The sequence below is a fragment of the Loxodonta africana genome, chromosome 3 (genome assembly GCF_030014295.1).
Source record: "Loxodonta africana isolate mLoxAfr1 chromosome 3, mLoxAfr1.hap2, whole genome shotgun sequence".
NCBI lineage: Eukaryota > Metazoa > Chordata > Mammalia > Proboscidea > Elephantidae > Loxodonta > Loxodonta africana.
This window is the reverse complement of record NC_087344.1, coordinates 32,329,641-32,397,853: the sequence shown is the minus strand read 5'-3', so window position 1 is coordinate 32,397,853 and position 68,213 is coordinate 32,329,641. Positions and strand designations below refer to the sequence as shown.

Genomic DNA, 68,213 nt, shown 5'->3' with positions numbered 1-68,213 from the left:
TGCAACTGGCACAGAGTGAGTAGAGACTGGATGTTGCTCAATACCCTACAGTGCACAGGACACCCCCAGCCCAGAGAATGATCCAGAACCAAACGTCAGCAGTGTCAAAAGGGAGAAACTCTGCATTAATTATTCGGGAAAAAACTTGAGTTTGATTCCTGCTCACATGGCACGCCAGAATAAATTCCCAGCGGGTTAGATGACGTAAACCAGGGTGACCCTCCACTCGGCATGTGTATTTAAACGTGTACAGTACCCTAGAACTTCCATAGGTCAGATGTCTGTGGAAAGCAGTTTCTTGGGGGTCAGTGGAATCCCCTAACCCACAGGTCTTCACCTGGGGAGATTCTGCCCCCCAGTGGCACTGGCAATGCCTGGGGACGTTTTTGGTTGTCACAACTGAAAGGGAGTGCTACTGGTATTGAGTGGAGGCCGGGGATGCTGCTCAACACCCTACAGTACACAGTATGGACCCCACCACAGAGAGTGATCTGGAACTAAATGGCAGCAGTGCCAAATGGAGAGACCCTGCTTTAAATAAATAGGAAAACCAACGTTTGCAGACTCAAGGGTCTCCCCACGACATGAGTCCTCAGGGAGGTTCCAGAACTCGTTCATTTGGCTGCACGATATTTGGGGACAAGCAGGAGCATATTTGGGACCTGGAGGTGTCTGGTTCCGTCACAACAACCCATCCCCCACCTCATCCACCTGTCATTTTCTCCTTTCCCCCTAAAACCAGGAGGCAGACTACAGACCAACAAAGGTAAGGGGCTGGCTCCAGGGCATCTCTGCGACCTGCCCATCCACACACCCACCTCAATAAAGTGCATCGCCCATCAGAGACGAGGAAGCTGGCCATCCTCCTGTGGTCCCTCCGAGTCCGAGAGCTCGTCTGGGAATTAAAGCCCTGGGCCCACCCCAGGGGGTTGAGAAATGGGGCGCACTTTCAGGGGCTGGGTGTGAGAACCCAAATGCTGCCTCCCAGCCTCCGGTTGCACCCACCCTAAAAGGGGACCCAGTGTTGCTGGGTGCTGCAAACATGCTCAGCTGCTAACTGAAAGGCTGGAGGTTCAAGCCCACTCAGAGGCACCTTGGAAGAAAGTCCTGACGATCTACTTGCAAAAACCAGCCGCTGAAAACCCTAGGGGACACAGCTCTACTCTGGCACACGTATGGTCGTCCTGAGTCAGAACTGACTCCACGGCAACTGGTCTAGTTTACTGTCCTTTGACAGAGGACTCCCCACGCCCCATTTTAAACATCACCAGCTCCCTGCGGGAGATCAAGTCCCAATTCCTCAGCCAGGCACACACACAGCCTACCAGGCCCAGCTCTAAATCCAAAAAAAAAAAAAAAAACCCAAAACAAAACAAACCCCAAATCCATTGTTGTCAAGTTGATTCCAACTCCCGTCCACGTGTTACAGAGCAGGTTTCCTTAGGTCATCTTTAGGAATGCAGGTCATCAGGCCTTTCTTCTGTAGCACTGCCGGGTGAGCTCAAACCATCAACGTGTGCACGCTGTTTGCGCCACCCAGGGACCTAGCTCTAAATACACCCCTCGTAAAATTCCATGAGATCCCCTACTCTCCAAGCTGGATGCCTGCCTCTCTCTAAGCAGGCAGGCACCCGGAAAGTTACCTGGCAGCGTGCTTCCAAAGTCTGCGTGGCCAGCTTGCCCACCCCTTAGAGTGTTTATTTAAATTAGTAAGAGATGAAGCAAAATGAACCACTGTTTTTTTTTTTTTTTTTAAGTCTATCAGTCTGACTATAAGGTCCCTGGGTGGTGCAAACGATTTGAGCTTGGCTGGTAACCAAAATGTTGGTGGTTTGAACCCACCCAGTGGAAGAAAGGCCTGGCAATCTCCTTCTGTAAAGATCGCAGCCGAGAAAACTCTATGGAGTGCAGTTCTACTCTGCAACACCTGGGGTCGTCAGGAGTTGGAATGGCACAATAGCTGTCTGACTGTCATTGCTGGGTGCCATTGAGCTGATTCCGTCTCACAGTGACTCCATGTGACAGAGCAGACTGCCCCATAGGTTTTCTTGGCTGTAATCTTTACAGAAGCAGGGTGCCAGGACTTTTTCCCGCCAAACTATACCTTCAAAATTCCTTTACAATATACAACTGAAATCGGCAAGAGGAGTACTGGAACACCCTAACTGTGCTCGCTCTCTCACTCTCTCTCTCACTCACACACATACACACACCCCTGTGAGGTCCGGCAGAGCTAGGATATAACACATGAGTCAGACGAGGACAGTTTATTCATGGTTCCAACTAACTCACAAGCCTAACTAACCCTGAATCACTACTTTCTTTCTCATTGGGCTGGGGCTTAAGACGTCTCATTTAGGAAGTGACAGAATCCAAACTCATCAGCAGCATTTTGAGATCATGGCTAATCTCCCAAGTCCTCCACGCACCAAAACAAAAAGCAGAAAGAGATGAAGAGACGGCCCCCAGGCTGCAGGGGTGGGCGGCTCGGGCCAAGCGGGGCGCAGACTGGGCCCTTTGTTCTGTGTCTTGGTTGGGACGAGGGCAGAGAGCAGGGCCGTGGAAAGGCCGCGCCGGGGAAGGGGCTGCCTGGTACAGTGGGTTGGGGACTCGCGGCGCACAGAGCGGTCCCCCAGTAACACTGCCCAGGAACGTGGTGTTTGCTCGTATCAGGTTAAGTAGCAATGTCACAGGGAGGACTAGAGGAGCAGGCACGAAACAGTACGTGCTTGCGGGTAAACGGGCATCTCGTGCGCACGGGAGGAGATAACCCGGGAGACAAAGCCACTTTTATCCAGGGCATTCTCCAGGGCAGCTCTGGAGAAGAGAATCCAATACCTCTAATCTTGGAAGAAAAAAGCAACAATTCATTCTAAGATGAGGGGCAAGGACAGTTCCTCCCAAAATCCAGGTCAGTCCCAACACAAAGACATGAGACACAATGGTCCCCACTGTCCCTGAGGAGGAGGGCACAGCCCCACTCCCCCCAGTTCCTCCTCGTTCATCCGTTCTCTGGGCCCACTGCCTAACTCCACCTCGGTCTGCTCCTATCGGTTCCTTTTTATCAAGACAGACTCCCTGAAGATTAAAAATCGCCTGGAGGGCAGAATCCAGTGGCTGGTCCACTTTCTCATGGCTCCTGGTTCTGAGAAACGTTTTGTCAGGAGCTCAGCACACACCACTGCCAGTTGCTGTCAAGTCAATTCCGATTCCTGGTGCCCCGTGTATGCAGAATAGAATTGCTCCACAGGGTTTTGGAGGATGTGACCTTTCAGAAGCAGATTGCCAGGACTTTCTTCTGAGGTGCATCTAGGTGGTTCAAACTGCCAACCTTTAGATTAGTAACCAAGTACTTAACAATTTGTGCCAGCCAGGGACTAAGCAAGGGCAAGGCCTGGATAAGAACCAGCATTTACGATGGAGCAGTGGTTCTCAAAGGGGTGATTCTGTACCCAGCAGACACTGGGCAAACGTCTGAGACATTTTTGGTTGTCATGACTGGGGGTAGGTGCTACTGGCATCGAGTAGGTGGAGACCAGGAATGCTACTCAACACCCTACAGTTCACAGGAAGGCCCCCACCGCAGAGAATGTTCTGGAACTAAATGTCAGTGGTGCCCTGGTTGACACACCCTGCTCTAGAGATTTAGTCTTCACCAATTTAAGGAGGAAATACAGTCAGATTGCTTCTTAGACGCAAGGATGGCGAGATTTCGTCTTGCTTACTTGGGCACGTCATCAGGAAAGATCAATCGCTAGGAAAACACATCATGTTTGGTGAAGTGGAAGGTCAGCAAAAATGAGGGACACCCACCATGAGATGAACTGACTTGGCTGTAACAATGGGCTCAAACATATCAAAGATTGTGGGGATGGCCCAGGACTCGGCAGTGTTTCATTCTATTATACATAAAGTTGCCTTGAGTTGGAAACGACTCAATGGTAACTAACCACAATAGCAATAACCCTTCAAGGAGTCCCTGGGTTGCGCAAACAGCGAAGCACTTGGCTGTTAACCTAAAGGCTGGCAGTTAGAGCCTACCCAGAGGCAACTCAGAATAAAGGTCTGGCGATATACTTACAAAAGGTCACAGCCACTGAAAACCCTATAGAACAGTTCTACTCTGACACACCTGGGGGTGTCATGACTTGGAATCAACTCGATGGCAACTGGTTAATAATCCTTCATGTTTCTAAAAGGCCCAGGTAGCCATCTCTGAAGTCCTCACCTCCCTGGGCCTAAGTTTCTGTATCAGTAAAACAGGAACACATACCCCCGTGCTGGGTGTCGGCAGGATAAGAGAGCTGGGTATGTAACAGCATCTATCACAGAAGCTGCTCAATAAAGGGCGGTGCTTTGAAGGTATTCGTTCCTGCAATTTCCTCCTCCCGATGGTTCCTTTTTTAACAAGATGCACTCCGTATAGATTAAGAATTGACTGAAGTTACCCTTGAGAGAGAACCCTGATGGTACCGTGATGAAGGGCTTGGCTGCTAACCAAAAGGTTGGCAGTTCAAATCCACCAGCCCCTCCTGGGAAACCCTATCGGGCAGTTCTACTCCATCCTATAGGGCTGCTACGAATCAGAATTGACTTGCTGGAAATGGTTTGGTTTCTTTGGTTTTACCTTAGAGAGTGCCCTCGATAAACATGGCTTTGTAAGCTGCATTATCTCCTCCTATTCTTTAACATGTCTTTATCCTTCAAGGTGGTGTCAACAGTTTACATTGGACTACTAACTGACATATTAGCAGTTTGAACCTACCCAGCGGCACTATGGAAGACAGGCCTGGTGATCTGCTTCTATAAAGATTAGTCAAGAAAACCCTATGGAGCTCAGTATTACTCTGCAATATGTGGGGTCGCTGCGAGTCGGAATCAACTCAATAACTACAGGTTTAAGGTCCCTGTGTGGCGCAAATCGTTTGCGCTCAGCTACTAACCTAAAGGTTGGACACTCAAATTTGCCCAGAGGGACCTCGCAAAACAGTCCTGGCGATCTGCTTCCATAAAAATTATAGCCAAGAAAATCCTATGGAGCTCAATTCTACTCTGTAGAAGTTGTAGGGTCACCAAGAGTCAGAATGGACTCGATGGCAACAGGTTATCCTTTAAGGCTGAGCTTGGGGCCAGCCACCTCTTTCAAGGAAACTTGCCGGAATCCCCCTTGCCCCAAAGCTTGCACTGGGTGTCCTGACTCTGCCCTCACATTGTCTTGCACCATTGCCATGAACGTGATTATTTCCAAGGGAGTCTCCACTAGAATGTCCCTCCTCAGGAGGACTCATCTATGTCCTGCGGACCCAGCCCAAGGGCTGGTACAACCAGCCCTTGCTTCACTGAACTCTGGGCCCATCCAAGGCCCACGATGGCCCTTATAGGAGATGAGGACAGGGAAGCTGCAGGTTAACAAGCCCCCACTGGGGAGAAAACCACCTCCTACAGCCAAAGGGAAAGGGGAGATTCCCCAATCCCAACCTGCTTCACCACACTGCAGAAAGTAGAGGCTGGAAAGGACCTCAGGGAGGGTCTGGCCCAGGGACTTCCTGCCAGAAGGATGTGGCAAGCTTTGGGGCACAGGGGTGCAATTTGCAAAAGCATGTTCTACACTGTGATCTTCTATTTGGGAAATGAAGAAGCAATAAAATAAGCTTTTGTAGTATCACTTATAGAATGGGAAGCTGCACAAAATTGGGATCATTGTAACAGCGATTCGGTAATTTGTGAGTCAGGGGCAAGGTAAAATCTTAGAGGGGGTGGACGAGAGACACTATGGCTATCAAGTATCAAGAAGGGTTGAGTTTCAAAGGTGAGAAATACTGATTAAGGCCAACCTACCAATTTCATAGGCGAAGAAACAGCCAAGCAGGATGGTCCAAGGCCAGGACCCCCAAAAGGAGCCCTGGTGCACAATGGTTAAGCGTTCAGCTACCAATTGACAGGTCGGTAGTTTGAACCCACCCAGTGGCTCTGTAGAGAAAAAACCCTGTGATCTGCTCCTCTTAAGGTTGTTGTTGTTCTTCTTAGGTGCCGTCAAGTGGATTCCGACTCATAGCGACCCTACATACAACAGAATGAAACACAGCCCTGTCCTGCACCATCCTCACAATCATTGTTATGCTTGAGCCCATTGTTGCAGCCACCGTGTCAGTCCATCTCATTGAGGGTCTTCCTCTTTTTCACTGACCCTCTACCAAGCCTGATGTCCTTCTCCAGGGACTGGTCCCTGTAAAGATTAGAGCCTAAGAAACCCTATGGGGTAGTCCTACTGTAATACAGGGTCACCTTGAGTCAGAATCGACTTGATGGCACACAACAGGACCCCCAACATAGTGGTTCCCCCAGAACCCTCCACCTGGCTGTACTCCTAACACAAAAAGAAGGCAGTGGGGCGGGGCGGGGAGAAGGTTCTGTGGAACGGGAAGATGAGCTTGGTAAGGGCAAGGGGCCACGTCTGCCATGTTCGTCATTGCGTTCTGGCCCACACTCGGAGTGTCTGCAGTAGGGACGATTGGAGGCTCAAATTGTGCGCCCCTGGGCCAGCAAGGTGGGGAGCCACCTCCTTTGTGGGCCAGAAGATTCTGGAAACGAAGGCAGTAATTACCTCTCAGGGGCCCTCTTTACATTCAGTTGATCCAGATTCACATGTCCTAAATGGGCTATAAAACCAGGCTCTTCAGTTCTCCTGGTTGTTGTTAGTTGCCTTGGAGTCTATTCCAGCTCATGGCGACCCCATGTGTGCAGAGTAGAACTGCTCCACAGGGTTTTCAAGGCTGTGATCTTTCGGAAGCAATTGCGAGGCTTGTCTTCCTGGGTGGGTTCTAACTGCCAACCTTTCAGCTAGTAACGAAGCCCTTAACCATTTGTGCTACCCAAAATCACCACAGACAGGGGAGGTGGGAAATTAAGGTTGATTGGAACCACTGAGCCCACAAGGCCCGAGGCAGAGGCCACTGAGCCAGACCCCAGCAAGGAAAATTTGAGGATGTCTTCAAACCCACAGCGTTAATCAGATACTGAAGCAACTGTAGAGTTGTCCAGGTCACTTCCAGCTGCTCCTGGGCTTAAGACAACGTGCAGAAGGTGGGAGCTGGGACCTTCCCACTCAAAGGCACAGTGCCTCTGCCAGCTCGCACCTCAGCCACCTTTCCTTGTGACCAAGGGGGTTGGAGAGGCCTTGCCTCAGTAGACCCCTTGTGTATGGGCGCCCGGGAAGACAGGGCTGGCCGCTGAGCCTCTCTGGGAGCTCAGCCCCCACGCCGGGGACAGATTTCCTGTCTGCTGTTTTACCCATTTAAGTCCAAGGATGCAACCCCACAGAGGTAAACTCACACCCGCTCCCCCCATCCTGAAACCCAGTTCCGGCCCTACTGCGGGGGCTGGCAGCTCCTTCCCCACTGGCAGCCAGGCTGGGACCCCAGAGCTCCTTCCTCACCCTGCAGCCAGGCTGGAACACAGACTCCAGCAGATTTGTCTTAGGAGCAGAGTGGCATGGCCGTTTAAGTTTTCAGGACCGGGAGATGGGTCCAGTCACCCAGCTGGGGATGAATCAAGAGGGTAGGGGTCTGATCCCCTAGGGCTGCTCCCCAAACTCTCCAGGGGCACCCTGGCCCTTTCCTTCTCTTTTCCTCCTCTCTAGGCCCTCCTCTTAGTTCCTGCTATGGCTTTTATATTCTTTTCTTCCCTCAACGTGCCCATTCCCCAAAAACAGGCGGCCACCCCAGTGGGCTCAGACCTCCCGCTTTTGCGCATCCCCGGGGTGCCAGGCGCTACTCTCAGCATCGTACACCCTGCCTCTAGCCCTTGAGCCGCGGCAGCGCCCCCAAGCTGTTTCTGTACTCCTTCCCCCCACCCGCTGTCTTGCACCTCTTCCCCAGCCCGGGCCTCTCCATTCCGCCTCCTTGCCTCCCCCTCCCAGCCCCATTTCCTGCGACCCCCCAACTCCCCCCTTAAGCCACGTCCTTCTCGAAAAGCTGCTGAAAGCCACAAGCCTTCCCCACCCCTAATCTCAACCCCCAACCCCATCGGGGCCACCCAGTCCCCATCAACTTCCTCCTTTTTCGCCCTCATCCGACCCGAACCCCGCAGCGCTGCAAGACCCCCAGTCTCGTTCCCGCCCCCTCCGCCTCTGCTTCCACGTCCCCCATTAACACGCAGCCCAGCCCCCTCCCCAGACATTCCCCCACCCACGGCGCGCGCCCCGAGCCAGAGCCTCCTTCCCGCGCGCGCGCGGCACTCACCTGGGCCTCGGCCGCCGCGCGCCGTGGTCCCGGGCCCGCAACCCGCCCGCCGGCCACCGCCGGCCACCCGCCGCTCCGCCGCCGCTCCGCCCCGCCGCGCCCACCGCTCCCCCCACTCCCCCCGCTCCCCCGCTTCCGGGTTCCGGAGGGGCTGAGCCGGGGGCGTGACGCCAGTACGTCTCGGGGGCGGCACGAAATAAACCACGCCCCCTAAGCCCGCCTCCCGCCACCTACTCCTCACGCTTGTGGGCGAGACCAAGTATGAAGGATGGCGGGGGAGGTACACGCCCAGAGGACGCAAACTGCGCCCGCAGCCTGTGCTTGCCGGCGGGGCGCTGCCACCCCTTCTGCGGCTCCTGAATGGGACGTGGGGGCGTGTCCAGCCTCGACTAGCCACACTTCGAGCTGAAGGCGGGAAAATGGCGGATTCTTCAGGGCGCGGCGGCGGGTAAGTTGGGGCTCCGCCGGGTTGGATTTGGGGGCCCGGCGGGAAGACTCCGGCCAAGGGCTGGGGGCGGGGGGCTGTAGAGTCGGGTAGTGGGGTCTTCGAGGCGAGGCCGCTGGGGCCCTGTCAGGGATCGCCTGGGATGCGCAGGCCCTGGCCGGCGTGCGGCTTCTGCGCATGCTCGGGGGACGCGGGCTCCCGACGGGACCGTGAGTTCGAATCCCGAGGCTTCGTGTTGGAATCCCGGGCCATGAGTTCATATCCCGGCTCCATGAATTCAAATACTCCGGACGCGAGTTCGAATTCTGGGGCCGCACGCTCGTTGAGGGGCAGCGTTGGACCAAAGCTTCCTCTCTCTCTGCCTCGCAGTCCTCCGCTCCGAAAGGGGGCTGATAGCGCCATACAACTTAAGGGCTTGTGCCAGACTTGAACGGGCTTAGAAGTGTCTGACCCATAAAATGTGATAGGTCGTTGATAGTGGAATTGTCTTTATTTTATGGACAATCAGCGAGTTAACGCATCTCCTTTGGTCTTCCCAACCCTGGTATTGTAGCCTTTGCATTTACAGATGAGATGATCCCTGCTCAGGAAGGGAAAGTCATTTGTGAACAAGACAAAGAACAGACGTTGAACGCTTATCAGGTTCCAGGCACGATTCTGGGGCTGCGTTTGTCTTGTTTTTTCACCCCCTCAGTGCTTATTGAGTACCTGAGGTGTGCCAGGTGCTGGAGGTACAACAGGGAATTAAAATAGAAAATTCTTGCCCTCCTGGAGCTCAAAACCAAAACCAAACCCGTTGCTGTCCCCTTGATTCCGACTCATAACGATCTTATGGGACAGGATAGAACTGCCCCAAAGAGTTTCCAGGGAACGTCTGGTGGATTCGAACTGCTGATCTTTTGGTTAGCAGCCAAGCTCTTAATCACTGGAGCTTAAGTTATTAAAAAAAAAAAAAAACCAGTGGCAGTGGATTCGACTCAGACTCCCAGTGATGCCATTTATGTCAGAGTCGAACTAGACTCCCCAGGGTTTTCAGTGGCCGATTTTCTGGAAACATCACCAGGCCTTTATTCTAAGGCGCCTCGGAGGTAGACTTGAACCTCCACTCTCTTGGTTAGCAGCCAAATGCACCACCCAGGGACTTCCCTGAGATCTTACTAACTTTCATTTACTGAAATCACTCAGGTTTCCTCCACCCATCCTTGCCCTAATCCTGTGAGATTTGAACTAGCACCTTTAAGTCCCAGGTGAGGTACCTGGGGTGCACAGAGGTGCAGTGACTCCCCCCACCCCCAGGTCCCACAGTTGTGGTAGGAGCCTGTTTAGTTTGACTCTAACAAAAAAAACCAAACCCACTGCCGTCGAGTCAATTCCGACTCACAGCGACCCTATAGGACAGAGTAGAACTGCCTCATAGAGTTTCCAAGGAGCGCCTGGTGGATTCGAACTGCCGACCCTTTAGTTAGCAGCCGTAGCACTTAACCACTATGTTACCGGGGTTTCCAGTTTGACTGTAGTTCCCTGGGTAACACCTAGAACTCTTGCTCTAATCTTTTCTGGTTCTGACACTTGCCAGGGTGACCTGTTCAAGCCTCGGTTTCTGGTCTGGAAAATGAGGCTTAAGCGAGATAAAAACGAGTTGCCTTGTCGACCCTGACTCATGGCAACCTCACGTATGTCAGGGTAGAACTGTGCTCCATGGGGTTTTCAGTGGTCTTTCTTAGGAGGCTCCTTTGGGTGGACTCAAATCTCCAACTTTTCAGCTAGCAGCTGAGCGCTTTCACCATCTGCACCACCCAGGGAGTCCTGGCACAGAGTAAGTGTTCAGTAACACGTCAAATGAGTGATTCTGCAGCAGCAACTGCTGTTGCCCCTCACTGTACTCCAGTGTCTGGGAGGCAGGAGGTACTCAGTAAATATTTGTTGTGTGAATAACCCAGGGGTACTAACCCAGATTTTGCCCTCCTAGGGGCCTTTATGAAACACTGCCTGGTCCTGGGCCATCCTCACAGTGTTTCGTTTTGTTGTACATGGGAGGTCACTATGAGCTGTCTAAACAACAGCAACGACAAGGGGCATTTAACAGTATCTGGAGACAGTTTTGACTGTCACAGCTGGGTGAGAGGGGTGCTACTGGCATCGAGTGGGTGGAGGCCAGGGATGCTGCTAGCATCCTACAGTGCACAGGACTGCTCTTACCACAGAGAATGACCTGGAACCAAGTGTCAGCAGTGAGAAGCCGAGAGGCCCTGGGATGATGAATGGATGGGTAGAAGCACGGGCTTGAAGACAGAGGGATAACTTAGAACGCTGCTATAAAACTCCTGTCATGAAATAACGAAGCCCGAGATGTTAGCCCTAAAAAGGAATTCAGTCTTGATACATGCTACAATGTGGATGAACCTTGAAAACATGATGCTCAGTGAAAGAAACTAGACACAAAAGGCCACGTAGTGTATGATTCCATTTATGTGAAATGTTCAGAACAGGCAAATCCAGAGGTAATGCATTAGTGGTTGCCTAGGGCTTGGGAGGAGGGGAGATAGACAGTAACTGCTAATGGGTATGTGGTTTCTGCTTGGAGTGATGAGAATGTCCTGGCACTATATAGAGGTGGTAGTAGTACAGGGTTATGGATGTACTAAATGCCGCTGAGTTTAAGATGGTTTTTTTTTTCTTTTATTTGTGAAAATATACATGACAAAACATATGCCAACTCAACAATTTTCCACATGTCCAATTCAGTGACATTGATTACATTCTTCACGTTATTCAACCATTCTCACTATCCTTTTCCAAATTATTCAACCATAAAATGGTTAATTTTATGTTAAGTGAATCTTACCTCAAATTAAACAAAACGAAACAGAAGGAGACCTGATGTAATAGAGGAGAGAGGGACCGTGAGGCCAGAACCACTGACTCACCAGCGACGGGTACGGGAGAGTCCAGGATGATTCCCAGGTTTCCAGTCTGGGTGAGTGGGCAGAGGAGGATGCCTGGAACAGGCATCAGCGGCTCAAGGCGGGGCAAGCCTAGGGGTGGAGATCAGACCTCAGCACTTGGCTGACTTCAATGAATGCAGCTCCTGTTGTCACAGCAGCAGGATTCCCTTCGCTCAGCTCACTGCAGGCAGCCACATCCGTGGTCCAGGGACCTCCAGAGTGAGACATGGTCAAGCTTGGGAATGCTTCAGCAGAGAGGTGACCTTGACAAATGCCCCATGGGTGTACACAGACTCTTCCCAACTCTGCAAATACACAACAGTTATCCTCCTTTGAAGAAGAAAGGTCTGGTGATCTACTTCTGAAAAAATCAGCTGTTGAGAACCCTGGTGGAGCACAGTTCTACTCTGACACACGTGGAGTCCGCATGAGTAAGAGTTGACTCAATGGCAACTGGTTGAAGAGCCCCTGGATTGTGCAAACGGTTAACGTGCTCGGCTGCTAACTGAAAGATTGGAGGTTCAAGCCCCCCCCCAAGGTGCCTCAGAAGAAAGGCCTGGCCATCTATGTCTGAAAAATCGGACACTGAAAACCCTCTGGAGCACAGGTCCACTCTGACACACATGGAATCACCAGAAGTTGGAATTGACTTGACGGCAACTGGTTTTTTACTCTGTACCAGTTGGCGGGAACAGAGCAGTGAGCAGAACAGACAAAAAAGGTCCCTGCCCTTCCAGAACTTTAGAGCCCATCTTCCTGTTGGCTGCCACTCGTCTTCAGAAAACATGGTTCGCCTTGTCTGTCTCCTGCTTCAAGCCCTTCCTTGTCCCTCATTGCCCATAGCAGGGGTCGGCAAACTACAGCCTGCAGACCAAGCCAGCTTGTCTCCTGTTTTTGTATGACCAGCAAGCTAAGAGCAGTGTTCACATTTTTATATGATTGTAAAAAAAAAAAAAAAGACTAGTATTTCATGACATAAAACTTGTATGAAGCTCAAATGTCAGTGTCTGTAAATAAGGTTTTATTTCCTTATGTATCATCTGCCTGCTTTTGTGGTATAATGGCAGAATTGAGTAATCATGACAGAGACTGTGGTCCACAAAGCAGACAGTTTTACTCTCTGGCCTCTTATAGAAAAGGTTGCTGACCCCTGGCCTACAGAAACAGGTCTGAGCCCTTAAGCTCTTCAGAACTGTTGTGGCCTGGCCCAGCTTCCTCTTCCTCACCCTGTACCCCTGCCCACCTTCTCCACCCAAACCATTTTCTTTGTTGTTAGTTACCATTAAGTTGGCACCTGACTCATGGCATCACCATGCACAACAGAATGAAGCACTGCCCAGTCCTGTGCCATCCCCATGATTGGTTGCAGATTGGACCAATGTGATCCATAGGGTTTTTATGGGCTGATTTTTGGAAGTAGATTGCCAGGCCTTTCTTCCTAGTCCATCTTAGTCTGGGAGCTCCACTGACAGCTGCCTGGCATCACAGCAACATGCAAGCTCCCACTGACAAGTAGGTGGTGGCTGCACATGAGGTACGTTGAATTTGAACTCAGGTCTCTTCCATGGAGGCGAGAGCTCTACTACTGAGCCACCAGCGACCCCTTTAAAGGGCTGATTAATTTCTGTTTTCTCCCACTGTGCCCTTACTGAACTCTCCTCCTGGAGTGCCCCTTCCCGTGGCTGTGTGTCCGAGTTACCTTTATCCTACACCTCCCACTCTTTTCTGGGCCTGGAGCCCTCGTCTTCATACGTGTCCGAGAAGGGAAGTGCTGGTCTTCCTTTTCTGGGAAGGAACTCTGTCTTTTGCTTGCTGCCATATCCCCAGTGGTGTACGGTAGGCACGTAAACGTTGATGTCGTTAGATGTTAGCGTACCCATGGTGAAGTTGAGGTCTTCTTTGACGTTCGGCCGTGATACTCTGACCTCACAGAGCTTTTCTTCTTCTGGTCCCTTTCCAAACTCAGATGTACAGCCATGTCCGTAGATAGTGTCCTGTGGCTCCTGTAACAAAATACCACACACTGGGCGGCTTATACCAACAGGAATTTATTCTCTCACAGTTCTAGAGTCCAGATTTCTGAAATCAACGTGTCTGCAGGGCCGTGACCCCTTGCCTGTTCCAGCTTCTTGTGGCTCCAGGCATCCTGGGCATGTGCCACATCACTGCAGTCTCTGCCTCCATTGTCACATGGTCTTCTCTTCTGTGTCTGTGCCTCATCTCTTCTCTTGTAAGGACACCTCTCACCCTGGATTAGGACCCAGGCTCTGATTTGCTCAAATGATTTGGGCTCGACTATTCACCTAAAAGTGCCACAGTAGAAAGACATGACCATCTGCTCCCATAAAGGTTGTTGTTAGGTGCCGTCGAGTCGATTCCAACTCATAGTGACCGTGTGTCCCACAGAATGAAACGCTGCCCAGTCCTGTGCCATCCTCACAATCGTTATTCTTGAGCCCATTATTGCAGCCACTGTGTCAATCCATCTCGTTGAGGGTCTTCCTCTTTTCCACTGACCCTGTACTTTACCAAGCATGATGTTCTTCTCCAGGGACTGACCCCTCCTGACAACATGTCCAAAGTATGTAAGACGCAGCCTCGCCATCCTTGCTTCTAAGGAGCATTCTGGTTGTACTTCCAAGACAAATTTATTCATTCTCTTGACAGTCCATGGTATATTCAGCATTCATCACCACAATTCAAAGGTGTCAGTTCTTCTTTGGGCTTCCTTATTCATTGTCCAGCTTTCACATGCATATGATGCTATTGAAAATACTACAGCTTGAGTCAGGAAACTCTATGGGGCAGTTCTACTCTGTCCTGTAGGGTCCCTGTGAGTCGGAATCGACTCGACGGCACTGGGGTCTGGATTGAGTTGGGCACACCTTAGTCTTCAAGGTGACGTTTTTGCTTTTCAGCACTTTAAAGAGGTCCTTTGCAGCAGATTTGCCCAATGCACTGTCTTTTGATTTCTTGACTGCTGCTTCCACGGGTTTTGATTGTGGATCCAAGTAAGATGAAATCCTTGACAACTTCAGTCTTTTCTCCATTTATCATGATGTTACTCATTGGTCCAGTTTTGAGGATTTTCGTTTTCTTTATGTTGAGGTGTAACCCATACTGAAGGCTATGGTCTTTGATCTTCATCAGTAAGTGCTTCAAGTCCTTTTCACTTTCAGCAAGCAAGGTTGTGTCATCCACATAACACAGGTTGTTAATGAGCCTTCCTCCAATCCCGATGCCCCGTTCTTCTTCACATAGTCCAACTTCTCAGATTATTTGCTCAGCATACAGATTGAATAGGTATGGTGAAAGGATACAACCCTGATGCACACCTCTCCTGACTTTAAACCACTCAGTATCCCGTTGTTCTTTCCAAACAACTGCCTTTTGATCTATGTACATGTTCTTCCTGAGCACAATTAAGTATTCTGGAATTCCCATTCTTTGCAATGTTATCCATAATTTGTTATGATACACACAAAACCCCATGAAGCAGTTCTACTCTGTAATATATGGGGTAGCCGTGAGTCAGAATTGATTTGACAGCAGTAGGTTTGTTTTGGTTTGTCACTCCAGTATGACCTCATGTTAACTGATAACATCTTCTAGACCCTGTTTCCAAACACGGTCATGTTCACAGGTACCAGGAGTTAAAACGTGGATGTATCTTTTTGGGGGACACAAAACACTAATGTTGCTCTGTATGACCGGCCTGGGGGCCCCTTAGCGGGGCTCTTCCTGTTGTGGTGGCCCTGCCCTGCAGAGATCAGCATGGGCAGGAGATGGGGGTACTGGGACCGGGCTCCCTGAGAAGCCCAAGGTTTGGTCTGGAGAAGGCACCTCGCTTGCTCCATTGTGGCCGCTTGCCCAACGAGATGTGCCTTAGTCTCCTAGCACTGCCGTGACAAATACCACACGTGTTGCATTTATAGGACGACATTCATTTCTTCACAGTCCTGGAGGCTAGAAGTCCTAAATCAGCATGTGACTCCAGGGGGAGATCCTTCCTTCTCGCTTTCAGCTTCGAGTAGCTGCTGGCAATCTGGAGTTCCTGGGCCTGTGCATGTATCTGGTTTTGTCTTCACATGGCCTCTTCTCCTGTGTCTGTGTCTCTGTGTCTCTTCTGCTCCTTTTATAAGACACCACTCAGAAGCAATTAGGTTTAGGACCCACGCTACTCTGGTATGACCTCAATAACATAACAGAAGAAAAGCCGTCTTTCCAAAGAGGGTCATATTTACAGTTATAGGGGTTTGGACTTCACCATATCTTTTGGGGGATACACAGTTCAATCCATAATGAGATGCAAGGACCTTCCTCTCTTCTAGGAAGCCGTCAGCAGCTGGTTCCAATACCCCCAGTGGCACCAAATCAAAAGGAAAAAGAGTACAAGGTGAGCAAAGCCAGGCTCTGCCTCACGATCCAGTTTTTTTGTAAAGTTGACTTTTCTTTCATTAAGTGCTGCCAGGTGGGTGTTCCAGGTAGACATGCAGGGCAAGCTAAGTGAACTCACTGGTGGGAAGGGTGGGAAGGATGGAGTGACCATGTGCAGAGTCACGGGGTGGCAGGTGTAGCAGGGAAGTGGGCAAGACCGGGTGAGGGAAGTTGAGGGTGTCAGGTGAGTGGGTTCAGGAGACTTAGGCAGGCTGAGGGGCTCCTGGAGCCTCGGCACCACAGGGAGTAAGCTAGGGAGGGAGGAGCAGTGAATGAAGGTACTGGGGGGAGTTGATGCTTCCTGTCCTCCCTCTGCACCCCAAGTCCACTGTTTGATCTGACCTCCAGCAAATATTCTTTGACCAGAGTTCCCTGTTGAACTCTGATAAATGTTCTTGGATGTACACACACACACACAAAACCAAACTCGTCGTTGTGGAGTCAGTTCCAACTCATGACCTCTCCGTGTGTGCAGAGTAGAACTGTACTCCATAAGCTGTACTCCAGAACTGTACTCCTGAGGTGCTCCTGGGTAGGTTCGAATTGCTGACCTTGTGGTTAGTAGCTTAACCCTTAACCGTTTGTGCCACCTACGGACTCCTTTGCATATACCCGGTGTTCCATTAATGTTCTTGCATACAGTAGTTGACCCATAAATGTACCAGAGTGCTAAAGGGCACATTTGTTAGTGTCAGGAGGAGCAGTTCCTTCTGTTGCTATTGTTTGCCCAGGTTCCCAGTGGGTGGGGATCCTGGGCCCATTGGGTCTTCAAGGTCATTTTTTTATAGTTCATGTTATAAACAGATTGTGTGTGTCTCCCCACAGGTGGAAGAATGGTTGAACCCAGATATTTGCAGTATGAGAAGAAAACATCCAAAAAGGTAACCCTCAATTTGTTAAAAATCATTCTCAAAGTGGTTCTGAGAAAAGTCCACTGGGCTGGTCACAGTGTGTGCTGGACAGAAGCGTCATGAAATCTTTGCCCAGTTGTTTTTGAGATCATTAGCTCTTAAAGCTGAGTTGTGAGTGGCCGATCACTCTACAAATTCATTTTGCAAATCTATGACCCCTGCTGAAACTTAAAATTGATCCTGCTTTTCACCCCAGTAATTCAGTTTCCGGATTCTGTTCAGAAATTCTACCAGGTGCCCAGCACATTTTCCTTGGCATGAGTTGGTATTTTAAAAATACCTGCAGTTTTTTAATGGAAGGCTGTGGAAAAAACAACATACTTGACTAGCCCATATTAGAGGAATAGTTAAGTAAACTATGGTGTGGCCGCCCTGTGAAATAAACAACCATTAAAAATGACAGCATGATTCTAATACATTGTTCTAGGAATCTTGTTGGCTGCTGCTGAGTTGGCTCAGACTCATGGTGACTGTTGTGGATTGAATTATGTCCCACCAAAAATATATCAGTTTGGCTGGGCCACAATTCCTGGTATTGAGTGGTTTTCCTATATGTTGTAAGTCCTGTCTCTGTGATGTTAATGAGGGGGAATGGGTGGCTGTCGTGTTGAACAAAACCCACTCTCTTCGAGTTGGTTCCCACTCTTAGTGACCCTATAGGACAGAGTAGAACTGTCCCATAGAGTTTCCAAGGAATGTCTGGCAGATTGAAACTGCCGACCTCTTGGTTAGCAGCTGTAGCACTTAACCACTACACCACCAGGGTTTCCTGTGTTAGTGAGGCAGGGCTCAATCTACAAGATTGGATTGTGTCTTGAGGCAATCTCTGGAGATATAAAAGAAAGACTGAGCAGAGAGACAGGGGACTTCATACCATCAAGAGAGCAGAGCTGGGAACAGAGCACATCCTTTTAGACCTGGGGTCCCTGTGCAGAGAAACTCCTAGTCGGGGGGAAGATTGATGAGAAGGCTGACAGAGAGAGAAAGCCTTCCCCTGGAGCTGACACCCTGAATTTGGACTTGTAGCCTACTTTACTGCGAGAAAATAAACTTTTATTTGTTAAAGCCATCCACTTGTATTTCCGTTATAGCAGCACTAGATGACTAAGACAGTGACCTTACGTAGAACAGAATGAAACAGTGCCCATTCCTGTGCCATCTTCGTGATCGTTGCTATGTTTGAGCCTATTGTAGCTGTTGTGTCAATGCACCTTATGGAGGGTTTCCCTCGTTTGCGTTGGCCTTACACTTTACTGAACCTGGTGTTCTTTTCTGGTGATGTGTCTAAAGTGAGTCAAAGTCTCGCCATCCTTGCTTCTAAGGAACATTCTGATTCTGAGACTGATTTATTCATTGTTTCAGCAGTGCACAGTATATTCAATATTTTTCACCAACACAACAGCAAATAACAGTTCACGTGCATCAGTTCTTCTCTTGCCTTCCTTTCTCATTGTCCACCTTTCAGCGCATGTGAGGTGATTGAAAAGACCATGGCTTGGGTCAGGTATACCTTAGCCATCAAAGTGACATATTTGGGAATGTAAAATGCTGAGAATCACTTTGGAAAGTAGCCTAACTGTTTCTAACTAAAACTAAACATTCATTTGCCCTATGACCCAGACATACTACGTGTGTCCACAAACAAGACTTGTTCAAGAATGTCCGTGTCTGCTACTTCTGTAGTAGCCTAAAACTGACAACAGCATGTGTGTCCATCAGCAGCAAGCAAATAAATGAATGGTGGTATATTCATGCGTAGAATACTCTTTTAACAAAGTAAAAGAAACTATAAAAGTGAGGATGGTGAGACTTCGGCTCATGTTGGACACATCGTCAGGAAAGACCAATCGCTGATAAAGGACATAATGGTTGGTAAGGTAGAGGTCATCGAAAACGAGGGAAACCCTCCATGAGATGGGCTGACACGATAGCTGCAACAGTGGACTCAAACACAACAACGATCTTGAAGATGGTGCAGGACTGGGCATTGTTTCCTTCTGTTGTAGGTAAGGTTGGCGCTGGCTTGACAGCATCTGATGACAACAACATATAAATGCAAACTACGGGGTTGAATCTCAAAAATTGATGCCAAGTGAGAAAGCCTTAGATAAGAGTACATAAGGTAGGAATTTGTTCATGTGAAGTCCTAGAACAAGCAAACCAAACTGTGGTGAGAAAAATCAGAGTAGTGTTTGCCTTTCAAGGGGGTGCTGGGGGTTGTCTGGGAAAAGGCAGGATGGAACTTTCTGGAGTGATGGTAGCATTTTAAGTAAGGTCCCTGGGTGGCGCAAAGGGTTTGCACCTAGCTTCTAACTGAGAGGTTGATGGTTCAAACCCACCCAGTGGCACCACAGAAGGAAAGCCTGGCAATCTGCTTCTGTAAAGGTGCTTCAGCCAAGAAAACCCTATGGAATAGTTCTACTCTGTAACGCATGGGGTCACCATGAGTTGGAATTGACTTGATAGCAACTGGTTTTTTATTTTTTGGGGGGTAATATTCTATGTCTTGACGAGAGTGTGGTTTGCACAAGTGTATGCATTTGTCAAAACTCAAAATGGCTGGGGACCATGGTTTCAGGGAACATCTAGGTCATTTGGCATAATAAAATCTATTAAGAAAACATTCTGCATCCCACTTGGGAGAGTTGCATCTGGGGTCTTAAACGCTAACACACAGCCATCTAAGATCCAACAATTGGTCTCAACCCTCATGGAGCAAAGGAGAATGGAGAACACCAAAGACACAAGGTAAGTATGAGCCCAAGAGTCAGAATGGGCTGCGTAAATCAAAGACTACATCAGCCTGAGACCAGAAGAACTAGATGGTGCCCGGCCACAACCAGTGACTGCCCTGACAGGGAGCACAACAGGGAACCACCGAGGGAGCAGGAAAGCAGTGGAATGCAGACCTCAAATTCTCTAAAAAGACCAAACTTAATTGTCTGACTGAAACTGGAGGGACCCTGGAGGTCATGGTCCCCAGACGTTTTGTTAGCCCAAGATAGGAACCATTCCTGAAGCCAACTCTTCAGACAGGGATTGGACTGGACTGTAAGACAGAAAATGATACTGGTGAGGAGTGGGCTTCTTGGATCAAGTAGACACATGAGACTATGTGGGCAGCTCCTATCTGGAGGGGAGATGAGAGGGCAGAGGGGGTCAGAAGCTGGCTGAATAGACATGGAAATACAGGGTGAAGAGAAGTGTGCTGTCTCATTAGGGGGAGAGCAACTAGGAGTATACAGCAAGATACATGTAAGGTTTTGCATGAGTGACTGACTTGATTTGTAAACTTTCACTTAATGAACAATAAATAAATAATGACTTAAAAAAACTCAAAATGGCACTTTTAAAAAAAATTTTTTTTATTGTGCTTTAAGTGAAAGTTTATAAACCAAGTCAGTCTCTCATGCAAAAATTATATACACCTTGCTATATACTCCTAGCTGTTCTCCCCGTAATGAGACAGCACACTCCTTCTCTCCACCCTGTATTTTTGCGTCCATTCAGCCAGCTTCTGACCCCCTCTGCCCTCTCATTTCCCCTCCAGACAGCAGCTGAAAATGGCACATTTAAAAAAAAACTTGAAAGATCCTTAACGATGTGAGAAAATGCTTCATGTGATATTAAATGGAAGCAATTGATAGATGACCCAGTGGTGTGTTCTGCTTCCGTGTTTATATCCTGAGAATAGGGGAAGGCAAAGCTTAGGTTTTTCCCCTCGATTTCACAAATCTTGGTTTATGGTTAATAAAACTTAGTGGAGTATTCATTTCTGCTATTAATCTTTCCTCATCCTCCAAGTTAGGGTGGGCTGTGGGTCCTAGGGTGGGCTGCAGGTTCTCGAGAATGTGACTTGAGACCTGGCTTGAGGAAAAGGACTCCTTTTGGGTTCACTTCTGGGGCTGATCTTCAACCAAGTGTCATGGTGCACATGCCACAGGGCTAACACTGCTGTGAAACCCTGGCAACAGGTCCCCCTTGTGGCTGTACATTGCAATATTCCTGATTTTTAAGAGCTTTCCTCTTTTTTGCAATCTGCAGTAAAACCTGTGAATGCTGGAAGCGGTGTAAGGCAGAAACCTATCAGAGAAAAAAAAAAAACTCAAAAATATTCCACTAGTAGAGAGAGATAAAAAAGTGGTAAGACTCCACCCTGTCACACTGTATGTGTGACATGCATAGTAGAAAACTGCTTTCTGGGTTTTGCAAGTTTCCGCATTTGACAGGATACAGAATGTGGAAATTATCAGAACAATATCATTAATATCACATGTAAGTAAAATTTTGCTGACAATCACTCAAAAGCCGTTTCAGCAGCGCATCGACAAGGAACTGTCAGAAATTCAAGCTGGTTTCAAAAGAGGACGTGGAATGAGGGATATCATTGCTGACATCAGATGGATCTTGGCTGGATGCAGAGAATACCAGGAAGATGTTTACCTGTGTTTTATTGACTACACAAAGGCACTCGACCCTGCGGACCATAACAAACTATGGGTAACATTGCGAAGTATGGGAATTCCAGAACCCTTAATTGTGCTCATGAGCAACCTGTACATAGACCAAGAAGCAGTTGCTTGAACAGAAAAAGGGAATACTGCATGGTCTAAAATCAGGAAGGGTATCCATCAGGGTTGTATCCCTCCACCATACTTATTCAGTCTGTATGCTGAGCAAATAATCCGAGAAGCTAGACTGTATGAAGAAGAATGCTGCATCAGGGTTGGAGGAAGACTCATTAATAACCTGCAATGTGCGGATGACACAACCTTCCTTGCTCAAAGTGAAGAGGACTCGAGGCACTTTCCTAATGAAGATCAAAGACCACAGCCTTCAGTATGGATTGCATCTCAACATAAAACAAAAATCCTCACACCTGGACCAATGAGCAATATCATGATAAACAGAGAAAACTTTGAAGTTGTCAAGGATTTCATTTTACTTGGATCCATAATCAGCACCCATGGAAGCAGCAGTCAAGAAATCAAATAATGCGTTGCATTGGGCAAATCTGTTGCAAAAGACCTCTTTAAAGTGTTAAAAAGCAAAGATGCCACCTTAAGGACTAAGGTTTGCCATGGTATTTTCACTTGCCTCATATGCATGAGAAAGCTGGACAATGAATGAAGAAGACTGAAGAAGAACAATGCCTTTGAATTACGGTGTTGGCACAGAATATTGAATATACCGTGGACTGCCAAAAGAACAAACAAATCTGTCTTGGAAGAAGTACAGCCAGAACGCTGCTCACGTACTTTGGACAAGTTATCAGAAGGTTCTAGTCCCTGGAGAAGGACATCAAGCCTGGTAAAATAAAGGTCCATGAAGAAGAGGAAGACCCTCAATGAGATGGATTGACGCAGTGGCTGCGACAGTGGGCTCAAGTGTAGCAATGACTGTGAAGACGGCACAAGACTGGGCAGTATTTCGTTCTGTTGTACATGGGATCGCTATGAGTTGGAACCTACTCGATGGCACCTAAAAACAATAGCAGTTTTGCCTTTTCCAGAAGGTTGTTTAATTTGAATCACACAGTATGTAGTCTCTTGCATCTGACTTTGTTGACTTGTTAGCAGCTGTGGAGTGTCTGCCTTGTGGCGACCTTATATACAAGAGAACGAAACATTGCCTGATCCTGCATCATCCTTATCATTGCCGGCATGTGTAAGGCCATCATTGTGGCTGTTGTGCCAATCCATGACACTGGCTTCCCTTGCCCTTGTTAGGCCTCTACTTCACTGAGCACGATGTCTTCCTCCAGCAATTGATCCCTCCTGATGACGTGTCCAAAGCAAGCGAGCCAGATAGTGCTGTACTGCAATCCATAGGGTTTTCGCTGGCCAATTTTCAGAAGTACATTGCCAGGCCTTTCTTCTTAGTCTGTCTTAGTCTGGCATCGCCACTGAAACTTGTCCACCATGGATGACCCTACTGGTATTTGACATACCAGTGGTGTGATGGTTAATGTTATGTGTCAACTTGGCTAGGCTGTAATTCTCAGTATTCTCTAATTATTCTCCGTTTTGTGATCTCAGGTAAGGGGTGTTGCCTCGAGGGTGTGGCCTACATCCAGTATATATGGACGTTCTGGCAAAGCTTACTCACTTTGGATCCTGCATCTGACTTGTCATCCTCTGACCTCTGGTTCATGGGATGTGACCCAGCAGCCTTGGCTCACCAGCCCCTGCAATCATGTGAGTCAGGAAGAGCCTCCAAACTGACACCTGACCCATGGATTTGGGACTTGCCAGCTTCTGCAACTGCATGAGCCATTTCCTTGAATGAATGTGTTTGTGTGTATTTATATATACGCAAATATGTTTCACTGGTTTTGCTTCTCTAGAGAACCCAGCCTAAGACAGGTGGCATAGCTTCCAGCATCACAGCAACCTGCAAACCGCCATAGTACCACAAACTCTTAGACAGGTGGTGGTCTTTGATTTAACAGTACATTTGAGGCTCTTCCATGTTATTGCGTGTGTCACTTGTTAGGTGCCGTTGAGTCAGTTCTGACTCATAGTGACCCTGTGCACAACAGAAGGAAACACTACCTGGTCCTGTGCCACCCTCACAATTGTTGCCATGCTTGAGCCCATTGTTGCAGCCACTGTGTCAGTCTATCTTGTTGAGGGTCTTCCTCGTTTTTGCTGACCCTCTTCTTTACCAAGCATGATGTCCTTCTCCAGGGACTGATCCCACCTGACAACATGTCCAAAGTATGTGAGACGTAGTCTGGCCATCCATGCTTCTAAGGAACATTCTGGTTGTACTTCTTCCAAGACAGATTTCTTTGTTCTTTTGGCGGTCCGTGGTGTATTCAGTGTTGTGCGCCAATACCACAATTCAAAGGCATCAATCCTTCTTTGGTCTTCCTTATTCATTGTCCAGCTTTTACATGAATATGAGGCGATTGAAAACACAATGACTAGGGTCAGGGGCACCTTAGTCTTCAAGGCGACATCTTTGCTTTTCAACACTTTAAAGAGGTCTTTTGCAGCATATTTGCCTAATGCAACATATCTTTTAATTTCTTGACTGCTGCTTCCATGGATGCTGATTATGGATCCAAGTAAAATGAAAACCTTGACAACCTCAATCTTTTCTCCATTTATCACGATGTTGCTTATTGGCCTAGTTGTGAGGATTTTTGTTTTCTTTATGTTGAGGTGCAATCCATCCTGAAGGCTGTGGCCTTCGATCTTCATTAGTCAGTGCTTCAAGTCTCCTTCAGTTTTGCAAGCAAGGTTGTGTCATCTGCATAACGCAGGTCGCTAATGAGCCTTCCTCCAGGCCTGATGCCCCGTTCTTCTTCATATAGTCCAGCCTCTCAGATGAGTTGCTCAGCATACAGATTGAATAGGTGTGGTGAAAGGAGACAACCCTGACGCACACCTTTCCTGACTTTAAACCGTGCAGCGTCCCCTTTTTCTGTTCAAACGACTGCCTCTTGGTCCATGTACAGGTTGTTCATGAGCACAAATAAGTGTTCTGGAATTCCGTTCTCCACAAAGTTATTCATAATTTGTCATGATCCACACAGTTGAATGCCTTAGCATAGTCAATAAAACACAGGTAAATATCCTTCTGGTATTCTCTGCTTTCAGCCAGGATCCATCTGACATCAGCAATGATTTCCCTTGTTCTACATCTTCTGAATCCTGCTTGAATTCTGGCAGTTCCCTGTGCATATACTGCTGCAGCCGCTTTTGAATGATCTTCAGCAAAATTTTGCTTGCGTGTGATATTAAAGATATTGTTTGATAATTTTCACATCCCGTTGGATCACCTTTCTTGGGAATAGGCATAAATATGGATCTCTTCCAGTTGGTTGGCCAGGTAGCTGTCTTCCAAATTTTTTGGCCTAAACGAGTGAGTAATTCCAGCGCTGTATCCGTTTGTTGAAACATCTCAGTTGGTATTCCGTCAATTTCCCGAGCCTTGTTTTTTGCCAGTGCCTTCAGTACAGCTTGGATTTCTTCCTTCAGTACCTTCGGTTCCTGATCATAGGTTACCTCCTGAATTGGTTGAATGTCGACCCGTTCTTTTTGGTACAGTAACTCTGTGTATTCCTTCTATCTTCTTTTGATGCTTCCTGTGTCGTTTAATCTTTTCCCTGTAGAATCCTTCAGTATTGTGACTCGAGGCTTGAATTTTTTCTTCATTGAGTTCTTTTAGCTTGAGAAATGCTGAGCGTGTTCTTCCTTCTCGGTTTTCTATCTCCAAGTCTTTGCACACGTCATTATAATACTTTACTTTGTCTTCTCGAGCTGCGTGTGTCACTAGCTCGTCCCTTTTTCTTACTGAAGAAGGTTCCATGTGAACGGACCCCAGTTTATTTATCCATTCAGTGGTGGAAGCACATTTGGTTAGTTTCCTGTCCTTGGCAATTACGAACAAAGCTATTATAAACCTTCACGTCCAGGTTGTTGTGTGGACATGTGTTTTCTTCTTTCTTGTGTAAATAAATACCCCGGAGTGGGGTTGCTAGGTCCTATGGTAGGTGTGCATTTAACTTTATAAGAAGCTGCCAAACTGTTACCCAAAGTGGCAGCACCAGTTTACATTCCCATCAGTGGTGTGTGAAAGTTCCAGTTGGTATTTCAAATTTTCAGCCCTTCTACTAGGCGTGAAGTGCTGCCTCATTGTGGTTTTAATTTGTATTTCTCTGGTGATATTGAGCATGTTCTTAGGTGTTTAGTGACCATTCCTATATCTTTGGATGTCTCTGTTCAAATCTTTGGCCTATTTCCTCCACGACCCCCCAGATTGTTTGTTTTCTTGCTGCTGAGTTTTGAGAGGTCTTTCTACTGAGTTTTGAGAGGTTTTTCTATATTTTTTCATAGCATTGACTCGACGGCACTGGGTTTGGTTTTTGGTTTTTTCTATATTTTTTATATCAACCCTTTATGTTGATTTGCCAATATTTATTCTTAGTCTGTGTGTGGCCTGCCTTTCCATCCTCTTCAGGTCTTTTGAAGAGCAGTACTTCTTGATTTTGATGAAGTCCAATTGATCCATTTGTTCTTTCATAAATTGTGCTTTTGGTGTTCTGTCCAAGAAACCTCTGCCTAGCCCAAAATCACACAGACCTCTCCTGGGAGTTTTATCATAGTTTTTTGTTTTACATTTAGGTTGGTGATCCATTTTGAGTAAATTTTTCTGTCCGGTGTGAGGTAGGAATTGAAATTCATATGGACGTTTAATTGTCCCAGCACCGTTTGTTGAATTGTCTTTCCTCGTTGTATTGTGTTTGCACCTTCACTGAAAAATCAGTTGATTCTGTATGTGTGCATCCATTTCATTCCATTTTATATGTCTGTCCTTGTGCCAGTGCCACACTGTCATGATTAGTGTGACTTTGTAGGAAGTCTTTGTTCTAGGTTTGTCTAGAGAAATAGAACCAGTTAGACAGATAGGTAGAGAGAGGAGTCCCTGGGGGGTACAAACTGTTAAGAGCTTGAGCACTAGCTGAAATATTGGTGGTTTGACCCCATCCAGAGGCACCTCAGAAGGCCTAGTAGTCTGCTTCCAAAAGGACACAGCCATGAAAACCTTATAGGGCATTCTACTCTACACACGTGGGGTCACCATGAGTCAAAGTCCACCCTGTGGCAGCTGACAACAACAGCAGATGCACTTAAATGTATTGAGAGAGATTTATCTTAAGGAATTGGCTCAGGCAACTGTGAGGGACTGCCAAGTCCGAAATCTGTAGGTAAGGTTACTGGAAGAAATGCAGTGTTTTGGCAGCATATCTGTTTACAGCCTGGAGGTGGAACATACCCTAGGGAAAAACCCCTTTTTGCTCTTAAGGCCTTGAACTGAAGGGTCACTGATCGGTTTTACTTAAGGCCAGCTGATTTAACCATATGAAGCTCCGTGGAAGAAAGACCTGGCAACAGTCTACTTCTGAAAAATCAGCCGGTGAAAACCCTGTGGAGCATAGTTCTACTCTGACACACATGAGGTCACCATGAGTTAGCATTGAGTAAACACATTAGTTAGCATTGAGTCAGCAGCGAATAGTTTGGTTTTTAACTGCTTCATAACAGCAAACTAGACTAGCGTTCGACCAAACAACTGGGTACTATAGTCTAGCCAAGTTGACACATGGCACAAACCATCACGGTCTTGAAATCAGGTCATGTGAGTCCTCTCACTTTGTTCTTTTCCAGAACGATTTTGGCTATTCTAGTTCCTTTGCCTTCCCATATAAATTTTAGAATTGGCTTGTTGATTTTTACCAAAACTCTTGTTGGGATTTTGATTGGGAAATTTGATCTGGGAGAATTGACATCTTAATAACCTCGAGTCTTTCATTCCATGAATATGGTCTTAGTCCTCTAGTGCTACTGTAACAGAAATACTACAAACAGATGGCTTTAACAAATAGAAATGTATTCTCTCACAGCCTAAGAGGCTAGAAGTCTGAATTCGGGGTGCCAGCTCCAGGGTAATTTGCTTTTTCTTTGTTGATCACGATGTTGCTTATTGGTCCAGTTGTGAAGATTTTTGCTTTATGTTGAGGTGTAATCCATAGTGAAGGCTGTGGTCTTTGATCTTCATCAGCAAGTGCTTCAAGCCCTCTTCGCTTTCAGCAAGCAAGGTTGTGTCATCTGCATATCGGAGCTTGTTAATGAGCCTTCCTCCAGTCTTCATGCCAACTTGTTCTTCATGTAGTCCAGCCTCTCAGATTAGTCGCTCAGCATACAGATTGAATAAATATGGTGAAATGATACAACGCTGACACACACCTTTCCTGATTTTAAACCACGTGGTATTCCTGTGTTCTGTTCAAACGACTACGTCTTGGTCTATGTACAGGTTCTACATGAGCACAATTAAGTGTTCTGGCATTTCCATTTTTTGCATTCTAACGTCGACCTCATATTCTTGCTAAAGGAGCCCTGGTGGCACAGTGCTTAAGTACTTGGCTGCTGACTGAAAGGTTGGTGGCTTGAACCTATCAGCCACTTGACAGGAGAAAGATGTGACAGTTTGCTTCTGTATAGATACACCATGGAAACCCTATGGGGCAGTTCTACTCTGTCCTGTAGAGTCGCTGTCACTCGGAGTCAACTCAATGGCTACAGGTTTAGTTTTGTTTATTTTTGGTTTATTCTTGCTAAACTCAGTGATAGTTGTGTTTTTAAAGATGTTTTGGGATTTTCTATGTAGAGAATCATGTCTGCAAGTAGAGACAGTTTTATTTCTTCTTCTCCAGCCTGCGTGCCTTTTGTTTCTTATTTCAGGATCTACAGTACAATGTTGACTAGGAGTGGTATTTTAGTTCTTTAGAAGGTTTTCTTTTTTTTTTTTAAGGTATTATAACAGTAGTGCTAGGTCCATGGTTTGCTTACCTTTTGTAAGTTCTGAATGTTGATGCCTGTATAAAAACTTTTGTTTTGCACAACAACCAAAGTAATATGTTCTCTGTAGTAAACTGGCAAATACTAAAACATGCACATAAAATCCATCGCCTGTAATCTACCATCTCAGAGGTCATCACTGGGAAAACGTTTGGTGTGTTTCCTACGCTCTGTACATGTGCGTGTCCTTTTTGACAAAATTAGCTTTGTCCTGCATATATGAGATTAAATCGCAGAACTCCTGAAATCTATCCCTTGCCTCAGAGTGGTACCTGGGTGGTGCAAACAGTTTGCCCTTGACTACTAACCTAAAGGTTGGGAGTTCGACCCACTGGTACCACAGAAGAAAGACTGGCAGCCTGCTCCCATAAAGTTTACAGCCAAGGAAATCCTATGGAGCAGTTCTACTTTGTAACACACGGGATCGCCAGGAGGCGGAATTAACTTGATGGCAACGGATTTGATTTTTTTTTTTTTTCCTCAAAGTAACAGCAGACTGCAAACTGCAGATAATGTTGGGGACCCTGTCACAAAGGGCTGGTGTCTTGTTCCCTGATTCTCACGTGTTCCCGTAACAGATTCCTGCAGCAGATGCATTAAAAGCCAGTGGGAAAGTGCTGGAAGGTGGAAAGAAACCCAACCTGCTCCAGAAAAGCAAAGGTGCTTCAGGTGTGTAATGATCAAGGGATGGTGGGAAATAGCTTACAGTTGTAAGGAAAGGCCTGTGTGTTATTTTGACTTTTCAGATGGTGATCAACATGGAGGTCAGTATTGTTTTCAGCTACATCAAGCTGACGTTCCCTCTTTCCTTTCTGGGGAGGGTCTGACGAGGGAACGGTCCTAACCCAAATGTCAGCGGCACCATGGTTGAGAAACCACACTTTAACGTAAGCACGATCATATAGAAAAGCTGCTTGTTAGAGTCGCGTTGTGTGGCTGGATAGAAAATTCGTTTCCTTAACGGGAGTGCAGTTTGTGCAGGCGACAGGCTACCTCACCACTGCAAAAGAAATGACAGTAGAAAGCCACCACCTCTCCACGGGAGCTTCCCCGTCCCCTACCCTGGAGGCAGCTGCTCTCAACAGATTGTTGTTTGTCTTTCCGTATTTTTTAAAAAATTGTAACATAAATGGTACCATATCTGTCTTAGTCTCCTGGGGTTGCCATAACAAAATACCACATGGGGGTGGCTTCAGAGAACAGAAATTGATTTTCTCACAGTTCTGGCGGCCAGAAGCCTGATTTCAGGGAATGGCAGGGCTGTACTCTCTGCCTGTCGGCTCTAGGGGAAGATTCCTTCCTGTCCTTTTCACTTTGGTAGTCCAGGTATTCCTGGGCTAGACAGAACCTCACACACCGTCTTCCCACTGTGTGTGTCCTTCTATTTTCTAACATACCTATTTCTCCAAACAAGGTCACATTCACAGGTACAGGGGTTAATCTTATTTGGGGACACAATTCAGCCCATACCACTAGCAAAAATTTGAGTTCTTGGTTGTCGTTGTTAGGTGCCATCGAGTCAGTTTTAACTCGTAGCGACCCCAAGTACAACAGACCGAAACATTGCCCAGACCTGCACGGTCCTCACAATTGTTGCTACGTTTGAACCCATTGTTGCAGTGACTGTGTCAATCCGTCTCATCAAGGGCCTTCCTCTTTTTCGCTGACCCTCTACTTTACCAAGCATGATGTCCTTCTCCAGGGACTGGTCCCACCTGATAATATGTCCAAAGTATGGGAGATAAAGTTTCACCATCCTTGCTTCTAAGGAGCATTCTGGCTGTACTTCCTCCAAGACAGATTTGGTTCTTATTCTGGCAGTCCATGCTAGATTCTTCTTGTCTAAGTGTGGAAGCTGAGGTGAAACCTCTCTACCAAGGGTGACCCTACTGGGATTTGAAATACCGGTGGCAAAGCTTTCATTATCACAGCAACATGCAAGCCACCACAGTATGACAAACTGACAGACACTTAAGTGTGGGAGATTGAGTTCTCAGAAGCAAGTAGTATTGTGTAAAAATCTGTGTGTTTCTTCGAAAATTGTTAGGAGGGAAATCAGGGTAAAGGAAACACCCCTTTCAGTAGATATGTGGTTCTGTAAGGAGCATGGCTTGCACAGGGAAATTTGAATAGTTCTTTGCTGTTGACATGTGGAGGGCACTATCAATTTTTCTTAAAATTTGTATTAAGTAAAATACACTCAGTGCAAAAAAAACGAGCATGTTTCTTGGCTACCTGTAGAGTCTCTTGTTGCCCAATTGTGCTGACTTGCAGCAATTCTTGCTCGGCCCACAGATTCGAATGGAGTTGGCAAGAGTGACCTACAGTCCACCATGCTGGAAGGACACAGGACGGCCCCGCCAGACCTGGATCTTTCTGCCATCAATGGTAAGTGATGAGCCTTATCCTTCCTTTTATGAGCTGGGCATTGAAATCGTAATTAGCTTCCAAAGCCTGCTGATCTCGCCGTTGAAACGCTTTTCTTTATCACAGATAAAAGTATGATCAAAAAGACTCCACAGTTGGAAAAAACAATGTCACAGAAAAATGATTCAAGTTCATTTTCTTCCTTGCGGAAAAAGAGCCCAGTAAGTGTCTGAAATGGGGACGGTAGTGACTGGTAGAATTCTTGCCTCCTGTGTGGGAAACCCGGGTTCGATTCCTGGCCGGTACTCCTCATGTGCAGCTAGCACCCATCTGTCAGTGGAAGCTTGCATGTTGCTATGATGCTGAATAGGTTTCAGTGGAGCTTCCAGACTAAGACATACTGAGAAGAAAGACGTGGCCACTGAATTCTGAAAATCAGCCCTTGAAAATCGTGTGATCCCAGTGGTTCAATCCGCAGCTGACCCTGGGGATGGTGCAGAACCAGGATGTGTTTTATCGCATTGTGCACAGAGTCGCCATGAGTCAGGGGCGGAATTGACGGCAGCTAACAATAAGAAGTGTCTGAAAAGAAAGGGGAAGTAACTAATTGGTTGCCCTTTTTGCCTGGTGCTGTCTGAGTCCCTGGGTCTATGACAGCAACCAAGACAGCCAATCCTTTTAGGGCGAAAACCAAGAACACAAACATTCCTAGATTGTATCTGGAGTTTAAATTTGCCCAAGCACACCTGCAAGAGTAGATGCGAACACCAAAAACCAAACTGAAGTAGAGGGTTAGTGAAAAAGAGGAAGACTGTCAACGAGATGAATTGACAGAGTTGCTGCAACAGTGGGCTTGAGCATAACAACTATTTTGAGGGTGGCGCAGGACTGGGCAGCGTTTCATTCTGTTGTACATAGGTTCGCTATGAGTCTGAACCAACTCGACGGCACCTAACAACACAAACTTGTTGCTGTCAAGTCAAGTCTGAGTAATGGTGACCCCATGTGTTACAATGTAGAACTGCCCCATAGGGCTTTCTTGGCTGTAATTTTTACAGCTGCAGATTGCCAGGCCTTTTGTCCATGGTGTTACTGGGCGGGTTCAAACTGCCAACCTTTAAATTAGTAGTTGAGTGCAAACCGTTTGCGCCACCCAGGGAGCCTTTAGGTGCAAAAACGGAATTACGTAAAACATGAAATGGGGGCTTTCTATAGGCCCGTGTTGTCCTAGGCGAGGTGTCTGACCCGGCCCTGTCCCTGACGGATGGCTGCAGTCTCACCAGGTCAAGGCAGATCCGGTGCTGGGAGGGCTACGGTCTGGTTCAACACTGACTTCCCGGGTGCCCCTGGCTGGCCCTTGACCCACGTGCTGCCACCTCTTCACCTGCCTGATGCGGGGAGGGGGTCAGGTCACCCCCTCCTACTCAGACAGCGTCAGAAGAGAAATGAGAACACAGAAGCAGCAGGCCCCGGGGCAGTAGTGAATTATGGAGGTTTTCAATTGAGGAAAGAAAGTCTATGCAGGTTAGGGGTGACCCTCCCAAGGGGAGAGAGCTGGGTTCACAGCAGCTCACTGAGACCTGAGAGTCTCTCTCTTTGTTTTTCAGGATTTACCCGAATCGATGGACATGATGGAGTCGCAGACGTTGCTCCTCACACTGCTGGCCGTCAAGGTGAAAACATCAGCGTCCCCTTGTGAGGGGTCAGAGAGGGGACCATAGTACAGGCTGGCAGCCACATCTCCCTGCCCTAAGCACTGGCTTTGCATTTCACAGATGGAGAACGGCCTCACCCGGCTGGAGGACAAGGCAGAAAACAATCTGTTGACCATGTGTCGAGAGCAGGAGAAGCTCCAGAAGAAGGTGCAGGAGCTGAGGCGCAGACAGCTGCTTGGGCAGAGGACAAAGGAGCTGGTGGGCACGCTGAACACGCAGGTCAGTGAGGGTGATCCAGCTGACATTCTCTCCTGGGGAAGGGGTGGCTGCTTTGTGGGGGCAGCGTTTGTAGTGGGGCGTTCTCTACATTCATGCACACCCTGTGCCGGGTCTTGATGTTACAGTTGCTTCTTAGAGGGTCTATAGAAAGACAGTTAGATAGGTAGTAGATAAATGATTGATTAATTGCCGGTTGGATGATCGGGGATAGATAAATGACAGACATCCATAGATAGGCGACAGATAAGTAGATGATAGATAAGTAGATAACACAGGCAATAGCTGACAGATGTATGGGTAGGTGGCTGTGGGGTCCCTGGGTGGTGCAAACAGTTAAGTGCTCACCATATGCTTTGGGATCTCCCTTCCTGACCACTACAGGGGCCTCCCAGTCCCCTGTCTTCAGCTTTCCCACCATCCCCCACCAGTTAAACTGGTTGCCATCGAGTCAACTCTAACTTGTGGCAGCCTCGTGCGTCAGAGTAGAACTGCTCCCTAGGGTTTTCAATGGCTGATTTTGCAGAAGTGGATTGCCAGGCCTTTCTTGAAAGGCATTTCTGGGTAGGTTCTAACTGCCAACCTCCCCCTTATCAGCTAAGTGTGTTCACCATTTGCATTGGCCAGGGACTCCAATGAATAAATGCATGGCGTCACATTCCCACAAGTGATGGGACAGCTTGTATGCAGGAAAGTTGCAGGGGGGTGAGGGTGTGGAGTGGGCCAGGCTTGTGGTGGACAGCTGTTTGCACTGGTGCTTCAGCTGCCAGAGGGCCAGCCTGGCACATGCCTGGGGCAGCATGATCTCGGGCAAGGGCCCGGCCACAGAACATGCTAGAAGGCAGCCACGTGTTCATGGTGAGCAGACTGGAACCACTGTAATGCTGGCTGGGCTGTCACAGGCAGGTAGCAGGAGGAGGGGAGAGCCTGGCAAGAGCAGGTGTCTGAGGATGGGAGTGTGGTCGTCCATGATGTGAGAATGGCCGTGCTCACGGGGCCTTGCCTCATAAGCCCCTCTCACTCCTGTTGCAGGCTGAGCTGCTCAGCCCCTTCGAGGCGGTGGCCGGAAGCTTTAAGGAGCAGTACAAGACCTTCGCAATAGCCCTCGACTCCACGCGGCATGAGCTGCCTGTGACAGCAATCCACCTGGAAGGTGGCAGCCAGCGGTTCCTGGGTAGGAGATTGTACTCAGCCCTGTACTTTTTTTTTCTGTGGTAGAAATACATAGGGGTAGTCCTGTACTTGGGACGTATTCAAGTTATGATGAACTGCACTTATGACCGTCTGTTGTTTTTTTTGTACATCTCATTCTTAGTAATGTGTACTGCGTATAATGTTGTAGTATGTAATTTGCTGATATTATCCTCATGATAAATGGAGAAAAGATTGAAGTTGTCAAGGATTTCATTTTACTTGGATCCACAGTCAGCGCCCATGGAAGCAGCAGTCAAGAAATCAAATGACGTATTGCATTGGGCACATCTGCAAAAGACCTCTTTAAAGTGTTGAAAAACAAAAATATCACTTTACGGGCTAAGGCGCGCCTGACCCAAACCGTCGTATTTTCTGTCACCTCATATGCACACGAAAGCTGGACAATGAATAAGGAAGACTGAAGGAGAAGAATTGATGCTTTTGATTTGTGGTGTTGGTGAGGGATATTGAATATACCGTGGCTGCCAAAAGAATGAACAAATCTATCTTGGAAGAAGTACAGCCAGAATGCTTCTGGGATGCTAGGTGAGACTTCGTCTCACGTACTTCGAACTTGTAATCAGGAGGGACCAGTCCCTGGAGGAGGACATCCTGCTTTGCAAAGTAGACGGTCAGCGAAAAAGAGGAAGGCCCTCAAAGAGATGATCAACACAGTGGCTGCAACAATGGGCTCAGGCATAACAATGATTGTGAGGATGGCACAGGACTGGGCAGTGCTCTGTTCTCTCGTACATAGTGTCACTGTGAGTCGGAACCCACACCGTGGCACTTAACAACAGCATCATTCTCAAATGTTCCCTTGCAGATGTTTGATGTTTATGGTTATACTGATAATAGGAGGGAATAATGATGAAAACCAAAAAAAAAAAAAAAAAAATGAGGTATCTGACTTATGGCAGAACAGCCTTATGACAGAAATGGTAGGAATGGAACGCTGTTGTAAGGCAGGGACTACCTGTGTAACAAAACATTTGCCGTTTCAACATTTTTACTCGTACGATTCAGTGACGTTAATTATGTTCGTCATGTGCACCCATCACCACTGTCCATTTCCAAATTTTTCCATCCCCCCAAACAGAAACTCAGCGCCCACTAAGGAGTGACTCTACTTTTCCCCTCCCCTAGCCCCTGGTAACCACTAATCTAATTTCCTTCTTAGACAAAACGAAAAACAAACCCATTGCCATTGACTTGATTCCAACTCATTGGGACCCCATGTGATAGCAGAACTGCTCCATAGGGTTTTCTTGGCTGTAATCTTTATAGAAGCAGATTGCCAGGCCTTTCTTCCTCAGTGCCACTGGGTGGGTTCAGATCTCCAACCTTTTGATTGGTAGCTGAGTGCAGACCATTTGTGCCACCCAGTGACCTTAATACTTGGCTATTCTTGATAAGTCCTAGGGCTGCTATAACAGAAATACCACAAGTGAGTGGCTTCAAAGAACAGGAATTTATTTTCCCACAGCCCTGGAGGCTGAAAGTCCAACTTAGGGCGTGGGTTGTGATGATTCCTTCCTTGTCAGTAGCCCTGGGTGCTCCTTGGTTCCTTGGCGTGTAGAGGATCCGCTCTTGGCGTCTGTCTGCTCTCCTGTGTGTGTGTCTCTGTGTATTCTGGTCTTTTTATAACTCAGAAGTAATTAGGCTTAGGACCCATCCTACTCTGTTAATGACCTCATTAGCATAACAAAAGAAAACCTGTATTTCCAAACAGGGCCACATACACAGGTACAGGGATAAGGATTCCAACACAAATTTTGGTGTACACATTCCGTTAGTAATGGGTGTAGTGTTTGGAAATATGGTTTGTACCAACTGTATAACTCGTCACGTGAGTGCTAAATGAATAATTTCTTTCATGAGGATCAGCACAAAGCTAGTTCCTCTGAGGCGAAGGTTAAAGATGTCCCAGATGTCCAACTTTCCCAAACTGCTGTACCACTCCATCATTTCTAACGTCAACTACTCTCCCTCCCCTCAGTATTCTCCTCCTGTCTTTGGTTTCCGTAATTCACTGCAACAGCTCACAGAACTCATGAGCTATTAAGGAGTGGCTCACACAGCTGTGGAGGCTGGCAGGTCCCAAGTCTGTGGCTAAGGCACAGGCTTCTCCTGACACACATGGCTGCAGGGGCCCATGAACCCAAACTGGCAGTTCAGACCACAAGCTGCCATGATATGCTGCCAGCCCACGCAGCTGTGGAGGCTGGCGAATTCAGCAGGTTAGACGGCAGGCCTCCCAGCTCAAATCCCAAGAACCGGAGTTTAGGCGATCAGGAACCAGACTCAAGATCCAGTTGCAGAGAGAGAGCCTTGTTAAGGCATCCACATGCATACCTTGGCTGCAGGCCACACCATAAGGAATGATGTAACTTGAATAAGGGTAGAATTTGAGTCATACCCTCCTGCAACGCTGTGACTCTAGATACACCCCACACGGATCCTGCCTTATTAACATAGAAGTCGAGATTTACAACACATAAAAATGGAGGACAGCCATACAATATAGGGAATCATGGCCCACCCAAGTTGACATATAATCTCAACCATCACAGGTTCCGTATACCTTATTTGCATAATCCCACTCAATCATTGTGTGTGAGTCACAAAAACTATGGCTAGAAGGACGGTGTTACTTAATTGTACCGCAAAACCAAACCAAACACACTGCCATAGAGTCGATTCCAACTCACAGCGACCCTACAGGACAGAGTAGAACTGCCCCGTAGAGTTTCCAAGGAGCGCCTGGTGGATTTGAACTGCCAACCTCTTGGTTAACAGCCGTAGCACTTAACCGCTACGCCACCAGGGTTTCCATTGTACTGCAGATGTATATAATTTAGCCCTTCCTTGTTTTGGTTTTGTTGAATGGCTTTATGATATATAACTGTCATAATGAACCTCATGTCTGTAAGTCTTGGGTTCCATCTCTGACCAACTTCCTCACATTAGTTGCCAGGAGTTGGAATTAGGGGGTGTATGAGTGTCCTGTGGCTGCTGTAACAAAGTACCACAAACTAGGTGGCTTAAAGGAGCAGGAATTTATCCTCTCACAGTTCTGGAGGTCAGGAGTGTGAAATCAGGGTGTCGACAGGGCCATGCTCCCTGTGGAGTCTGTAGGGGAGGATGCTTCCTGTTTCTTCCAGGTTCTCGTGGCTCCAGGCATTCCTGGGCTTGTGGCTACATCACTCACATCTCTGCCTCCCTCCTCACGTGGCTATCTTCCCTGTGTCTGTCTTTCCTGTTCTTATAAAGACACATGTCATTGGATTCAGGGCCCACCCTAAATGCAGGATGATCTCATCCCAAGATCCTTAACTCAGTTCCATCCGCATGTTGTCTGGTGCTGCTGTTGAGTTGGTTTTGACTCAGTGACCCCATGTGACAGAGTAGAACTACCCCATAGGGTTTTCCAGGCTGTAGTCTTCGGACCACCAGGACTTTTTTACATCTGCATAGACGCTATTTTCCAGTAAGTTCACACGCATGGGTACTGGGAGTTAGGATGTGGACACATGTTTATTGGGGGATGTTATGCACTGAATTATGTCCCCCCAAAATGTGTGTTGTAAATCCTAACCTCTAAGCTTATAGTTATAATCCCATTTGGGAATGGGCTGTCTTTGTCATGTTAATGAGGCATGATTAGTGTAGGGTGTATCTTGAGTCAATCTCTTGAGATATAACAGAGATTAAACAAGCGAGCAGAGGAGAGATGGGGTAAGATAGATGCCAAGGCACATGGAGATCGCCAAGGAACCAGGAAGCTGAAGAGATCAGGACCTTCCTTCAGAGCTGATGGAAAGAGAAAGCATTCTCCTAGAGCCGGGGCCCTAAATGTGGACTTTTAGCCTCCTAAACTGTGAGAAAGTAAATTTCTGTTTGTTAAACCCATCCACTTCTGGTATTTCTATTACAGCAGCAGTAGATAACTAAGACAAGGGACAGCATGCAACACTCAACTGGGAGTAAAAAAGGCTGCACATTTGTAAGGCCCCTGTAAGGTTTCCAAGACCAAACCAGTTGCCATGGAGTCAAGTCCAACTCCTGACAACCCCAAGTGTATCAGAGTAGAACTGTGCTCCATAGGGTTTTCAATGGCTGCTTTTTCAGAAGCAGATCGCCAGGCCTTCCAAGGCACCTGTGGGTGGGTTTGAACTGCCTTCAGTTAGCAGCTGAGCACTTGACCATTTGCACCACCCAGGTTCTTCAGGGTTTCTAAAATGTTACCCTAATTTACAGTTGGCACCAATGTGCCAGGTGCTGGAAGGGGAGAGATGCTTATGATCTGAGAGCAGGTGGGGAGCGGAGCATAGCAAAGTTCCAGGTGCCTCTGCTCAGGATGTAGAGATGCCAGGAACGGAGTGTGAACAACAGGTTTGTTCTCGAGTTGGTGGGGTTGGACTGGGAGCCCTTTGGCCGGGCAGAGGCATCATGGTCACATCCCCAGTACTTTCTCAGCTTTTTGCCTGTTCCCATTGAGGATGCCAAGTGGCACTCTGTGTCTATACGGATGACTGCGTGCATAGTGTACATGCCTGTCCCATGAGCTTAACCGTCTTCATCCCAGGTGAGGGACATCTGCGGTGTCCGAGCAGGAATACCCCCGCTTAGTATCTGAGCGTTCTGGTTGATATGGACGGTCTAGGCAGCCCCTGTCCTGTGTGACCACTGTGTCCAGTGCTCCAAAGCTCACAGTCCTCCTGTCCCCCAGATGACCTTCAGAAGGAGCTGGCCACCACACGCCATCTGCTGGGTGAACTTGGGGCCAACCACTCGGAGGAGAGTGTGAAGGTGCTGGACTTCCTGAGTGAACTCAAGGACGTTACTGCGAAGAAGGACTTGGAGCTCCAAAGGTATTTCAGAAAACGAACCCTCTTTGGGCCGAGCTCCAGGCCCTGAGGCACTGTCAGCTCTGGCAGTTCAGGGCATGGGGTGAGTCCCCTCAGGATGCAGCCCCCAGGCAAGCTACTGTCCTCCCAGACACCTGAGACCAGAGGAAGACCGGCTAGTGTGGTTATGGTGGATTTTTGTTGTTAGTTCCCGTCAAGTCGGTTGTGACTCACGGTGACCCCCTGTGTCAGTAGAAATGTGCTCCACAGGGCTTTCAGTGGCCGATTTTTCAGAAGTAGATTGGCAGGCCTTTCTTCTGAGGCTTTTCTTGGTGAACTCAAACCTCCAACATTTCAGTTAGCACAGGTGAGTGCAAGATCGGCTTGCCCCACCCAGGGCTTCTGAGTGAGCCTTGGTGTTCTCTGAATATCTGTTGAACCAGTGAATTCTTTGCTTTCCTCACTGCCTTGTCCTGTTCTCGAGGGCTCCCCTGTTTGACATTGGGGTTCTGTTCAGACACAGCTTTGCTAACTGATATCCCCTCACTGGGCACGTAAGTTGTTGTTGTCAAGTCACCTCCAAGTCATGGCCATCTTAGGTACAACAGAACAGAACGTTGTCTGCTCCTGCATTATCTTCATGATCGTTGGTGTGTTCGAGTCCATTGTTACAGCCACCGTGTCAGTCCATCTCATTTAGGGTCTCCCTCCTTGTTGTTGACCCTCTACTTTACCAACCTTGATGTCCTTCACTAGTGATTGGTCTTTCCTGATGAGTGCCCAAAGTAAGTGAGTTGAAGCCTTATCATCCTCACTTCAAAGGAACATTCTGGCTGTATTGCCTAAAAGACTGATTTGTTTGTTTTTCTGGCAGTCCCCGATTTTCTTCGCCAATACCACGGTTTCAAAGCGTCAGTTCTTTTTATTTTTTTTACCTTTTTTTTTAATTGTACTTTAGATGAAGGCTTACAGAACAAACTAGCGTCTCATTAAACAGTTAGTACGCTTATTGTTTTATGGCGTTGGTTAATCACCCCACGACGTGTCAACCCTCTCCCTTCTCAACTCTAGGTTCCCTATTACCAGCTTTTCTGTCCCCTCCTGCCTTCTAGTCCTTGCCCCAGGGCTGATGTGCCCCTATAGCCTGGTTTTGTTTTATGGGCCTGTCCAGGTTTGGCTGAGGGGGGATCCTCAGGAGTGACTTCCTTACTGAGCTGAAGGGGTGTCCAAGGGCCATACTCTCAGGGTTTCTCTAGTTTCTGTCAGGCCAGCAAGCCTGGTCTTGCTTTTTGAGTTAGAATTTTGTTCTACATTTTTTTCCAGCTCTGTCCAGGACTCTCTGTTGTGATCCCTGTCAGAACAATCAGTGGTGGTAGCTAGTACCATCTAGTGGTCTGGTGGAGGCTATGGTAGTTGTGCTCCATTAGTCCTTTGGACTAATCAATCCCTTGTATCTTTAGTTTTCTTCATTCTTCCTTGCTCCCGAAAGGGTGAGACCAATGGAGTATCCTAGATGGCTGCTCACAGGCTTTTAAGACCCCAGACACTACTCACCAAAGGAAAATGTAGAACATTTTCTTTATAAACGCTGTTATGCCAGTTGAGCTAGATGTTCCCCAAGACCGTGGTCCCCACAGCCCTTAGTCCAGCAGTTCGGTCCCTCAGGGAGTTAGGATGTATATATGGAGCTTCCATGACCTTGCCTTGTACAAGTTGTGCTGGCTTCCCTAGCACTGTGTACTGTCTTAGCCTTCACCAAAGTTACCACTTATCTATTGTCTATTTAGTGTTTTCCTATCCGCACCCCTCCCCACCCTTATAACCATCAAAGATTGTTTCTTTTTGTGTGTAAACCTTTTCAGTAGTGGTGTCATACAATATTTGTCCTTTTGTGATTGACTTATTTCACTCAGTATAATGCCCCCCAGATTCATCCATGTTATGAGATGCTTCAGAGACTCGTTGTCGTTCTTTATTGTTGTTTAACACTCCATTGTGTGTATGTACCACAGTTTAACCATTCATCTGTTGATGGACATCTAGGTTATTTCCATCTTTTTGCTCTTGTGAACAATGCTGCAGTGAACATGGGTGTGCATATGTGTATTTGTGTGAGGACTTATTTCTCTAAGATACATTCCTAGGAGTGGGATTGCTGGATCGTATGGTAAGTTCTTTAACCTTCCTTTTTCACTATCCAACTTTTGCGTGATTGTGAGGTGATTGAACAGACCGTGGCTTGGTGAGTGCAAATGCGGCTCCCGCCACCCCGTGGAAGAGAGGTTGTGGTATGACTGAGCTCTTGACAGTGGAGGGCAACAGTGCTTATTGGTTCTGTTGTGTTCACAGGAGCTTCGCCCAGGTGTTGGAACTTTCCGCAGAAGTGAGCAAAGAGGCTGCCTTAATTAACCAGGATGCCTGGGAAGAGGCCCAGGGCCCTGTGGCCCTGAGCCAGTGGTACTTCTACCGCGAGGGTGCTGGCGGGGAGCTCCATGGAGGAGACCCTCAGAACAGGCCCCTTCCAGTCAACAATGAGCCATGTGCACCATGACCTCACACGCTAGGTAGCGGTGCCAACCCAGGGGTTGCTGGGAAGACGGCATCCTGTGCCGGTCACCTGGGGAGATTAATGAAGTTGTCTAGCAAACTCGAGCACTTTATCCACTTGTCATAGCTACTTTTGTATGATTGTTTTGTTGTATATTTAAAAATAAAGCTGTTTTGTAATTGCAGCCTTGGTCTTCCTCTGTACAGAACATGTGGAGAGGTTCAGGTTGTCTGATGTTCTGGACGGCAGGTCCCGAACCTTGGTTTAGGGGCTTCAAGGTGGCTCCTGCGCTCTGTGATGATTTTGCGCTCAGGAAGTCCTTGTGTTGAAGTAAAGGAGGCAGAAGACCTCACATAGACTGTAGGATGACCTCATCTGTTTGTCTTCTTTCACTCCCAGACATGGCCACGCTGAGAGTAAAGAAAGAAATGATTAGTCACTCTCAAGGAAGAAGGTAGGAGGAGAAACGATACCAGATGGGATTGTTCAAGACTTGTGTGTAATGAAAAATTAACCCTTCCCAAAGTGAGGTCTGACCTTGTCCCTAGCTCCCAGGAGGTGACCTCTGAGTCTTTGGAATGTCCTGTCTGATGGGAGTGTCTTTGTTTACCTGGGGCTTTGGGCCACCCCAGATTGTATCTGCCAACAGTGGGATTCATGGTGGGGTATTGTGCCACCCTGGATGGTCTGTGCCAATAGTGGGATTCATGGTGGCTTTGGGATATGCAGTAGACTATGCCAACTATGGAATTCATGGTGGGGACCTTAGGCCATGCAAGATGGTCTGTGCCAACAGCGGGATTAATGGAAGGGGTCCTAGGCCACATGGTACTAGCTCGACCCCTAAGGGGCTAGAGACTGAGGTCAGCCACACAGGTGTCAGCCATACCCACATGACCAACCCCAGGAAAAACCCTGGATGCCAGGTTTGGGGGAGTATCCCTAGTGATGGCTACAGTGGGCGTCCTGGCCATGGCACTGAGCGCCATCAGGCAGGAGGCTTCATGATGGAGTGAGGTGCTTCCGGGCACTTACCGATGGAGCTAAAGAGCTTTGTAATACTTCCCTGAGTAGGGCAGAGGCCAGGCCAAGGGCTGAGGGTTGAGGGCTTAGAGCCAGGGAGAGACTTGCTTGTGGGTATGGCTGAGAAGAAGCTGTCCTGATCGAAGAACAGTATCCTGAGTTGCTCCTGTTACCTCCAAATTGATCCCAAATTGTAACCTGTTACTTCCCTAATAAACCCCATAATCATGAGTATGGTCTGTGAGTTGTTTGTGGCCATCACAACAAATTATTAAACACATATACACATATGCACATGCACATAAAGGTGCAGATACACGTAAACACTCAGCTTCCCATCAGCATTTTAGTGTCTCACTCTCAAATATAGACAGTGTACAGGGTGGCCCCCACCATAGTGAATGATTTGGCCTCAAATCTCCATACTGCCCAGGTGGGGAAACCCTGATTGAAGGTATTTCCAACCAAGTAAAACATTTTTCAGGCCTCATAAGTGACATGGAGCCCCTGGGTGGCACAAACGGTTAAGCATTGAGTTCCTCACTGAAAGGTTGGTGGCACCATGGGAGATAGGCCTGGCCTGGCAATCTGCTTCTGAAAGGTCACAGCCTTGAAAATCCCGTGGAGTTCTACTCTACACACATGGGGTCGCCGTGAGTTAATGGACTTGGTGACATAGGGTTTTTTTTTCCACCCTGCATTCTCCGTTTCCATCCCTCTGGTTTCCCTGCCCCTCCTTGCCTTCTCATCTTTGGTTTTAGACAAATGTTTCCCGTTTATTCTTGTATAGTTGATTGTTCTCAGGAGCACATTCCTTACAAGTGTTAGTGTTAATTTTATAGGCAAATCTTATTTGACTGAAAGGTGGCCTCTGGGAGTGGCTTCAGTTTCAGGTTAAAAGGATGTCTTAGGGTGATAGTCTTGGGGTTTCCTCCAGTCTTTATCAGTCTAGTAAGCCTGGTCTTTTTTATGAATTTGAGTTTTGTTCTCCATTTTTCTCACATTCTAACCAGGACCCTCTACTGTGTCCCTGGTCAGAGCGTTAGTGGTAGCTGGGCACGATCTAGTTCGTCTGGTCTCAGGCTAGAGGAGGCTGTGACTTGTGTGGGCAGTTGGTCCTGAGGACCAATAGCTCACTTGAGCCTTTGGATTCCTTCACTCTCCTTTGCTACAGAAGGGAAGAGGCCAATAGTTGTATCTTAGATGGCCACTCGCAAGCGTTTAAGGCCCCAGATGCTACTCACCCAACTAGGATGTGGAGCATTGTCTTTATGAACTATTTTATGCTAAGACCCATAGACAGTACAGCAGACAGCTGGCTCAGGCTCCAAGAACTGGGGATCAGATGATGATCGGCTGCAGGATCCAGAGCAAGGAAGCAAGCTTTACCAGAATGTCCATATATATGTTGGATGCAGGCCACAACCTGAAAATCTCCCCTTACAACTGACTGGCTGAACACATCAGATCATATCATGGAGGATAACTACATCATCACATAACTGCCAAACCACTGAGAAGCATGGCCCAGCCAAGCTGACACAACCTTAGTCATCACTCAAGACAAATCCATAACGTTGCATGGCAGCTTCCCCCTTGCTATCTCTTGTATTACTCACGCTGAGGGGATCCTGCCACCGTGTTGTGAGGACATTCAGTCAGCCCAGTGGAAGGCCCATGTGGTGAGGAACTGAGGCCTCCCGCCAACAGCCAGAAGAGGTTACAATGCCCGTTTTGTAATGACTGCACATGATGAACGTAATCAGTGTCATCCAGTTATACATGTAAACATTAGTGAATTAGCAAATATTTTCTTATACATAATTTTTACCACAAACACAAAAAATCAATTTTCTAAGTAAGCTGAAGTGCAGATGGTTTACCTGCTAAACTACCCATGAAGCGTAGGAAACAGACTTACACACCAGCCCTCTAGAGGCCACATTCCAAAATTCTCTCACATTTGCAGCAGCCCCTGGAAGGCACACAATCATGATTACCTGAACCCTGACCAGTGGAACTGGTCTGGTTCTGCTGCCTCTGCTGCCGCCGTTTCCCTGCTGCTGCTTCTTGCTGTCTCTCTGGTGTTACAGCTCTTTGTCCCCTGGGTCTAGGAGATTCCCAGTGCAGGGACCCCGGGCCCAAAAGATGCACTCTGCTCCCATCTCTTCTTTTTTGTGGTGGGAAGCTCTCCATTTTGGCCTCTGGAATGGCTCCTTTTAAGCCTAGCAGGATGGCAAAACTGACCAATCCTCTTGTTAGGGTTCTATACACCTTATTTGCATTGTACTACCGCCACAAGGGTGCCATGCACCTATTTGCAATATTAGCACCCTACCACATCTCCTTGGTAGGCCACAAGCACCTCATTTGCATTATTCCACCCAGCCATTGGTAGGTGTTAACAAAGAGCATGGCTAGAAGGGCCATATTAAGTAATTCACTGCAACACAGGCTATACCCTGGCCCTTCTTAGCCAATGTCACTTCCATACTTGAAGTATTTCCTTTCCCATCCCAATCATTTTGCAAGGCCATAGCAGTTGGTAACAATCCTTAAGCAGGGCAAAGAGTCCCCAGAGTGAGGTTACTCAGGTAAAATTTAACAGAGAGATTATTCCCTTACTCTGAGAGCCTCTGAGCCTTATGAGGTATCAGCATAGCAAAACCTTTAAGGAACTTTAGTTTCGGCCAATGTCCTCCAGTCCAGCAGTGCCTCCCGTTTAGTCCACTCTTTCAGTTACTGCTTCTACAATTTTTATATAATCACGATTAACCCTGTTAACAGCCACCACTCACAACTGAATCATATAATCCTATCAGCATCTTCCCCTACCCTCTCTTCTGAGAGTTATCAGGAAAAAGAAGAATCTATTCAGTGGGGAGTCTTCCTTGTCCCCCCGATTTTGAGTCCAGGCATACCCACGAAAGCGTGTAAGCCAGCCACTTTATGCTTTATCTCCCCATTTGAACTAGCCAACTTCCAAATTGCCCTTCCCTTCCAAACCAGTACTCTGAGGAGACAAGTATGTTCCTTGGTCTGTCAAATCTTCTGTTCCAGTTGGAATTTTGAGCATCTGCGTCCATAAGCAAAGTCCAGTCCAGAGCAAGCCATTAAACTGCAACACTTTACACCTGCTCATAGTATCAAACATCTTTCTATTCATTCGGTTGAGTTCTGGTCAGTTCATCCCTGACTTGTGGGCTACATCAACGGGTGCCAGCCCTAGGCCTTGGGAGTCCACGCATCTCCTTGCACGTCAGACTAGCCAGCCCCTTCTCTCTAATCCCTAACCACCATGGGCTAGGTCAATGGGTACCACGCATACTTTCAGGAGTCCACACACCCCCTGCACTTCACACCACCTAGCCCTTTCTCTCTCATCCCTAGCTTCCATGGGCTAGGTCAACAGGTGCCAGTGGTACGTGTCCAAATTCAGCCCATCTTTTCATTGCTGCTGCTCCTCCATTTTCACTCATTAAGTAACCCAGGTGGTCATCACAAGTAAACACAACAAACTGTACACGCCTGCTCCTTTTAACTTCCGGTCCTGGAAAAGAGTTCTTCTGATGGGCATCGACTTTTCCTGACTTTAGGCACTCAAGGGCAAACTGCTTGCTTGAAGTTCAAAAAGCAAGTCTTTTTTATCTGCAGGTCCTTCCTTCAAATGCAAATCTCCTGCTCTCCCAATGGTTCTGTGTAGCTCTGCACTCTTCTGAAATGGAAATTTCCTGAATTTAAAGGTTTAGAGATGGGCTTAGGTTTTTGACCTAATCTCGAAATACTCTATACGTAGGACTACTGCATCAAATCAACAGCCTGTGTTTCCCTCAGGCAAATCCTAGGTATTCTTTTAGAATATTCAATCAAATATTGGCTGAAGGCAGCGTTACACACTCTCTGTTATCTACAATACCTAACATTCATTTCTATCATACCCTTGAAACGCTGCTGGTGAAGTGGTTAAGTGCTACGGCTGCTATCCATGAAGTTGGCAGTTCGAGTACACCAGGCGCTCCTTGGAAACTCTATGGGGCAGTTCCACTCTGTCCTATAGGGTCACTATGAGTCAGAATCGACTCAATGGCAGTGGGTTTTGGTTTTGGTATCATACCCTTAACAAAATGGGTTGGCACAATGGGGAAGAAAAATCATTATCAGCATCAACAGCCCAAGGCTGGTTCTGCGAGATGGAGGTCAGTCAAGTCTTCTCTGTCCAACTTTTTACCAATTCTGACACTAAGCCATCCTTCCCACAACACTCTCCAGTTGTCTACTGGGTTTGATAATTTGTTGCAATGGCTACACAGAATTCACAGACAATATTCATAATTATGGGGTTTCTTAGGGATGTAATGGGTTAGAATTCAGGATCAGGAGGAACTCAGGTACAGTTCTTCTGTCAGTATAGCTTCTCGGCCATGTCCATGGGCAGGCCCCTCCCTGGCCCTCGCACCCTCAGGAATCTTGGGACGGCCTAGCCTCTGCCCTGCTCAAGCCAGGGTTCCAAAGCCCTTTAGCTGGGCTGATAAGTGCCCTGAGGCACTCCACTCTGTCAGTAAGCCTTGGCCTGAAGGCACTTAGTCTGTAGCTCTGTGGGACAGAAAGCCTAGCTCCGCCAACAACTGCACAGAGGCACTGAACTCAGCCAGCAAGCCTCCTGTCCAAAGGTGTTCGCCTTTCTTGCTCTGTGGATTGAGGAAAACACTGAGCTGTTTCCTGACTGTCTGTCTCCTGGTTCTGATGCCTCTGATGCCACCATTTCTTGGACTGTGTTTCTCACTGCCTCTCACCCTCTCTGTTGTTACAGCTCTGTCTCCTGGGCCTAAGAGGTCCCTAGCGCAGGGACCCCTGCTCCAAAAGATATGCTCCACTCCTGTCTCTTATTTCTTGGTGGTGTGAGGTGTCTCTTTTCTACCTCTGGGTTGGCTCATCAGAAGCCAAGAAGGATGGCAAAACTTTCCAATCCCCTCGTTAGGGTTCCATACGCCTTGTTTGCATGACACCACCTCCACAAGGGTCCCATACACCGTATTTGCATTATTAGCCCCCTATCAGATGTCCTTGGTGGGCCACAAGTGCCATAGTTGGGTAGCCCCGCCCAATCATTTGGTGAGAGTTATGACAACTATGGCTAGAAGTGCCCTATTAAGTAATTCACTGCACCTTACAGGATCACAATGTAGGTCAATTTGCCTTTGAAGCCTAAATTCCTGACAGCTATATTTCTGTTCATATCATACAGCTTTATTGTTATTCGGGCTGTTATTCTCCAATAACACTGTCTTAGTCATCTATTGTGGCTATAACAGAAATACCACAAGTGGGTGGCTTTAACAAAGATAAATTTATTCTCTCAGAGTCTAGGAGGCTACAAGTCCAAATTCAGGGCATCAGCTCCAGGGAAAGGCTTTCTGTCTCTGACAGTTCTGGAGGAAGGTCATTGTCTTCAGTCTTCCCTTTGTCTAGCATCTTCTCTGTGCAGGAACCCCAGGTCCAAAGGACATGCTCTGCTCCCTGTGCTTTCTTGGTGGTATGAGGTTCCTAACTCTGCTCACTTCCCTTTCCTTTTATCTCTTGTAAGATAAAAGGTGATGCAAGGCACACCCCAGGGAAACTCCCTTTACATTGGATCAGGGAGGTGACCTGAGTAAGGGTGTTATGTCCCATCCTAATCCTCTTTAAAATAATCTAACCTTGTCTCACTAACTACAGGCAGAGACTAGGATTTACAATGCATAGGAAAATTACATCAATCACAAAATGGAAGACAACTACACAATACTGGGAATCATGGCTTAACCAAGTGACACATCTTTTTATGGGACATAATTCAATCCATGACAAACACCATGGATAATCGAGAGCCCTGCTGGATACAAGTCAGAGGAGACAAAGGAAACATCCTATTCAATTCACACTACCCAGGGCTACTTCTCCTGGCGAAGCCCTGTGTCTCAGACAAGACTTCTTCCCTTCAGACTCTTAACTGTGGCTACCATCATTTATTAAAATTGATTTAGGTAATACTGACACAGAGTCTACTTCGTGTTGGCAAAGCAGATACAGCAGTGAACAAAACAGATATATTCGGATGAACATGGATCATAAGTTTTTTGGATGTGGGCAGTAAATTTAAACATATATTTAAATTTGTATATTTAATTTTGTCGGTTTTTCACACTGTGGTGGCTTGCGTGTTGCTGTGATACTGGAAACTTTGCCACCAGTATTTCAAATACCAGTAAGGCCACCATTGGTGGACAAGTTTCAGTGGAGCTTCCAGATTGAGACAGACTATGAAGAAGGTCCTGGCAGTGTACTTCTGAAAAAAACTGGCCAGTGAAAACCTTATGAAAAGCACCAGAACATTGTCTGATACAGTGCTGGAAGATGAACCCCTCAGGTTGGAAGGCACTCAAAAGACAGCTGGGGAAGAGCTGCCTCTTCAAAGTAGAGTCAACTTTAATGACGTGGATGGAGTCAAACTTTTGGGACCTTCATCTACTGATGTGGCATGGCTTAGAAGAAAGAGCTGCAAACATCCATTAATAATTGGAACGTGGAATGTACGAAGTATGAATTTAGGAAAATTGGAAATCATCAAAAATGAAATGGAACGTACAAACATCGATATGTTATGCATTAGTGAGCTGAAATGAATGGGTATTGGCCATTTTGAATCAGACAATGATATAGTCTAAATGCCGGGAATGAGAATTTGAAGAGGAATGGTGTCACAGTATTCATCAAAAAGAACATTTCAAGATCTATCTGGAAGTGCAACACTGTGATACAGTAATATCCACATGTCCACAAGGAAGAGCAGTTAATACGACTATTATTCAAATTTACTCACCAACCACTAGGGCCAAAGATGAAGAAATTGAAGATTTTCACCAACTTTTGCAGTCTGAATTTGATTAAACATGCAATCAAGATGTATTGACAATTACCGGTGATTGGAATGCGAAAGCTGGAAACAAAGAGAAGGATTGGTAGTTGGAAAAAACGGCCTTGGTGATAGGAGCAACACTGGAGATGGCATTACAGAATTTTGCAAGGCCCACAACTTCTTCATTGCAAGTACCTTTTTCCAACAACATAAACGGTGACTACACACGTGGATCTCATTGGATGGAACATAAAGGAATCAAATCCACTACATCTGTGGAAAGAGGTGATGCAAAAGTTCAATTTCATCAGTCAGAACAAGGCCAGGGGAAGACTGTGGAAGAGACCATCAATTGCTCATATGCCTGTTCAAGTTGAAACTGAAGAAAAAAATTAGAACAAGTCCACAAGAGTCAAAGTATGATCTTGAGCATATCCTGCATGAGTTTAGAGACCATCTCAAGAATATATTTGACGCATTGAACACTAATGACAAAACACTAGATGAGTTGTGGAATGACATCGAGGACATCATACACAAAGAAAGCAAGAAGTCATTAAAATGACAGAAAAGAAAGAAAAGACCAAAATGGATATCAGAAGATGCTCTGAAACTTGCTCTTGAACATACTAGCTAAAGCAAAAGGAAGAAATGATGAAGTAAAACAGCTGAAGATTTCAAAGGGTGACTCGAGAAGACAAAGTAAAGTAATATAATGACATGTGCAAAGATCTGGAGTTAGAAAACCAAAAGGGAAGAAAACATGCAGCATTTCTGAAGAAAAAATTCAAGGCTCGAGTTGCAATACTGAAGGATTTTATGGAAAACATATTAAATGACACAGGAAGCATCAAAAGAAGATAGAAGGAATACACAGAGTCACTGTACCAGAAAGAATTGGTCGATGTTCACACATATCAGGAAGCTGCACATGATCAAGAACTGATGGTACTGAAGGAGGAGGGCCAAGCTGCACTGAAGAAAAACAAGGCTCCAGCAACTGATGGAATACCAACTGACATGTTTCAACAAATGGATACAGCACTAGAAGTGCTCACTCGTCTATTCCAAGAAATTTGGCAGACAGCTACCTGGCCAACAGACTGGAAGAAATGCCTATTCCAAAGAAAGGTGATCCAACCAAATGTGGAAATTATTGAATAGTATCATTAATATCACATGCAAGTAAAATTTGGTGAAGATCCTTCAAAAGCGGGTGAAGCAGTACATAGACAAGGAAGTGCTATAAAATCAACACAGATTCAGAAGAGGATGTGGAACAAGGAATATCATTTCTGATAATAGATGGATCCTGGTTGAAAGCAGAAAATACCAGACTTTACCTGTGTTTTATTCACCACGAAATGCAATCAACTGTGTAGATAGTAACAAATTATGGATAAAATCTTGAAGAGTGGGAATTCCTGTACATTTAATTGTGGTCATGACTAACCTGTACTTAGAGCTAGAAGAAGTCATTTGAACAGAACAAGGGGCTACTGCATGGCTTAGAGTTAAGAAAGGTGTGTACCAGGGTTGTATCCTTTCACCATACTTATTCAATCTATATGTGGAGCAAATAATCTGAGAAGATAAACAATATGAAGAAGAATTGGCATCAAGATTGGAGAAAGACTCATTAATAACCTGCAATATGCAGATGCCGTAATCTTGCTTGCTGATAGTGAAGAGGACTTGAAGAACTGACTGATGAAGATCAAAGACTACAGCCTTCAGGATGGATTGTACCTCAACATAAAGAAAGCAGAAATCCTCACCAGTGGACCAGTAAGCAACATCATGATAAATGGAGAAAAGATTTGAGTTGTCATGGATTTCATTTTACTTGAATCCACAATCAATGCACATGAAAGCAGCAGTCAGGAAATCAAAGAACGCATTACACTGGGCAAATCTGCTGCAAAAGACCTCTTTAAGGTGTTAAAAAGCAAAGACGTCTCTTTAAAGACGAAGGTGCACCTGACCCAAGCCGTGGTGTTTTCGACTACTTCATTTGCATGTGAAAGCTGGGGCAATGAATAAGAAAAACTGAAGAATTGATGCCTTTGAACTATGGTGTTTGAGAAGATTATTGAATGTACCATGGACTGGCAGAAGAATGAACAAATCTGTCTTCTAAGAAGTACATAAAGAATGCTTATTAGAAGGAGGCTGACACTTCGTCTGAAGTACTTTGAACATGTTATCAGGAAGGACCAGTCCCTGGGGGAGAACATCATGCTTGGTAAAGTAGAGTTGGCAGAAAAGAGGAGGACTTTCAATGCAATGGATTAACACAGTGACTGCAACAATGGGCTCAAGCATAACAAGGATTGTGAAGATGGCACAGGACCTGGCAGTGTTTTGTTCATGGGGTCGCTATGAGTCAGAATGGGCTCAACAGCACCTAACAACTACAACAACACTAAAGTTTGTAGTCCATAGTACAATGAAAAAGAATATTTGCAGCCTCAAAATATCATCCTATGAGAAACTTACTAATTATAAAGGGTAAAATGGTTGATTTTACATTATGAAAGAATGGAAGAAAATACGATAAATATAGAAATAAAGCAAAAGTCTTAAACCAAAAACAAAATCAGTGTATTTTATTGTATGCAAAATAACATTAATACAATATTAAAAAATATAAAACCACATTTGTTCAAGGCTATTCTCTGCAGCCTTATTTGTAATAGCCAAATACTTAAGAAAGGTAAATTTTAGCTTGGACTGAAAGAGTAAACACTGATGAGGACAGTTCCGCAGTTACAACGACACTGCCATTTCTCCCAAAGACACAAAGTAGCTCTAATGACCCCTTCTTTGAGTTAGGATTGCCTCCTCACTCACTGAGAAACTTAGTCCTTTAATCCCATATGGTGGGAAATTTGTTGATACATCTCACTTTTGACACAGAGTAGTCTCTCCACGGAGACCTGCTGGTGCAGTGGTTCAGAGTTCTGCTCCTAATCAAAAGGTTGGCAGTTCAAATCCAAAAGCTGCTCCTTGGAAACTGTATGAAGCAGTTCCCTCCTGTACGATAGGATCACTACGAGTTGGAATTGACGCAACGGCAATGGGTTTGTTTGGTTAGTCTCTCCATTGTGAGTTCTTATGTATGAAGTGAGGTGGAAGGAACAAATAAAGGCTTTCTCACGTTCCTTACGTTCATAATGCCTCTCAACTGTGAGTTCTTCCATGTTTAAGTGAGGCGTAAGGAACGACTGAAGGCTTTCCCATATTCTTTACATTTATAAGGCGTGAGTTCTTATATTTTGCATTCATTAGGTGTCAGGAACACTAAAGGTTTTCCCACATTCATTAAATTTATAGGGTGTCTCTCCACCATGAGTTCTTATATGTTGTGTTAGGTGTGAGGAACACTAAAGGGTTTCCCACATTCCTACATTCATAAGGCCTCTCTCCACTGTGAGTTCATATACGTGAGGTTTGAGGAGTGACGGAAGTCTTCACTATATTATTTATACGGCCTCTCTCCATTGTGAGTTCTTATATGTTGTATAAGGTGTGAGGAACACCTAAAGGCTTTCCAACATTCCTTACATTCAAAAGGCTTCTCTCCACTGTGAGTTCTTATATGTCAAGCGAGGGATGAGGATTCATGAATGGCTTTCCCACATTCCTTACATTCATAAGGCCTCTCTCCATCGTGAGATCTTATATGTTGATTTAGGTCTGAGGAACACCTAAAGGCTTTCCCACATACATTACATTCATAAAGCCTCTCCCTATTGTGAGGTGTTATATGTTGAGTTAGGCGTGAGGAAGAACTAAAGGTTTTCTCACATTCCTTACATGCATAAGGCCTCTTCCACTATGAGTTCTTACATGTTAAGTGAGGGAGGAGGCCTGACTAAAGGCTATCCCACGTTCCTTACATTCATAAGGCCTCTCTCCACTGTGAGCTCTTACATGTGGAGTGAGGACTGATGAACAACTAAAGGCTTTTCCACATTCTTTACATTCATAAGTCTTCACTGTTAGTTCTTTTATGTCTAGCGAGGGGTGAGGCCCAACTAAAGGCTTTCCTGCATTCCTTATAGTCATAAGACTTCTCTCCAGTGTGAGTTCTTTTATGTCTAGTGAGGATGAGGCCTCACAAAGGGCCTTCCCACATTCCTTACATTCATAAGGCTTATCTCCACTGTGAGTTTTTATATGTTGAGTAAGGGATGAGTCCTCACTAAAGGCTTTCCCACATTCTTTACATTCATAAGGTATATCTCTGTTATTGAATATTTTATGTAAAATGAGGGATGAAAGAAAGCTACAGGTTTTACAACATTGTTTACATTCATGCTTATGACCTCTCACATGTGTCCAAAAGGATGAGAAACTACAGAAATGCTTCCCACATTCATTACATTCATAGCATTTGTCACCAGTGAGTGTCGTCACAGAATTCTTAAGTGCTGAGATAAAAATGATGTCCTTCCCCCATACCTTAAATTTTTGAAGTTTCTTTCTAGTAAGAGTTCTCATAGGAGAGGTTAAGTGAGAGGGACAATTGCAGGCTTCTCCATATTCTGTACACTGACAGGTATTTAATCTGTGAGATCTGGTAAGATGGTTATGTGATGAGTGATCCATGAAGGCTTTGCCACACTCACAGCATTCAAAAGGATTTACTTCTGGGGAATTTCTTTTTAGCACAGCAAGAGATGGAATCTGGCTGAAGGTTTTCCCACACTGATTGCTTTCATTAGTTTCACAGAGATTCTCTACTATATGACTTCTGTTAAAAATAGGCACCATGCTGTTGGAAATAAGTTTGTTCCCATTTCACCATTACCAAACACAGTGAATGTGCATGGTTTTTGCCCTAACTTGTGTCATGTTTCATAGGTTAAAGCGTCTTGTAAAATACTACAGTTACTGTCACTGTTTTTCTAAAATACGTGGCTTTCTGATAATCGTGTCCATTGAAGTGTTTCAAGTACTTGATACATGACTCGCATTTATGAAAGTGTTGTACTGTGAAAATTCTCTGAACACATAATTTTACAGGTAGAAAAATTTTATAGGTAGACATATATATTGTTGTTAGGTACTGTCGAGTTGGTTCTGACTTAGCAGCCCCACGTACAACAAAATGAAACACTGTATGGTCCTATGCCATTCTCATAATCGTTTCTATGTGACACCATTGTTGCAGCCACTGTACATCTTACTGAGGGTTTTACTTTTTTTTGCTGACCCTCTATCAAGCATTATATGTGTAAGCATATATATATGTCTGTATATATTTAAGTTCACCATGTGTCTGTCAGTTTGTCATACTGTTCTGGCTTGCATGTTGCTGTGATACTGAAAGTTTTGCCACTAGTATTTCAAGTATCAGAAGGGTCACCCTTGTTAAACAACTGCCGGAAGAATGAACACAGCTGTCTTGGAAGAAGTACAGCCAGAATGCTCATTAGAAGCAAGGAAGGCGAGACTTTGCCTCACATAGTTTGGGCATGGTATCACAAGGGACTAGTCCCTGGAGAAGGACATTATGCTTAGTAAAGTAGAGGGTGGCAAAAAACAGAAAGACCCTCAACAAGATGGATTGACACAGTGGCTGGAACAATGGGCTCAAGCATAACACTGATTGTGAGGATGGTGCAGGACTGGGCTGTGTTTCGTTCTGTCGTACACAGGGTTGCTGTGCGTTGGAGCTGACAGCACTTCAGAACAAAGTATATATATAAGAATATAATGTTATGACATCTTAGGGCTTTCTCCTGAGGCACTGTTTTCTCTTACATAAATGACACCTCAAATGTCTCCTCTGGTTTAATATGCTGATCTTTACTGCCATATTGTTCAGAAATTTTTCCTAACATGGAGGACCAGGTGTTATTCCTCATGAATCACACGATTATATGTTTGCTGGATACCATTTCTCTAACATTAAGGTTTAGAGAGACTGACCCAATAATTCAAGTTCAGGTTCACAATATGAAACAAAAAGGAAAGGAATTATTAGAGAAAAAAGGCTGCTGTGAACAAAGAAAGACTTAGCCAACTTTCACTTTTTGGCAATGGTTAAAAAGCAATTTACTAGCACATACTTCCATGAGGATTGAAAGTTAGGGTGACATAAATAGGTGTAATTAGGAAAGCTAAGTAGAAAGATATTTAATACTACACATGGAGTGTTAAAAGAGGTAAAGATTCTTCATGACCACAGATGTGAGAGGATTACTAAAGTCAGAAAAGTCAGCTCAAGAGATCTGTGAAGTTTTGTCCTGAACTCAAGAGGCCTTTTCTAGCTGACTGATTAAAATATAATTTCCTCTATGCCAGTGGTATACCAAGGGTAACAAGTGCACAAGGGCAATTTCTAAGTTGCATTCCCCCACCAATTTCGAGATGAACAGACGTTGATAGTGGTTGCATCAGCTGAAACACCTTCCCCCCGCCTTGTCCGGCTGCCTCAGAGAGGCACCTTTCATGTTTGTGGTGCCTTGGAGTGTCATTCCTCATCTTGTCTGGTGCCCACTTGGACCAGCACATGGGGACATGTGCCCCCTCTCTGCCTCTCCTAACTACACCTCTGCTCAATGCAGGGGTGGTCCTTCAAAAAATTCTTGCTTTAAGCATCCACCTAAGATGCATCGATTCGTCTCAACCCACCCAGAGCAAAGAAGAATGAAGAACACCAAAGACACAAGGAGAATACAAGCCCAAGATACAGAAAGGGCCACATAAACCAGAGACTCCATCAGTCTGAGACTAGAACTAGATGGTGCCTGGCTACCACCAATGACTGCCCTGACAGGGAACACAACAGAGAATCCCTGATGGAGCAGGAGAAAAATAGGATAGAGAATCAAATTCTAGGAAGAAGAAGACCAGACTTAATGGTCTGACCACAACTGGAGGGACCCCAGAGGTCATGGCCTCTGGACTCTCTGTTAGCCCAAAACTAAAACCATTTCCAAAGTCAACTCTTCAGAGAAAGATGAGACTGGACTATAACGGATAAAATGATACTGGTGAGGAGTGTGCTTCTTAGCTCAAGTGGACACATAAGACAATGTGGGCAGCTCTTGTCCAGAGGTGAGATGAGAAGACAGAGGGGGACAGGAGCTGGCTGAATGGATACAAGAAATACAGGGTGCAGAGGAGGAGTGTGCTGTCACATTATAGGGAGAGCAACTAGGGTCATGTAACAATGTGTATAAGTTTTTTTATGAGAAGCTGACTTGAACTGTAAACTTTCACTTAAAGAACAATAAAAACAAAACAAATGAAAAAGTATGAACACTAAAAAAAAATTCTTGCTTTACTGGTGTTCCCGACACACTGGCCTTGGATGAGTCCTATCTCCATTGTCCTTGCTTTTCTGGGACAACAAATGGGTACAGCTGACATGTGGTCACGGAGAAATGCACATCATGAGGGAAGACAATGCAGAGCAATGAACATTTCCATGACACTGAGCCAATACTTGGCTGTTTAGGGTCTCTGAAGATGGCTAGGTGTGAGTTTATATACAGCAAAATAATCATGATTAACGTGTAATAAACACAGTAAAACTCTCTACAATGTCCCAAAACAAAGTGACCTCTGAAGCCAATGCTTACACCGACATTTAAAGAGCCTCAGGGCTTTTAATCACAAGAGAAATTAAAACTCAATACATAGAATTTTATGTTCATGGGGTATAGCCAGCATATGTGTGCTCCATAGACCATGCCTGTTTCTATTAAAAATTTATTCCCAATCCTCAGCCCAAATATTGGAGCAAAGTCAATGAGTAAAATATTTTTGCTCACTAAAGGAATGAATAATAGTAATAAAAATGATGCCATTCTTGCCTACAGAGGCCAGGTTTCTGAAGGTTTCGATCATCACCTCTCTGTAGAGTTTGCTCTGAGCGAGATTCAGCAAAGCCCACTCTTCCTGGCTAAAGACCATGGCCACATCCTCAACGATCAATGAGTTCTAAAACATCCCACACATTCTGGATCAGGAAGGTACCACCACGCACGCCAATGTGTACTAGAACGAAGGGTGAGGCTGACAGTCCTGGGGAATAGAATTCATAGGGATTTGACACAGGTTCTGTGTTCTACCAAGGTCTATTCTAGGGTATAGCTATCAGCCTTGTCCCTTCATTGACTACATTCACTTTATCATTGATTGCACCTTGTCTCACAGACTTCCAGCACACTGAAATAATCTCTCCACAGTTTGACGGTGACCAATTGAAGTCTTATTCGTCTGTCTTTATGGCCTAGAACACTTAAAAACATAGCCAAAATTAGAGAGAAGGTCTAATTTAGATCATGGCTTCCGTGTGAACAGTTTCACCTCCTTCCATAAGACCCACCAGAACACTAAAAAAAACACAAAGCAAAGACTGAAGGCAGGATCAAGTATTAACAACTGGGAAGCACCACAGAATGGCAGCATTTCCTTTTGCCCCTCAGTGCCATGGGAGGACCAGGGTCCCACATAAACTGGCAACCCAAGCCCTGGAACTGATCATATTTTCTTGAACAACTCTAAGAGATCAGGAGGCGACAGGGACATTTGTTATAAAAACAATATTCTTTTACACAGTTCTGAATTTTTACATGACAGTCACCTATTTTTCAAAAGCCCAGTTCTATTATCCTCTTTGCCACTTTTCACAGGGACAGGTAAAGGTAAATAAAAGTTCAAAAGTGCTCAAGTGAGAGACAGAAAACGTGAGAATCCAGATCTCCCCACAATTCTCAAATTTCAGGACCTAACACAACTCTACACAAATTTTTAATGACTTCTCCCCTCAACTAACATAAACTCGTACATCCTCAGAGAAACAGTCTAACGGTGTAAGATGACAAAGGAACTACCTGTGCAGAAACAAGAATAGTATGTTCTTGTGTTTTTGACCAAGAAGAGGTAATGATGCCCATTTTGTAATGACTGCACATGACAAACGTAATATCACCAAGTTATACATATAAACATTGTTGAATTGGCAAATGTTTTCTTATATATAATTTTTACCTCAAAAGAAAACAGTTTTGTAAGTTGCAGTGCAGACATTTTACCTGTTAAATTGCCCATGAAGCCTAGGAAGCAGAGACTTCTATGCCAGCCCTCTAGAGGCTCCACTTTAAAGTTCTCTCACATTTGCAGCCTCTTGAAGGTACACAACCATGATTAGCTGAACCTTGACCAATGGAATCGGTCTCCTGGTTCTGCTGCCGTTGCTGCCGCCATTAATCTGACGCTGTTGCTCAGCCATCTTTTGCCATCTCTTGTGTTACAGCTGTCTCCTGGGCCTAGGAGGTTCCCAGTGCAGGGACCCTGGGCTCAAGTGATGCACTCTGCTCCCACTTCTTCTTTCTTGGTGATGTGAATTCCCCTCTTTCTGTCTCTGGGATTGCTCATTTTAAGCCAAGCAGGATGGCAAAACTGACCAATCCTCTAGTTAGGGTTCCATACACCTTATTTGCATGGTCCCACTCCCACAAGCATGCTGTACGTCTTTTTGCCTTATTAACAAGCTACGAAATTCATTTGGTGGGCCAGAAGCACCTCATTTGCATAATCCCACACAGTCATTTGGTGGGAGTTACAAAGAACATGGCCAGAAGGGCCATATTAAGGAATTCACTGCCCTGCAGGCCACACCCTGGCCCTACCAGCCATTGGCCCTTTCATACTTGAAGGATTAACTTCCCCCTCCCAATCACTTTACCAGTCCAAAACAGTGATTAACAATTAATCCTTAAGTAGGGCGAAGATCCTCTGGGTGAGGTTACTCAGGTACCAGCCATTCAGGTCTGCTGCAGCTATCCATCTGATTTGGTCAGGTTCTCCAAAAATCATCTCAGCTTTACCTTTTCTGGCTTCTGATGAAATTCAACTAAGAGATTATTTCCTTGCTCTGAAGCCTCTGAGCCTCACGAGGTATCAGTATTGCAAAAACCGTTAAGGGACTTTAGGTTCGGCCACTGTCCTCCAGTCTGGCAGTGCCTCCCCATTAGTTCAGTCTTTCACAGTTACTGCTTCTACAATTACAGTTTTTACAATCATGATTAACCCTGTTAACAATCAACACTCACGATGAATTATATAATGCTATTAACATCTTCCCCTATCCTCTCTTTCCCAGGACAATCAGGAAAATGGGGAAACTATTCAGTGAGGATCCTTCCTTGTCGCCTTCAATTTTGAATCTAAACACACCCACAAAAGCATGTAAACCAGCCACTTCATGCCTTTGTCTCCCCCTGTTTGATCATAATGGTTGTGTGTCTACTTGGCTGGGCCGCAATTCTCAGTGGTTTGGCAGTTATGATGTAGTTTGGCAGTCGTATGACAATGTGATCACTTCCAGGATGAGATTTGATATAATGTGATCACCTCTATGATGGGATCTGCTGCGAGCAGCCAACCAGTTGAAAGGGAGTTTCCTTGGGGGTGTGACCTGCATCAAATATAAGTGGACTTTCCGGCAAGGCTCAGGGGCTTTTGCTTGTGCTGGATCCTGCAGCTGGCTCCTGTTCATCTGACCTCTGGTTCCTAGGACTTGAGCTAGCAACTTATCTGTCATTTTGCCAGCTGATCTTGGGATTCCTCAGTCTTCACATCCTATGAGCCAGAGCACTGCTGTCTGACTTGCTGACCTTGAATTCGCCAGTCCCTGCATTTGCATGAATCAGGTGAAGCCTCCAGCATGATCGAAGTCCCAGCTTCTACAACTGCGTGAGCTATTTCCTTAATTTCTAGACCTATAACTAGACTTAAGTCCCAGGTAGCCCCAAAAGATAAAGTACAAAGTGTGACCCTGGAGGAGGTACCCTACATTCTAAAAGAACTGCTTGACTTTTTTAATATGTACAAACAGAAACCTGGGGGATATATGTGGGAATGGGTATTAAGGGTGTGGGATATTGGCGGAAGGAACATAAAGATGCATCAGTCTGAGTTCACTGATATGGGCCCACTAAGCACAGGTTTTTCATTCAGTGTTTAGGCTCAAGAGGTTAGAAAAGTGTCTAATAGTTTATTTGATTGGGTTGCTGAAGCATTTTTTACACTAAATCAAGTTGAAATACCAGACCTGCCTTGGTATATTGAAGAAAGTATCCAAGGGCTTGGGAAAATTGGGACACTACAGTGGATTTATCAGGTTATACCCACAGACTCACACACGGAGTGCTCCGAGAACACATCTTTTACAACAACAGTGAGGAACAAATTTGTGAAGGCAGCCCCAGCATCCTTGAGGACTGCTGTGATTGCTGTTTCATATATGGTAGATTTAACAGTGAGAACTGCTCTAACTGAATTAAGGTACTTAATTCGGTGGGGCTGACTGGACCCCACAGTGGTAGGGGCCAAGTGGTGGCACTCAATCAACAAAGACAAGGTGAGTGTGGTTACCATAATGGACAGAAGAGTCAAAGCAATAATCAGAATAGTCTGACTCATATGGACTTAAGGCGTTGGCTACTTAGTCATGGTGTCCCTAGGATTAAAATAGATGGGAAATCTACTAAATGTTTACTTGATCTCTACAAGTGGAAGAATTCTAGGTCAAGTGAATAGCAATCTAATTTTAATTGCCAAAATACAGAGTCACAGCGCCTCAATCAATTCTCAGACTTGAGTGAGTTTACAAACCCACAACCCCTTGAATGAAGGGGAAGTCGGTTTGCCTTCAGGAAGGAATTAAATACACTGCCAAAAACATATACTGTTAATCTTTCTCCCAGCCTTGCCCAAAGGGATAAACGACCTTTTACTAGAGTGACTGTTCATTGGGGTAAAGGAAATAGTCAGATTTTTGGGGGATTACTGGATACTGGCTCTCAAGTGACATTAATTTCTGGAGACCCCAAACGTGACTGTTGCTGACCAGTCAGATTGGGGTGTTATGGAGGTCAGGTTATTAATGGAGCCTTAGCTAACGTCCATTTTGCAGTAGGTCCAGTAGGTTCCTGATCCCATCCTGTAGTGACTTCCCCAGTTCCAGAATGCATAACTGGAACAGATGCCCTCACTGTCATGAGTTGAATTATGTCCTCCCAAAATATATGTCAACCTGGGTGTGGTTGTCCTCCATTTAGTGATTTTTCCATGTGTTATAATCTCTGCCTGTGGCTAAAGAGGATTAGGGTGGGATGTAACACCCTTGCTCAGGTCACATCCCTGATCCAATGTAAAGGGAGTTTCCCTGGGGTGTGCCCTGCACCACCTTTTATCTTACAAGAGATAAAAGGAAAGGGAAGCAAGCAGAGAGTTGGGGATCTCATACCACCAAGAAAGCAGCACCGGAAGCAGAGCCTGTCCTTTGGGCCTGGGGTTCCTGCATGAAGTAGCTCCTAGTCCAGGGGAAGATTGATGACAAAGACCTTCCTCCAGAGCTGACAGAGAAAAAAAGCCTTCCCCTGGAGCTGATGCCCTGAATTTGGACTTCTATCCTACTAATCTGTGAGAAAATACATTTCTCTTTGTGAAAGCCATCCGCTTGTGGTATTCTGTTATAGCAGCACTAGATGAATAAGACACTCGACAACTGGTGGATCCCCCACGGTATATCCCTGACAACTGAAGTAAGGGCTATAATGTCAGGAAAAGCCAAGGGGAAGCTATTAGAACTGCCCCTACCCAGGAAAATAGTAAACCAAAGCAATACTGGATGCCTGGAGGGGTTGCAGAGATTATTCCCCCTGTCAGTGACTTGAAGGATGCAGGGGATGGTGATTCCCACCACATCCCCATTCAACTCGCCTAGCTGGCCTGTGTGAAAAACAGATGGACCTTGGAGAATGACAGTGGATTGCCGAAAACTTAACCAGGTGGTGACTCCAATTGCAGCTGCTGTTCCAGATGTAGTTGCATATATTAAGTAAATCAATACATCTCCTGATACCTGGTATGCAGCTATCGATCTGGCTAATGTCTTTTTCTCCATACCTGTTTCGAAGGACCACCAGAAGCAGTTTATGTTCAGCTGCCAAGGCCAGGTATACACCTTCAGTGTCCTACCTCAGGGCTACATCAACTCTCTGCCCATGTCATAATTATGTCTGCAGGGACCCTGAATACCTTTCCCTTCAATGAGATGTCACACTGGTCCATTACATTGATGACATTATGCTGATTGGGCCTAGTAAGGAAAAAATTCAATGACTCTAGACTTATTGGTAAAACATTTGTGTGCTGTTGTTAGGGCCTGTCAAGTCAATTCCAACTCACAGCAACCCTATGTACAACAGAATGAAACACTGCCCAGTCCTGCATCATATTCACAATTGTTGTTACAAATGATCTTCAGCAAAATTTTACTTGTTTTGTAATATTAATGGTATTGTCTGATAATTTCTGCATTCAGTTGGTTCACCTTTCCTAGGAATAGCCATAAATATGGATCTCTTCCAGTCAGTTGGCCAGGTAGCTGTCTTCCAAATTTCTTCACATAGATGAGTGAGCACTTCCAGACCTGCCTCAGTTTGTTGAAACATCTCAGTTGGTATTCCATCAATTCCTGGAGTCTTGTTTTTCACCAATTCCTTCAGTACAGCTTGGACTTCTTCCTTCTGTATCATTGGTTCCTGATCATATGCTACCTCCTGAAATGGTTGAACATCAACCAATTCTTTTTGGTATTGTGTATTTTGACTCTGTGTATTCCTTCCATCTTCTTTGGATGCTTCCAGTATCGTTTAATACTTTCCCTGTAGAATCCTTCAATATTTCAACTTGAGGCTTGAAATTTTCTTCAGTTCTTTCAGCTTGAGAAATGCCAAGTGTGTTCTTCCCTTTTGATTTTCTATTTCCAGGTCTTTGCACATGTCATTATAATATTTTACTTTGTCTTCTTGAGCAGCCCTTTAAAATCTTCCGTTCAGCTCGTTTACTTCATCATTTCTTCCTTTTCCTTTAGCCTCTCGACCAATGTTCAAAAGCAAGTTTCAGAATGTCTTCTGACGTCTATTTCGGTCTTTTCTTTCCTGTCGTTTCAATGACCTCTTACTTTCTTCATGTGTGTTGTCCTTGATGTCATTGCACAACTCGTCTGGTCTTTGCCCATTAGTGTGCAATGTGTCAAATCCATTCTTGAGATGGTCTCTAAATTCAGGTTGGCTGTTCCCAAGGTCGTACTTTGGCTCTCGTGGACTTGTTTTAATTTTCTTCAGTCTCAACTTGAGGTTGCATATGGGCAACTGATGGTCTGTTCTGCAGTCCACTCTTGGCCTTGTTCTGACTGATGATATCGAGTTTTTCCATCATCTCTTTCCACAGATGTAGTCGACTTGATTCCTATGTATTCCGTCTGGTGAGGTCCACGTATATAGTTGACATTTATGTTGGTGAAAAAAGGTAATTGCAATGAAGAAGTCGCTGGTCTTGCAAAATTCCATCATGAGATCTCTGGCATCATTTCTATCACCAAGGCAATATTTTCCAAATACCTATCTTTCTTCTTTGTTTCCAACTTTCACATTCCAATCACCAGTAATTATTAGTGCATCCTGACTGCATGTTCAGTGAATTTCATACTGCAGAAGTTGGTAAAATCTGCAATTTCTTCACCTTTGGCCTTAGTAGTTGCGTGTAAATTTGAACTATATATATATATACACACACACACACACACATACACGTGCATAATGTCAAGTGGCAATACAGTCTATGGAAAATGCTGCACAGTAAGGGGATAAGTAGCAAGTATCACAAGCATATCTATCTTTAGTAAGTTAGTATAGGGGCAATAATAATCATTTTAGAAAACATTAGTGAAACCTGGCTTGGTAAAGGAAAAAAGATTTCACTTTAAATTCTAAAAACTCTGAGACAGACCATGATGGTTTTGCAAACACTCATATACACTTCACATGCTTGTCGATTTCAACACCTTCCGAAGTAGAGACACAGGAGTCAAAGGACTCCACTGGTCTTCATGCCCAGGAAAGAGGAGATACACTGCTTATACCCAGAAAAGTCATTAACAATAGGCTAAACATATAAATTTGGGAAACTGGAACAACAGAAGCAGCATAAATAAATAGTAAAAAGAATGTAACATGAAAATAAAGACGATATTGTGACACAGAACACAGATGAAGACTTCCATTTTCTGGTCTGATAATGTAAAAATGGCATGACGGGGCATCTGACCTCCTCTAATTTCACAAGGGGGAAGGAGAATCAATATCAATAGCCCAAGGCTGATTCCCATGAGGCGGACATCAGAATACACCCCCTCGAGAGCACTTTGTACCAGTTCTGACACTGATCGTCCTTCCCCCCACACTCACTTCTCTGCTGAGTTCGATAACTCATTGCAATGGCCACAGAGAATTCACAGACAATACTCAGGATTATGGGGTTTATTAGGGTAGTATTAGGTTACAGTTCAGGTTCAGGAATGCTCAGGATGCAATTGTTTTATCAGGACAGTTTCTTCTCAGCCTGCCCGCAGGGCATGCATTTCTCTGGCCATCGGCTTCTACCCTGCTCAGATAAATGTTACAAAGCCCTTTTAGCTCTGCTGATAAGTGCCCCTAGACACGGCACTCCGCCAATAAGCTCAGCCCAAAGGTGCTCAGCTCTAGCTTCATGGGTCAGCAATCTAGCTCCTCCAAGTGCCCGGAGGCACGCCACTCTGCCAGCAAGCCTCCTGACCCGAGGTGCTCAGCTTTTTGGCTCCTGGGCTCCCAGCCCACTGTGCTGTTTCCTGCTGATCTCCTGACAATTTCCTGGCTCTGCTGCTGCCATTTCTCTGCCCCTGTCTTCAATGTTACAGTTTTTCTCTCAGTCTCCCGGTCTCAAGAGTTTCTCAGAGCAGGCATTCTGGGGACAAAGGACACACTCCAGTCCTGGCTCTTCTTCCTTGGTGGTGGTGAGATCCTCTCCTCTCACTTCTGGGATGGCTCATTTTAAGTCTAACGGGATGGCAAAATTGACCAATCCCTTTGTTAGGGTTCCATAGACTTTATTTGCATGGTCTCACCCACTCCCGAGTGCCATGAACTTTATTTGCGTTATTAACAAGGTATGCCATTCCCTTGGTGGGTCACAATTACCTTATTTGTACAGTCCCACCAAATCATGTGGATGGGAGTTACAAGACCATGGCCAGAAAATTCATATAAAAGTGATACATCATACTGCAGCTATATAAGGAGCTTGGAAGTCATCACTCCTGTTCTCACAAGAAAAAATCTGAACATACTAAAATCAGAAAATTGAGGTCACAGGGTTAAATTGCTGCCCCCAAACTGGAGGGACACATAAGCAGCTACAGAGGATCATATCAGAGCAAAAACCTAGCAGCACAAACCACCTCTAGGATCAGTATCAGTGTAGGAAAACTTAAAATGCAACTGACGATTGCCGCAGGCTCAATGTAGACAAACTTCAGAGTTAAAAAATACCATGGGGGACCCAATCTTAGGGGGTTTTTTACCTGCAGGAACCCTATAAGGTCCTTAGTGTGACCATCAGAGAAAAACCTCCTTGTGCTTCCTTCCAGTAAGGGGAGGAAAAGCAACCTTTTGGAAAATTTCCCAGAGGATTCTGTTCACCCTGACAAAGCCTGCTGTCAAGAGAACCTATTTTGCCAGAGTCTAAGGGACCTATGGTAGTGAAATACTTAGCTCCAACCCCACCTAGGCTTCCTGTCTCACCAAAGTGGGTGAGGGGAGAAACAAGAACTTGTATGGTCACTGCCCAGGAGCACAGGCCCACGAAAAGACTCAGAATCGCTGGACTATACCAAGATTCCCCTTTGTTCATACCTTACCACTATATCAATAGGGCTTACACGCGCAATAACAGAATTACAATAGAAAGGACTCCCAAATCTCAGAGATTTAAGAAGTCTCCAGAAAACTCAAACACAACAGGGAAGAAAAAACAAAAAACAAAAAAAACAAGAACATCAGCACAACAGACAACTGCAGAAAACAGTAAACACAATCTAACTTCTAGCCAGATCAAAATAAAATCTCACGCAAGAAGCCTATTTATTTACTTCTTTTCCTTTTATTTAGCACATAATCTCCAGTTTTCAACAACAAAAAAAATGTTGTTGTTATTGTTGTTAGGTGCCATCGAGTCAGTACCAACTCATAGTGACCCTAAGCACAACAGAACGAAACACTGCCAGGTCCTGACCATCCTCACAATGCTTGTTACGCTTGACCCCATTGTTGCAGCCACTGCGTCAATCCATCTACTTCAGGATCTTCCTCTTTTTCTCTGACCCTCTACTTTACCATATAGGGTCGCTATGAGTTGGAATCGACTTGACTGCACTGGGTTTGGTCTTTTTGATGTCCTTCTCCAGGAACTGGTCTCTCCTGATAACATGTCCAAAGTATGTAAGACAAAAACTCACCATCCTTGCTTCTAAGAAGCATTGTGGTTGTAATTCTTTCAAGACGGGTTTTTTTTGTTTTTGTTCTTCTGGCAATCCATGGTATGTTCGTACTAACATATAGGCATAAAAAAAGACCCAAACCCACTGCTGACATCGAGGCATAGTAAAGAAAAAAACTCTCACGTGTCTGTCAGTTTGTTGTACTGTGGGGGCTTGTGTGCTGCTGTGATGCAGAAGCTATGCCACCGGTATTCAAAAACTTGCAGGGCTACCCATGGCAGATAGGTTTCAGATGAGCTTCCAGACTAAGACAGACTAGGAAGAAGGACCCAGCAGCCTCCTTCTGAAAAGAATTAGCCAGTGAAAACGTTATGAATAGCAGCGGTACATTGTCTTATATAGTGCTGGAAGATCCGGTGAATGTATCATAGTGCAATTCATGAAGAGTAACGCCTGCCTCTCTTTGCTGGGAGAAATCTCAGGATTCTGTGGCAATAAAGATCATTATAAAAACCAGAGGAGACATTTGAGGTATCTTTCCTACTAGAGAAAATAGCAACTCAAGAGAAAGTCCTAAGGTGTCATGACATTGTTTTTGTCACTTTGGGGCACCAAGACTGTTGTTATTAGGTGCTGTTGAGTTGATTCTGATTCAGCGATTGTATGTACAACAGAACAAAGCACTGCTCGGTCCTGTGACATTTTCATGATCGTTGTTATGCTTGAGCCCATTGTTGCAGCCACCTTGTCAATCTGTCTTGTTGAAGGTCTTCCTCTTTTTTGCTGACCCTCTACTTTACCAAGCATGATGTTCTTCTCCAGAGACAGGTCCTTCCTGAGAACTTGTCCAAAGTATGTGTGACAAAGTCTTGCTATCTTTGCTTCTAAGGAGCACTCTGTACTTCTTCCAAGTCAGGTTTGTTCATTTTTCTGGAAGTCCATGGTATATTCAATATTCTTCAATACCATAATTCAAAGGCATCAATTCTTCAGCCTTCCTCATTCATTGTACAGCTTTCACATGCATATGAGGTGATTGAAAACACCATGGCTTGGATCAGGGACACATGAGTTCTTAAAGTGACATCTTTACTTTTCAACACTTTGAAGAGGTCTTTTGAAGCAGATTTGCCCAGTGCAATGCATCGTTTGATTTGTTGACTGCTGCTTCCATGTGTGTCGATTGTGGATCCAAGTAAAATGAAATCCTTGACAACTTCAGTCTTTTCTCTGCTTATCATGATGTTGGTTATAGGTCTTGTTGAGAGGATTTTTGTTTTCTTTATTTTGAGGTGTAGTCCTTTCTAAAGGCTGTGTGGCCTTTCATCTTCATCAGTAAATGCTTCAAGTTGTCTTCACTTTTAGCAAGCAAATTTGTGTCATCTGCATAACACAGGTTGTTAACGAGTCTTCCTCCAATCCTGATGCCCATTTTTCTTCATATAGTATGGCTTCTTGGATTATTTGCTCACCATACAGATTGAATAGATATGGCGGAAGGATCCAACCCTGACGTGCAATTTTCCAGACTTTAAACCATGCAGTATCCCGTTGTTCTGTTGGAAAGACTGTCCCTTGGTCTAAGTACAGGTTCCTCATAGCACAATTAAGTGTTCTAGAAGTCCTATTCTTCGCTGCGCTATCTGTAATTTGTTACGATCCACACAGTCAAATGCCTTTGAATAGTCAATAAAACACAGGTAAACAT

At 45.7% G+C, this 68,213-nt stretch overlaps 1 protein-coding gene across 2 annotated transcripts; it reads left to right on the top strand.

Annotated features, from left to right (window-relative positions):
• Positions 1-8,440: 8,440 nt before the first annotated feature.
• On the top strand, positions 8,441-41,424 carry HAUS8 (HAUS augmin like complex subunit 8). Of its 2 annotated transcripts, XM_023552253.1 has the most exons (12): positions 8,441-8,688; positions 15,962-16,026; positions 16,893-16,948; positions 23,017-23,175; positions 28,929-29,019; positions 30,646-30,738; positions 30,844-30,938; positions 32,325-32,390; positions 32,493-32,651; positions 33,681-33,822; positions 38,575-38,716; positions 41,042-41,424. In XM_023552253.1, the coding sequence occupies exons 1-12, from the start codon at positions 8,660-8,662 to the stop codon at positions 41,241-41,243; spliced, it is 1,299 nt and encodes a 432-aa protein (XP_023408021.1). In that variant the 5' UTR covers positions 8,441-8,659; the 3' UTR covers positions 41,244-41,424. The 2 variants fall into 2 exon arrangements, with proteins under 2 accessions (XP_023408021.1, XP_010591540.1); XM_010593238.3 differs by lacking the exon at positions 23,017-23,175.
• The last annotated feature ends 26,789 nt before the right edge of the window (positions 41,425-68,213 follow it).

Bases quoted from the DNA above. Each gene is read 5' to 3' on its own strand.
- HAUS8 (XM_023552253.1), top strand. From the start codon at position 8,660: ATGGCGGATTCTTCAGGGCGCGGCGGCGG. The intron at 23,176-28,928 runs GTGAGTCAGGAA...TTCCCGTAACAG, and splicing joins TCACCAGCCCCTGCAATCAT to ATTCCTGCAGCAGATGCATT. The intron at 29,020-30,645 runs GTGTGTAATGAT...CTCGGCCCACAG, and splicing joins GAAAAGCAAAGGTGCTTCAG to ATTCGAATGGAGTTGGCAAG.